Source organism: Rattus norvegicus, chromosome 3, assembly GCF_036323735.1.
Source record: "Rattus norvegicus strain BN/NHsdMcwi chromosome 3, GRCr8, whole genome shotgun sequence".
Classification (NCBI taxonomy): domain Eukaryota; kingdom Metazoa; phylum Chordata; class Mammalia; order Rodentia; family Muridae; genus Rattus; species Rattus norvegicus.
The window spans coordinates 37,074,275-37,145,789 of NC_086021.1; the positions used below are offsets into that span (position 1 = coordinate 37,074,275).

The 71,515-nt window shown below is 46.5% G+C and overlaps 2 protein-coding genes across 8 annotated transcripts in view; both read right to left on the bottom strand.

The window, feature by feature from the left end:
- Window positions 1-26,758: 26,758 nt before the first annotated feature.
- Zbtb34 (zinc finger and BTB domain containing 34) lies at window positions 26,759-49,484 on the bottom strand. Of its 5 annotated transcripts, none has more exons than NM_001399597.1 (3): window positions 49,388-49,484; window positions 46,165-46,284; window positions 26,759-33,072 (listed from the first exon to the last, which is right to left on the bottom strand). In NM_001399597.1, the coding sequence occupies exons 2-3, from the start codon at window positions 46,194-46,196 to the stop codon at window positions 31,548-31,550; spliced, it is 1,557 nt and encodes a 518-aa protein (NP_001386526.1). In that variant the 5' UTR covers window positions 46,197-46,284; window positions 49,388-49,484; the 3' UTR covers window positions 26,759-31,547. The 5 variants fall into 5 exon arrangements, with proteins under 5 accessions (NP_001386526.1, XP_038962140.1, XP_038962139.1 ...); XM_039106212.2 differs by lacking the exon at window positions 46,165-46,284 and adding an exon at window positions 45,972-46,110 and having other exon boundaries at window positions 49,388-49,457; XM_039106211.2 differs by lacking the exon at window positions 49,388-49,484 and adding an exon at window positions 49,024-49,376.
- Window positions 49,485-67,935: 18,451 nt separating this feature from the next.
- Window positions 67,936-71,515, bottom strand: part of Zbtb43 (zinc finger and BTB domain containing 43) — a 19,315-nt gene continuing 15,735 nt past the window's right edge. For 2 of the 3 annotated variants that reach the window (XM_006233973.4, XM_006233974.4), the window contains one exon: window positions 67,936-71,515. This exon is cut by the window's right edge and continues 1,256 nt beyond it. In XM_006233973.4, the coding sequence (XP_006234035.1) occupies window positions 71,345-71,515 (171 nt within the window). In that variant the 3' untranslated portion in view covers window positions 67,936-71,344. The other variant, NM_001012094.1, reaches the window with a different exon arrangement.

Sequence of the window (71,515 nt, forward strand, 5' to 3'; positions counted from 1 at the left end):
TTTTTGTTTCCGAGAAGGGATTTCTCTGTGTATTCCTGCAGTCCTAGAACCCACTCTGTAAGGCAGGTTGAACTCAAACTCAGAGATCCACCTGCCTCTGCCTCCCAAATGCTGGGATTAAAGGTGAACACCACCACTGCCTAGCCTTTAACGTTGAATTTTAATCCTTTAGCCAGTCACATTAAGAAAAACAGAAAAGGCCAGCAAGGTAGCTCAGAGGGTAAAGTGCATGCCGCCAAGCCTGATGATTGGAGTTTGATACCCACATAATGGAAAGAGAGAACTGACTCCTGAAAGCTGCTCTCTGCTGCTGATGTTCCTTCCCTGGGTTCCCAGTGACACACAGAGGTGTGATTCCTAGGGAATTCACTCCAGGGAACCAATGAGTTTATATCATGCTTTCTTCCAGAGCAATGAGTGAGGGGTTGTGGGCAGAAGCATGAAAGACATCAAAGTAGCTCTTCCAGAAGCTCTGTACTATTTTTTTTTCCCGGAGCTGGGGACCGAACCCAGGGCCTTGCGCTTGCTAGGCAAGTGCTCTACCACTGAGCTAAATCCCCAACTCCCATTCCAGAAGCTCTGTACCCAGCATAGATGATGACTGGATGATGACTTCACCAGGGCCATTCTGATGGAAACCCCTTCTGAAATGAGCGGAGGAAGTCCGGAGTGAGTGAAGTATGAGTGAATGGGTATTGTTGACATGGGCACAGCCATGTCAAGAACATGAGGCCTTGGGCCCCACAGGAACTGGCAAAGCCATTTCCCACATGGGTTTTCCCAGGCTCAAGGCTTTCCTCAGGGGTCTGAGTGTGGATGAGTAGACAGTGTTTGCAAAGTCTAACAACTGTAACTTCACCCTCCTCCCAAATGTTTATGGCCCGAGTGACCCCACCTGACCCGTCCTGACCCCACCTGACCCACCTGACCCACCTGACCCCACCTGACCCCACCTGACCCCACCTCTTCTATACATGTGCTTGTGTATCTCTCCCTTTCTTCATTCCCTCACTGCCCCTAGTCATGATTCGAGGGCTCAAGCCTGGAGGATGCAGAACCTCCAATAGTCCTCCCCACCCGTGTGCTCTGGCCCTTCCCTGGACTACTAAGGCAGAACTGTACACCACTGAAGGAATAGCTGGAGACTCAGGTGAGAGTCGCATGATCTTTTCCTCCCACTCCTCCGAGGAGGGAACATCAACAGTTAACAAGCCCAGGTATGATGACCATTTGCAAGCAAGCCTAGCTGAACTCCTGAAGATGGCAACGCTATGACTCAGAAGACAGTCCTGTACAACAACCTCTTACTTCCACCTGGCCATCACTACATGTACACACCTGCACATACACATAGATACACAATAAATAACTAAAAATAATTTTAAAACATTTAAAGACAGAAAAGTGGGATAGCACACACCTTTAACCTCAGCACTTAAGAGGCAGAGGTAGGCAGATCTCTTGAGTTTGAGCCAGCCTGGTCTACAGAGAGAATTCCAGGACAGCCAGAGCTACACAGAGAAACCCTGTCTCAAAGAACCAAAATGATGATGATGATAATGACGATGGTGATAATGTTGACAGAAAAGGAAATTATTTGTATCTAAAGGTAGTGATTTAATTATGATCTAACCCTTATGTGAAGGCTTGAGGAAACATCACTGTTAGCCTAGGCTAGCAACAAGACAAAGTATTTAAGCAGCACTACTAGGTAACTGGACAATCTATGAAACCAGCATCATCTGGCATCCTATAAAACAAGACTATTAAATATACAGATCCTTAATTGCTATAGGCATGGGAGTATGTTTCATTTATAACAAAATGCATTTATGAACTCAAAAGAATAAGACATAACCAGCTGCTCAACTTTCTTTATTTGTCCTACTTTCTGAGACAAAGAATTATAGACAAAAAAAATCCCTTAATGTACACACACACACACACACACACACACACACACACACACACACAGAGTGTTCTTGAATGGCTCCAAGGATTGACCTAACTGGGGCATCAAGGAAATAAAGAAAGGACAGGTACATGGACACAAAATAGCTGGGATCAGGTTGGCTGGGCTCTCTGATGGAGAAGCTACAGCACCCTGGAAGCTCAGCATGTTTATTATATACAGTTGAATAGGGAGACGGGGTTCATTAAACTGGAGTTAACTGAACAAGGAGTCCAATTTAGCTAACCTTGATAGCAGCAGTCTCTGTAGGAGACAGTCTTCAGGCCATAACATGAGAGAGTGGAGAGTGCTTTGTATACACTGTCTACAACCACACTTGCACCAAAGGAAGGTTGTGCCATCCCTCTGAGCCTCACAATGCGGAAAAAAAATATTTGCTGTTGTGGGGGGTTTGAATATGCTTAGCCTGGAGAATGACACTCTATTAGGAGGTATGTCATGGTAGGGGAGTCTTTGAGACCCTCCTCCTAGCTGCCTGGGAGCTACAATTGGATCAAAAAGTAGAACTCTCAGCTCCCCCAGCACCTTGTCTGCCTGGACACTGCCATGCTTCCTGCCTTAATAATAATAGACTGAGCCTCTGAACCTGTAAGCCAACACTAATTAAACATTGTCTTTTATAAGAGTTGCCTTGCTCATGATGTCTCTCCTAGCAATGGAAACCCTAACTAAAACAGAAGTTGGTACCAAGAGTAGAGTATTGCTGTGAAAGGCCTGACCATGTTTTTGTTTGGAGGAATGTGGATTTGGGGACTTTGGATTTGGAAAGCAGTGGAATGCTTTAAGTGGGGCATCCTAGTAGGAATATAGAAGACACTGGTGCTGGAGGTGATTTGAACTGTGGGGGCCTGGTTCAAGAGGTTTCAGAGGAGAAGAATATTCATATGTGGTCCAGAGACTGTTTTTGTGATATTTTTGGCGAAGAATGTGTCTGTTTTTTATCCTTATCTGAAGGGTCTGCCTGAGGCTAAGGCTAAGGTGAAGGGATTTAATTATATTGACAAAGTAAGTCTCAGAAATGCCCAGAATAGACTTTGTCCTCTGGCTGACTCTTATGAAGAGCATTTTGATGAAAAGGAACAAGCTTAGAAAGGAAAAATACAAAATGTATGATCCAGGTAATAAAAGGATTCAAGGAAGTGAAATGGAGCTGAATCCTGTGTTCAAGGAGATAAACAGATAAATGGAGTAGTGATCTTGGATCCCACCAAGCTAAACCTATTGCTTATGCCTTCGTAGTTGACCAAGAAACAGTTATGTCGTGATAGGTGTTATCATCTGGTTGTTTTCAGTTGAACTTCTATCTGGAATGAACTACAATCCAGAAATGGAAAACATAGGCTTTTGATCCAGATCTTGGGGAATAGTGACCATGAAAAACTTAGGTCCAGGCACGGAAGTACATGACTTTACTCCCAGGAGACAGAGGTAAGCAGGTATCTGAGTTCAAGGCCAGCCTAGTACAGAGCTCAAGTCCAGGCATAACAGTACATGCCTTTAATCCCAGGACATGGAACCATGCAGATCTCTGAATTCTAGGTCAATCTACAGAGCAAGTTCTAGGACAGCCAAGCTTAGGCAGTGAAGGAGTTGGAAATCAGAAAGCTGGTGGTAGTGTGGTAGAACAAGGGGGTCATTTTCCAGTTTCAGCAAGCAGCAATATTTTTTTTTTTAGATTTATTTTATGTGAGTACACTGTTGCTGTCTCAGACACCAGAAGAGGGCATCAGATCTCATGACAGGTAGTTGTGAGCCACCATGTGGTTGCTGGGAATTGAACTCAGGACCTCTGGAAGAGCAGTCAGTGCTCTTAACCGCTGAGCCATCTCTCCAGCCCCAAGCAGCAATATTTTAAAGCTTCGGCCATGTGGCTCTCTGGCTTTAGAGTCAAGAATAGAAGGGATTACTGGAATAATTGATGCTGGTTAGCTGGAGCTAAGAAATTAGTGGTGATTAGGAAGAGATTAGTATTACTGAGGTGAAATCTTCTGGGAAGTGCTTTCTGAGAGCACAAAGAAGCCATGTTCCAGAGATAGCAAAAGTTGTGCCTTGTGCTGCAACTGGATTTTGTAATGTCTAAGAGTCACCCAGGTGGTACTGGTTTTGAAGGCATGAAGGGGTCATGAAGAGCAGCTGAGGCTTGGCACTGTGAGAGGCCATGGAAGGCCATTGGTGCAAATACAACCTCAGTTGCAGTTGATGGCCCAGGACTGAAGGGGTCAAGCAAAGAAGCTGAGATTTGACCCCACGAAGAGAGCCTATGAGAGATAATGGCGAAAATTAGTTGCAGTGGAGACCCCAGTGTATTGGAGATGCCAGTGCCATGGGATGATCGCCAAGAACAGCAGCAGCAGTGGGGTGGATCAACCTGAGCTTAGAGTGCCACAGAGGACAGAGCTGGAGAAGTGACACCAGCTCTTTGGAGGAGCCCAGAAGATCATGTGTGGATCCCAGACATTGGAACAAGAAGGCGTAACATTGAAGTTGCCTTGGAGACCCCAGATGTTAAGAGATGTCAGAAACGTGGGATACCTGTTGAGGAAAACTGCTAACAGGGGAAACAGCCAAAGAGAAAGAAATTTGTGGCAGTCAACAAAGATCAAAGGAGTTGGAGATATAAAGAGTGCTTTCACAGCAGACATGGAGATGCAGAGTCTGGAGTTTGCCCGGCTGGTTTTTGGTCATGCTTTGATGCAGCACTTTCTTGCTATGACACTTTGGAATGGTAATGTGCATCCCGTGATGTTGGAGATGTGCTTTTTGATTTTGATTTTATAAGGGATTACAATTAAGTGCTTGCATGAATCTCAGAAGACTTTGAACTTTGGACCGTTAACCTGCTTGAGACTGCTATAGACTATGAGGACTTAGCAAATTGGACTAAATGTACTTTTTGTTGTTGTTGTTGTGCTATGGCTAGGTATGGCCCCCATAGACTCACGTGTTTGAACAAGCCTATAGAGGTCAGGAAGTGTAATGTGGTGGTTTGAATATGCTTGGCCCAGGGAATGGCACTATTAGGTGGTGTGGCCTTGTTGGAGGAGGTGTGTCACTGTAAGGGTGGCTTTGAGACCCTCCTCCTGGCAACACAGGAGACAGTCAGGAATCTGCAATACTCAATACTGACTTGTGTCTGAGCATTGCAGTGTCCAAAGGCTGTTCATTATCTGTGAATGAACGAAGAGACAGATTGCTCTATGGGCAGCCTGTTCGAGATGAAACCCCCTCTCCTCAAGTTCCGGGGATTCCCACCAGTCACCAATCATTCTTTAGAGACCCCTCAGTGGTAATGTCTCCCTTTAATGTCTGTCCCCATCCTGATACTGCTGACTGCACTCTGTGCCTTTGAGGCTGTGCCCATGGCCCTTGTCTTGAAGCCGCCAGTCATCCCCTCAATCATAATCTTAGCTCTCTTTTCTATAACCATAACTCTCACACCTTTGTTCACCTTATCCACATGTTAGACCCAGTTCGTGCATTTCATTTCGAATAAGAAAAAGAAAGTTTATTTTTTATAATATTATTTATTTAATGTATATGAGCACACTATAGCTGTCTTCAGAGAGACCAGAAGAGGGCATCAGGTCCCATGACAGATGGTTGTGAGCCACCATGTGGTTGCTGGCAATTGAACTCAGGAACTCTGGAAGAGCAGTCAGCACTCTTAATTACTGAGCCATCCCTCCAGCCCGAATTTTTTTTTAAATTTAGAGTGGTTATCTTATTACATTAAAATTAAAAATAAAATCAGATGGGTTTATCTGATTATCATCACAAAGGGCAACTTTACCACGAGGCATAATGGTTTGAACTAGATATTCCTTCCCAAGGAAAGCGAAATTGAACACTAAGCAATGGTACTTACCATGGTAACGATTTTTTTAAATTTATTTTTCTTAATTATATAATTCAATTAGAGAATGCCATTATCATGTTTGTTGATATTCTCTCTTGTTTATTAGCACATTACTTATGCATAATAAACGGTTTTGTTATAGCATTCTCATCCCCACCTCACCACAGTTGCTCTCTCATGTTCCGCTTCCACTGCCATTGATCCCCTTCCTCTTCCCAATCTCCCTTCCACTCTCTGGCCTTTATTTCGATGACGCACTTTGGGTTTCATTAGGATTGCTTATAAGAGTCTGCGTGAGGGGTTGTATACAGGAGCCCAAGCTCCGGCTACCAGTGGCTACACAATTAAAGAAAATGTCGGGCTGGAGAGATGGCTCAGCAGTGAAGAGCACGGGTGCTCTTCCAGAGGTCCTGAGTTCAATTCCCAGCAACCACATGGTGGCTCACAACCATCTGTAATGGGACCTGATGCCCTCTTCTGGTGTGTCTGAAGACAGCTCAGTGTACTCATATAAATAAAGCAAATAAATAAATCTTTAAAAAAAAAAGAAAAAAAAAAAAAAAGAAAGAAAATGTCTCCCTGCTCTATAGTGACCACTACCTGCAGATCGCAGCAAGGGGTGGGGCCCTCACAAGTCCCTCCCCCTACTTATCATTATCTGCCTATCGGTGGTGATGGGAGGGACTCACACCTGCTACTCACTCCATCAAATAGGATGTTGAGAGGTCCAATCTTGTCCAGATCGCGTGCAAATAAGCCTGGCTGCTGGGAGATAAAGTGTGTGAGGTGTAAACATGATGCGACATTGCAGCGCCGCGGTCCTCTTCCCTCCGGCTTTCAATCTCACAATGTTCTCAAGAGTTGGAATAGGAAATATAGAAGACGCGTGTATGGGTGAATATTCTCAGGATGTTGGGCATTTAGGAGTGTCTGTAAGATAACTGAATTTTTTACATCACTTTTTTTAAAGACTATAGTAAATCCATGTTTTTTGGGAAGCTGATCTCCAGAGAGTTCACCGGACCCAAGGACTGAGGCCAGGGGAGATGCCATGAGAAAGGAGAAAGAGGTGGGAGGGGGAAGAGAGAGAGAAAGAGCGTGCAGAGAAGAGGAGAAGGAGAGCCTTACATCACTTTTTTATTTGTTGGGATTTATTATTACAAAGTAGAGAGAGAGAGAGAGAGACAGAGGGACAGAGACAGAGAGACAGAAACGCGAGAGAGAATGCATACGTGGGTTCAGGTATTCTTGGAAACCGGAAGTTACAGGCATTTATGAGTCCACTGATGTGGATGCTGGTATCTGAACTCCAATCCTAATGAAACAGCAAATGCTCTTAACTCTGAGCCATCTCTCCAGCCGTCTTCTTTTTAAAGAAACAGGTTTCTACACTGAAGAGAGCTAGATGGCTTAACACTGGGTGGCTCCCAATCAGATGTTAATTAACTCCAGCTCCACGGAATCTTACACCCTCTTCTGGCCTCCACAGGCATCCCACACACATAGCATATAGTCTTTTTTTTCTTTTTCTTTTTCTTTTTTCTTTTTTTCGGAGCTGGGGACCGAACCCAGGGCCTTGCGCTTGCTAGGCAAGTACTCTACCACTGAGCTAAATCCCCAACCCCATAGCATATAGTCTTATACAGAGACATACACATTACAAATTAACAATAAATATATAAAAAACTTTAAGTAACAGGTTTCTTTTTTTTTCCCCCCTTTTTTTCGGAGTTGGGGACTGAACCCAGGGCCTTGCGCTTGCTAGGCAAGCGCTCTACCACTGAGCTAAATCCCCAACCCGAGTAGCAGATTTCTTTATGGCATTTTCATACATATTTCATTTGGGCTGAAACTTCCTCTATCTCCCCCTCCCCCCACCTACCTGTCCCCCCTCCCCCATTTATACCATTTTATTCCCAATACCCCACTTTTACTCTCATGTTATTTACATTTTTTCTTTAAAATTTATTTTCTTATTATGGGCGTTGGTTTGCCTGCATTTATGTCTGTGTGAGGATACTAGAGCCCCTGGAACTGGAGTTACAGACAGTTGTGGGCTGCCATGTAGGTGCTGGGAATTGAACCTAGGTCCTCTGGAAGGACTGTCAATGCTCTTAACTGCTGAGCCATTAACTGCTGAGCCATCTCTCCGGCTGCATATTATTTACATTTTTTTTTTTTTTTTTTTTTTTTTTTGGAGCTGGGGACCGAACCCAGGGCCTTGCGCTTCCTAGGCAAGCGCTCTACCACTGAGCCAAATCCCCAACCCCTATTTACATTTTATTACCTTCTTTTTTCCTCTCTCATAATCCCTTTTCTAGTTTCCTGGCATCTACACATACTCACTCCCACACGGATACACATGCATGAAAATGAGACCCTGAGATCTGCGAATGAGAGAAAACATACCATGTTTGTCTCTCAGAGCCTGGGTTCACTCACTTAATATAATATTTTCTAGTTTTATTCTTGGATGTCACTGTTTCAGGAGAAGGCTGGGCGTGGTGGCACATGCCTTTAATCCCAGCAGAAGCAGTCAGATTTCTGAGAGTTCTGGCCCAGCCTGGTTTACATAATGTAATCCAGGACTGCCAGAGCTACACAGTGAGCCCTTTCCCAAAGAGGAGAAAAAAGTAGAAGATAAATCACAAGTCATCATGATCGTCTCTAGGCAGAATGCATATCAAGTCCTCCCAGGCTGCAATAACCACTTGGATACACAGTCACAGCCTGGCAAGAACGCTATAACTCTGTAATCCATGCACTGGCTTAGTATGTATGATAGGGTATTGTATTTAGCCGTGTGTGTGTGTGTGTGTGTGTGTGTGTGTGTGTGTGTGTGTGTGTGTGTGTTTGGGCAAAGGATAACCAAGTCTTCAGTTGGCCATTCCATCAGGACAGCTACTTCTGGCAACACAATACTCAGTGAAAATATTAGTGGCCATATGCATGGGTCTAATGGCCAGTTTTCATTGGAGAGAGGGCAGGGGTACTCTATCCACACACCTCTTCCCAGATCCATACTGTGCTGTGGTCATCTTCCAGTCCTTTTCTTTATAAATCCCAACATCCAATCAAACCATTAACTTTTAAACCTGTAAACCTTTTGTGATGGTTTGTATATGCTTGGGCCAGCGAGTGGCACTATTAGGAGGTGTGGCCTTGTTGGAGTAGGTGTGTCACAGTGGGCATAAGTTTCTTATGAAAGTTCTCTAGGAAAAAAAAAAAAGAGGGATCAGGGCCCTGTCTTCGCTCTTTGTCTTCAGCACTTATACATCTTTCAGAGTACATGATTGTATGGTAAAACGATCATCACAAGTTTACATTGAAATCATAAATCAAAAAAGAAGTTTACAGGGCTGGAGAGATGGCTCAGCGGTTAAGAGCACCCGACTGCTCTTCCAGAGGTCACGAGTTCAATTCCCAGCAACCACATGGTGGCTCACAACCATCTGTAAAGAGTTCTGATGCCCTCTTCTGGTGTATCTGAAGACAGCTACAGTGTACTTATATATAATAAATAAATAAATCTTTAAAAAAAAAAAAAAAGTTTACGGGTTGGAGATTTAGCTCAGTGGTAGAGCGCTTGCCTAGGAAGCGCAAGGCCCTGGGTTCGGTCCCCAGCTCCAGAAAAAAAAGAACCAAAAAAAAAAAAAAAAAAAAGAAGTTTACAACAGAGAATGTTTATATGCATGTGATAGTTTGTATATGCTTGGCCCTGGGAGTGGCACTATTAGTAGGTGTGGCCTTTTTGGAGTAGGTGTGTCACTGTGGGCATGGGCTTTAATACCTTCATCTTAACTGCCTGGAAGCCAGTTTTCTGCCTTTGGAACAAGAGGTTGAACTCTCAGCTCCTCCAGTCCAACATATGCTTGGACGCTACCATGGTCCTGCCTTGATGATAATAGACTGAACCTCTGAACCTGTAAGCCAGACCTAATTAAATGTTGTCCCTTATAAGAGTTGCCTTGGTCATGTTTTCTGTTCGCAGCAGTAAAATCCTAAGACAATGCATATCCACTAGGAGTAATTATCCAGATAAACATTCATCATCTGTCACCAGCTCTACAGGTTCAGGGAGAGTTAAAGACCATAAATTTTGTGACTAAGTTATGAGTGAAGTTTTGCATAGATAAACTCAGTCAATATTTTATCTTCTGTCCTTTCGCCTATAGTAAATCTTTAGTTAGGTCCCTTTTTGTGACCTTTGGTTAATTGTTTTACAACCTCTTGGAATGTGCTCTTAAGTTGTAGATAACCTGCTTGCTATCTCAGAAGCAATTAACTCATGACATTTGAAGTCTGGCAGAGTTCTCATTGCGATTTCGATTATCAGAGAGGACTTAATAGCAGCCCTATTATAAAAGAGCTTAATAATTACTAATATAATTTTAGAAATTCTTATAGGATCTTCATTAAGGATTAAGAAGTCATCTATTTATACAGCATCACTACAAGACAGTGCATCTTCGTGGTTCTACAGAGATCTGCTAAAGGGTGGGCTAATACCTAATGATTGTTATATATATTTAATAGTGTCAGGAAAAGCATATTAATAGCCAGAATCTTTCCCAAAATGAAATCTCATGGGCCTTGCCTACAGGAGCAAATCCATTGTAGATTTTTTTTTTTTTATTAACTTGAGTATTTCTTATATACATTTCGAGTGTTATTCCCTTTCCCGGTTTCCGGGCAAACATCCCCCTCCCCATTGTAGATTTTTAATCCATGGCAGGCGGAACCTGCTAGTTTTTAGCTTTTCCTTGAGGGCTCCTGGCATGCAACTACACAGGAGGAGGTGGTTGTGAATATTTGGGTCAGTTATGCATACTACTTACTGAAGTGGAAATTTCTGGTTTTGTTGGAGACTCAGTTGTGTTACGTGATGTTTTTTCTGGAAACTGTCTTATGGGAGGATATTTTGCTGAAGTAAACATATGGGAGGATGTTTGGCTGGAGCAGACACGTGACAGGACGTTTTTCTGAGAACATACCTGGTGTTTTTTCTAGAAGCTGCCTGGTGGCTGAGCATGTGATGTTTTGCTGGAGTGGATGTTTTAGAGGACATGTGATGTTTGGAAAGAGTATACGTATAACCCAATAGGCAGTGGCCGACACTGGCATTGGTTCACCTTGCTAGGGTTTGCTGATGATACATTTGCATTGATTTGCCTTGCTCTCTTCGCACCAAAGTACTTCTGGTGGTAGTCTGGCTGTTCCTTGGGTTTTCAGCCACCTTTTGAAGAATGACGGAGTGGTTTCTTCTGGATCAAGCTGCTGCTGCTGATTTGTGTTTGGTGTTTTGCTGGTGGACTGGACTGCTGACAACGGAAATTGGAATTGTCCCAAAGAACTACTTCTAAACAGGCCCACATCCCCCTTGTCCTATTAGCCATCTCCCTTCCCATGGGCTATAAGGGAGGTGGAAGCATTTAAGAACCCTTATTAAGGTAGGTTTTGAGAAATATAACATACAGATTACACTTTCTAAATGGTCTTAGGAGCACTCTTCCTCTGCTCACTCCCATCTGATGCTGGCCTGCTGCTGTTCATGCCAAACAATAAGGTTGTGCTTAGTTCATGATGAGCAGTTCAGTTATATATGGCCAATCGACAGTCCAGCATTAAATGTCTAGTGTCAACAAGGCCTCAGTCGCAAACTAGAAGTGACTCATTGGGGAAAAAAAATGAAGTTTTCTGAGACACGGTTTTTCTGTATGGTGCTGGGTGTCTTGAAACTAGCTTTCTAGATCAGGCTGGCCTTGATCTCATAGAAATCTGCCTGCCTCAGACTCCCAAATGCTGGGATTAAAGGCATGCACCACCACTGTCTAACTGAAAACCAAAAAAGGTTTTAACACTTGTAAAATTTTAAATTATTTTTTACATCTATTAGTGTTTTAACCTGAATATGTTTTAGTGCACAGTGAGCATACATGACCCTAAGAGTACAGAGGAGGATGCTGGATCCTCTAGAACTGGAGTGAAAAGCTCTCAGGGAGAACTTTCCCTCGGGATGGAGACCCTCCAACTTCAATGACCAGACCGAGACACCACAGGATGCAATCAGCAAGAGGATTTGATTTATTGTCGGGATACACAGGTACCTGTGGGCGCTTCAGTCACTCGGGGGACTGGCGCGCCCCACGGAACCAAGGATGGGCTTTTTATAGGATTCTGGGGAGCAGAAGCAAGCATACAGAAGCAGATGTATGGTTACAGGGATATAATTGGTGGATTCTAATGTGGCAAGGGTTCAGCCCGGGGGCAAGTTTCCTAGCTACCTTCCTGAAACATAAACTCGGCCCCCCACCAGGGTGTGGGACCTCTCCCTCTCCCGGGGCTTTTCTCATTGTCAGGTGCTCAACCGCAGTCGTCCTGTTGCCAGGCCTTCAACCAAACATATCTTGCTTGGCAGCCACTGTGTACTCAGTGTTCTAACCTTTCCCTGAACCAGTCATCTTAAGTACAGCCTTGCAAAATGGCGTTACTGCTGCTAAGCTGGGGTCTTTCAGGAGTTAAAGAAAGCTGTCGGCCACCATGTAGGTGCTGGAAACCAAACCTGCATCTCTGGATGAGCAGTTGGTGATGTTAACTGTGTCACCATCTCTCCGTCCCCTGGAAGAAACTTAAAAAGAATTTTTTAAAATGTTTATGTGTGTTTTGCCTACATGGATGGCTGTACGCCGTGTGCATGCCTGAGGAAATGGGAAATGGAATTACAGATGGTTGTGAGCTGTCATATGGGTGCTGGAAACTGAGCCCAGGTCCTCTCTGTAAGAGCAGCCAGTGTTTTTAGCCACTAGCCATGTCTGTAGCTCCCCCCCCAGAAGAAACCTAGCAACAAACAAGAATTCCACTTTGCAGGGCTACCTGCAATTCTGTCTCCTGTTGAGCTTGGCGGGGTCTGCACAGAGCACCCTATCTGTAGATCCTAGTTTCTGTGTGAACAAACAGATCCAAGATCAAAGTGCCTTGCACAGCAGCCTAAATCCTTCTAAACCTCTCTTATGCCCTGGGTCTCCCTCCAAATCAGTAGCCCAGTGGGATATCTGGTAATTGCTTTAGGGCAACTCACTCAGATATAACAAATTTTGCCTCCAAAATCCCCAAGAAAGGGGTCAGCCACCTTAGTGACTGTCTTAGTTTGGGTTTTACTGCTGTGAACAGACACCATGACTAAGGCAAGTCTTACAAAGGGCAACATTTCATTGGGGCTGGAGGTTCAGTCCATTATCATCAAGGAGGGTGCATGGTAGCATCTAGGCAGACACAGTCAGGCAGAACTACATCTTCATCTGAAGGCCGCTAGCAGAATACTGACTTCCAGGTAGCTAGGACAAGGATCTTAAGCCCACGCCCATAGTGACACGCCTACTCCAACAAGGCCATACCTCCTAATAATACCACTCCCTGGGCCAAGCATGTACAAATCATCACAGTGCCTAATAGCACTGGTTGCTCCATCAGAGGACCTGGGTTTGAGCTCTATCACCCACATGGTGGTTTATGATCATCCATTACACTAGTCCCAGGGGGTCTGATACACTCCATAGGCTTTGCACACTTGTGGTACACAAATATACATTCAGGCAAAACTCTCATATACTTCTTTTTTTAATCCTTAAAGGTTTACAAGCATGGTGTTCTTTTTGCTGAAAATCAGTGTAAGGTGAGACGTTTATTTGCTATTGGTAGCAGTCTTCCAGGTTCCTGGATTCTGGGGCACTCCGTTCATGAAGTGGAACCCTGAATCTCTATGGGGTCCACACCTCACTCTCTAGTTCACATGCCTCCCTAAGTTATCTTTGGAAGATATAGACTGTGTCCTCTGAGCAGGATAGCCATCTTAGAGCAAGGTGACTATCCTTAGGTGATGCTTCCTCACAGAAGGGCTTGCTTAGGGACACCCAGAGGACATTCCAGCCACTCCTTCCTATACCCCCTCCCAGATGATATCAGTTGCCAAGTTGCATGTGGTCTGTGGTCTCATGCACATAGAACATTGGATGGTAGTTAAAGAAGAGACACTATCTATGCGGCTATGGGAGAGGAAGTTATCAGCTATGCTGGGAGATGTATCTGTCCTGGAGTTACCCAGAGTCCTATAAGGAAGCCCTGACTCAGCCACTGTGAAAAGTCCAGGAAACACACAAATTCACCAAGCTTGACTTATGTGGAATTGTACTCTGGTCTGTCTGTGGTTGCCTGCCTAGTGTTAAGAGGTTTTTGCATCTCCCCAGGAAAGGTCCATGCAGCAGCATTTGTACTTCCTATTGAACCCTATCACCATTGAAGACTGGCTCCTCCACGGTGCTCTGGCAACTAGCACATGTGCACACAGACTGTGCAGTACATGTTTGAGTGACAGCGTATCTGAGACTTGGAAGAATGCCCTATAATCCTTCTGGAGCACGGGGGAAATGGAAGTTTGTGGCCCCGCCTCCGGAGGGACCATCTGCCGCTTTCCTTCTCTCTCCTGGAAGCTTCATGAGGCAGTTTATCAGCTCCCAGGTTCCGAGAGGGTATGATCTTCCTAGGGCAGCTTCTCAGCACAAGCCTACAGAATCCGCTCCGCAAACAGCATAGCTGTGGTGTAGATGAGCTCCTTTGCAACTGGGGAAGTGGACTCCCCACAGTGGTAGGTGGCCTCCTCCATTTGGGTGTGGCTCTTTTTGCTATCTCAGATAATAGCCAGAGGGCACCTGTGTCTTTGGGTGCTTCCCTTCTTGCTAAAGTAATAAATTGAATCTAAACTGATACCGACACAATCTACTAATGTGATGGACTAGTAGGGGGTTTCAAGACAATCAGGATTCTCTGTGAATGATGGGCTGGGGATATAGTTCAGTAGACAGAGTGCCATCTAGAATACACAAGGTCCTGTGTTCAATTCCCCAGCACTGCATAAATTGTATAAATTGGGGGGGGGGTGCATGTGCATGTAATCCTACCCCCCAGGAGGCAGAGGCGGAACAATCAGCAGTCAGTAATTCAAGGTCATCACTCAGCTACATAACAAGTTCAATGGCAGCCTGTACTGGAAAAGATCTCGCTGGAGAGATGGCTCAGCGGTTAAGAGCACTGACTTCTCTTCCATAGGTCCTGAGTTCAACTCCCAGCAACCACATGGTGGCTCATGACCATCTGTAATGGAATCCGATTCCCTCTTCTGGTGTATGTGAAGACAGCTACAGTGTAACTCATACATAGAATAAAATAAATTTAAAAAAATCTATAAAAAAAAAAAGAAAAAAGAAAAGATCTCTGTGGAGAGAAGAGAGAGGTGAGAAAGTCCCCGGGCAAGACAAAAAAAAAAAAAAAAAAAGTGTGTGTATCACTGACCGTGCTAGGTTAAAATTTTGGTGGCTGTCTTATTTAGGGTCACTGTTCTTATAATAAAATACCACAACCAAAAGCAAGTTGGAGAGGAAAGGGTTTACTTGGCTTACACTTCCACACTGAAGGAAGCCAGGACAGGAACTCAAGCAGGGCAGGAACCTGGAGGCAGGAGCTGATGCAGAGGCCGTGGGGAGTTGCTACTTACTGGCTTGCTCAGTCTGCTTTGTTAAAGAATCAGAAAAAGAAATACTCAAGTTAATAAAAAAAAGAATCAGGACCGCCATCCCAGAGACAGCTCCACCCACAATGGACTGGGCCCTCCGCCCGCCACCAGTCACCAATTAACAAAATGCCCTACATGCCCGACAGTGGAGGCACACACCTTTAGTCCTAGCACTCCGGAAGCAAAGGCAGGAGGATCTCTGAGTTCGAGGCCAGTCTGATCTACAGAGTGAGTTCCAGGACACCCAGGGCTACACAGAGAAACCCCGCCTCGAATAAAAACGAAACAAAACAAATGAACGAACAAAGAACTCTAAAGGACTCTACCTACAGCCCAATCTTAAGAAGGCATTTTCTCCATTGGGGTTCTCTTCTCTCAAATGACTTTTTTTTTTTTCCGGAGCTGGGGACCGAACCCAGGGCCTTGCGCTTGCTAGGCAAGCGCTCTACCACTGAGCTAAATCCCCAACCCCCCTCAAATGACTTTTTGTCATTTGTGTTTGTGTTAGGTTGCCTGTGCAATTTTGTAAAGAAAAAAGGCTTTGTTTCTAAATTTCTGCCTGAGTTACTGTCCCAGGGTTTATTTTGATTTGTTCCAACGGAGATTTCATATCCAGAATAGTGTTAGCAACAGCAGAAGCCAACTGTACTGTGAAATAAGAACGCGTATTGGAGCTTCACCCTGGTTTCTCGTAAAGGGCTCGTAAACTCTTTATCGGTGCTCAGCGACGGGGTGGGCGGGGCCTCTTGTTGCTCATGCTGTGCCCCTTTCCGCAAACCTCAGTCTGGCTGGAGAGAGCTCAGGAGCCTCAGGATAGCCCTAGGATGGGCCTCTCATCTGAAGAACCAGCGAGAAAGCAGACGTTTTCAATTTCATCGCTTCTTCTCCACTTCCAGCAAACGAAGACCAGTTAGACATTAAGTTAATTACTACGGGGCCTTCCTAAATCAAAGGTTGATTTACAGCTATGTCTACTGAAGTAAGATAAAAAAAAAAAAAATCCCCTTAGCCATGGCCTTCAGATTGCTTTCAGACTGAACACAACCATAGGCTGCTTTTGAATTGGATCATATATGTGATGTATACATATGTAATAATATATTGACATATTACCACATATATATCATATATATTACACACACACACACACACACACACACACACACACACACACACACACTCCAATTAAAGAGCAGCCTCTGGGAGTATTCAGTCTGAGAGCAACATATAGTCATATGTATAGATGCTACAGTGAGCAAAGTTCCACTGGACCCTTTGAGCCATTTTAGCAAATCAGCAGTCCTACAGAGGGGGTTTGTGGGGAACCCTGACTGGCAGCTGGCTGACCAGTTGTAGGGAGGTCCAGAGTTATAGTTGGTATCTGGAGCAAGGAAGGGACCAAGAGAGAGCTCTGTGATTAAGAAAACATTTGGCTGCTGCCGAGGACCAGGGTTCAGTTCCCAGTACCCATTTGTTGGTTCACGGCCATCTGGGACTAACAGTTCCAATGCCCTCTCCTGACCTCCATTGTCCCCAGACATGCGTGGAGTGCATGTTACATGCATGCAGATAAAACATTTATAGGTGCAAAACAATATAAATAAACCTAAAAATAAAATCCCTAAGTCGGGGGAGTCAAGGTCCACATAACTCCAGGTATGTGTCATATCAGGGTTGATTCACTGGGTGCCTAGTTTGTGTCCAGAGAGTTAAAGAAACGGTTATTGGTATAAAAGTAACTTTCTCTAACTTGGTGTGAATACGGCAAGCCAAACTGACTATAAGGTGCATAAGTCCTCTGCTATCCAGCAAGTCTTTGCTTTCTGTACAAACCACTCCCAACTTACAGATAATAATAATAATAATAATAATAATAATAATAATAATAATATGGGCAAACAGCATACACTTTAAACAATATGAATAAATCTAAAAAAAAAACTAAAGTAAAGAAAGTAACCATAACAATAACTAAGTTGGGGCTGGAGAGTGGTTAAGAGCACTGACTGCTCTTCCAGAGGTCTGAGTTCAATTCCCAGCAACCACATGGTGGCTCACAACCATCTGTAATGAGATCTGGTGCCCTCTTCTGGCCTGCAGACACATATGCAGGCAGAATGCTATACATAAAATAAATAAATAAATCTTAAAAAAAAAAAAAAAACCCCAGTAAGTTTTTATGGCCACCACTCCTAGTGTGTGTGGTGGAGGGAAAAGCTGTGGCTTTGAGGATGGAGTTATGGGTCAGTGACAAAGTCTGTCCTTGGCACTGTCCTTGGCATGTGTAGACAGTCCTGCATTCCCAGAACTAAAGTTAAATATGTAAACAAGTAAAATGTTGTCTTCCTATTATGGAGACTTAAGCAGGTCTCTGGCAACCAGGTATATTTTCTAGTCTATTAATGAAGCCAGCAACATTTTAGTAGGCTGACCACCTTGTCCTAGAGATTCCTCATCAGCAAAATAAAATGTCAGCTAACACTTCCATTTCCATAGAGGGTCACAACTGCCTTTTTCTTTGTTTCTTTGTTTTCTGGATTTATTTGTGATCTTAGTGAATGCAGGTGTATCTGTGTAAGAGTCTGCTGTGTGTGTGTGAGTGTGTGTGTGAGTGTGAGTGTGTGTGTGAGTGTGAGTGTGTGTGCGAGTGTGTGCGAGTGTGTGTGAGTGTGTGTGAGTGTGTGTGTGTGAGTGTGTGTGTGAGTGTGTGTGTGAGTGTGGTGTGAGTGTGAGTGTGTGAGTGTGTGAGTGTGTATGTGGGTGTGAGTGTGAGTGTGTGTGTGAGTGTGGTGTGAGTGTGTGTGTGAGTGTGTGTGTGAGTGTGTGTGAGTGTGTGTGTGAGTGTGGTGTGAGTGAGTGTGTGTGAGTGTGGTGTGAGTGTGTGTGTATGTGAGTGTGAGTGTGAGTGTGTGTGAGTGTGGTGTGAGTGTGTGAGTGTGTGTGAGTGTGAGTGTGTGTGAGTGTGGTGTGAGTGTGAGTGTGTGTGAGTGTGAGTGTGTGTGTGAGTGTGGTGTGAGAGAGTGTGTGTGTGTGTGTGTGTGTGTGTGTGTGTGTGTGTGTGTGTACACGAGCGCTGGAGGGTGCCACTGGAGGTCCAGAAGAGGATGTTAGACGACTCGGAGCTGGAGGTTCAGGCAACTATGACCTGAACTCGGGTCCTCCAGAAGATCAATAATTACGTGTTCTTTATCGCCGAGATCCTCCCTAGCCTTCCTTTTGGTTGGGTTTGGTTTAGTTTTGTCTTTTTTTTCTTTTTCTTTTTTCTGTTTTTCGGAGCTGGGGACTGAACCCAGGGCCTTGCGCTCGCTAGGCAAGCGCTCTACCACTGAGCTAAATCCCCAACCCCTAGTTTTGTCTTTTGTTTTGTTTTGTTTTGTTTTGTTTTGTTTTGTTTTGTTTTGTTTTGTTTTGTTTGAGACTGAGTCTCATGGGATCCAGGTCAAGCTCCCTATGTAGCTGAAGATACTTTGAATTCCTGACGCTCTTGCCTCAGCTTCCCCAGTACTGGGATTTCAGGCAGGTTCTATGCTCATGACATTGCTACTTTGTCCTTGCTGCCCATGGTGGCTATTTTGAGATCTTATTCTCCTCTAGGAGTTCAAACTTTGGTCAACCACCGAGTAAGCAGGATTCCTGCTACCTGCCTGAGCTGATTCACTATGCCCGGACTTGTTGGTAAGCAGAGTCGTGGTAACAGATTCAGCCTGGCCCCAGAATTATATTCTATCTTGCTTGGTCTACCCTTGCCAAACAAATGCTGCCAGTATTTGCTGATGTTGGTGGCAAAATCTTACGCTCTGCCTGGAGTATTAACTATTTCCTTCCAAGCCACCCTTTGTATTCTGAAGCATGTTTAACTCTGAATTTATACATCTATATCTGTAATTCTTTTTAATTGTGTGTATGTGTTCATGTGTGTTCATGTATGTGTATAGTGTACATGCCCAGTTGTGCCTGTGTGAGTGGAGGCCCCAGGGCCTTTCCCTTCTAGATAAATTTCCAGATAAAATTGCTCTTCTTTTTATAGTTATTCCTCAGGTGCTGTCGCATTGTTGAGACAGGCTCTTTCGCCAGCCTGGATAATACTGTGCAGGCTGGGCTGGCCGGCCAGTGAGCCCCAGGAATCCTCCAGTCTCGGCCTCTGCAGCTGGGGTTGTAGGCATGCACTGCTATGCAGTCTTTGGATTTGTTTTCCTTAACATGGGTTCTGGGGGCCCAAACTCGAGTCCTTACTGGCCAAGCTGTCACCACAGCCCCACATATAATTCTAGAGGTGACTAAATAATGATTGGAGTATACCCTGAAGAGAACAGACACCCCCCCCCCAACAAGGGAGCCATCTTGGGTTTCAACAGGAAGATGTTTGTCCTTGCTATGTCTGAGAGCTGTTTCCTTTCCATGGAAGAGACCCCTAGCAGTTCATGACTCTCAAACTTATTGGAGTCTGCCCAGAAGCCTCACCCAGAGCCTCAAGGGGTCCCTAATGCTTTTCATGAGAAATACGTTAAGTCTCTGATTTCAAATAACATCTTAATTCTGTAACCTGCCCAATTACACTTGGGAGTGATTTTCATTGCAGCCACCACAACCTGATGCTGCAGCTGTCCCTTCCACCTCTGACTGACTTACTCTGAATACTTAGCATTGCGGCCAAGGATTGCTGTTTGGAAATATCTCCTGCAATCTCTCTGTGTTAGCCTTTTGTCTTGCCTCAGCCTCCTGAAATATGCCCATAGTATGTGTCTCCATGGAAACCCTCTTCTTTCCCCATAGCAATGTTACCCAGAGAAAACTGGTGGTCTTTCACTTTAACCTGAGTTTCTCTCAGCAACACTCTTCCCCGACTCAAGGGAGGACAATATTTGCTGTGTGCTGGCACATCTTTAATCCAAGCATTTGGGAGGCAGAGGCAGGGGGATCTCTGTGCGTTTGAGACCAGCCTGATCTATAGACTAAGACAGCCAAAGTTACACAGAGAAATGCTGTCTTGAAAAACAAAACAATAATAAAAAAGAGTGTTGAGTTTTATTTAGTTTCTGTTGTTTTTGTTATGTTTTGGTATTTTTAGGTCCATCATGAAAGCCCTCTGGTTCTCCAAACATGACTTGAACCTCAAGCATTTCCTCTCTTTGTTTGTTGTCTGTCTGTCTGTGTATATGGTACGTGAGGTCCACTCTTGCATCTGGAGCCAGAAGTCAACATCATTCTTTGGCTTAATTTTTGAGACAGTTTCTCACTGAACCCTAAGCCCCTGACTCTGCTGGACTGGCTGGCCAGGGATCCTCCTACTTCTACCTCCGAAGCTCTGGGCTCAGAGTTTGAACTCAGGTCCCCATGCTTGCATGGCACATCTTTCTTTCTTTCTTTCTTTCTTTCTTTCTTTCTTTCTTTCTTTCTTTCTTCCTTTCCTCACACATTTTCATACTTGAGGTGTATGTATTCACATACATAAAATAAATAAATCTAAAAAAAAGTTATTGACTATGCTGGCTGGTGGTAGAACATGCCTTTAATCCCAGCATTAAGGAGGCAGAGGCAGGTGGATATCTGTGAGTTCAAGGCCAGCCTGGAGCAGAGCATTTTTCTTATGACGGTGGAGGTCAGGGTATGTGGTACATTCCCAGGGCGTGGGGTCAAATTCCAGAAATGTCATGGTCAAATGTTTACAGTAGTAAACAGAAAAGAACAGATTTTGACCTTGTAACAAGATGACTACTGATGTTAAGGTGCAGTCAGGTTGACTCTGAAAGTGGGCCGCTTGGTCACTGTGGTGGTAAATCTTGATTGTCAACTTGAGTAGGCTGAGGCAACCTAGAGGAAGGGCAAAACCAGGTCTGGGTATGTCTGGGAGAATCTCCAGAGACCATTGGATGACAAATGTTCTGATCTGTCCTTTCCACCAGAGTGGGAACGGCTCCACTCTTCCACAATGCTTAGGTGAACCGAAATAAATCCTTATCCTTCCCTCAGTTCTGGTACAGTAGTGAGGAAGGAAGATGTCTGACTTAAAAGTCACCAAAGGGGCTGGAGAGATGGCTCAGCGGTTAAGAGCACTGACTGCTCTTCCCAAGGTCCTGAGTTCAATTCCCAGCAACCACATGGTGGCTCACAACCATCTGTAATGAGATCTGATGCCCTCTTCTGGTGTGTCTGAAGACAGCTACAGTATACTGATATAAATAAATAAGTAAATAAATAAATAAAATATTTAAAAAAAAAAAAGTCACCAAAGCCCCCATGGGGAAGCTCAAAACCCAATCCTAGAGTTAGACCAAGTTACTACATAACCAAAATTCCCTTGGAAACCCTTGCAGTTTGGGGTCTGTAAGAACCCCACTTCTCTTGTGTTCAGGGCCATCCTCTCAGATCTGGCAGTGGCTGGACAGACTGGATTATGCACATATAATAAAACTTGTTTAATTGGACTAAAAATCCATTTGGGTTGGTGCCCTTTAATACTGCTCTCGGGCCGCTACCCTGTGCTGCAGTGGCCTTGGGTTTTCTGCGTCTTGTAACAAGCCAGGAGCTATGCCTCCACCTTCAAGGCCTCTGTTCATGCTGTTCCCTCTGCCTGAAATCTCTCCCTCCTTTTCTCTCGTCTTAGCCGGTCCACTGGGATTCACCGTCAGGTTTCTCTCAAGAGTCACTTTCCCTGACTGCCCCCCATGTGGTCAGGTATCTCAGCCTAACTCTCAGTTGTTCCCTGAGTTCTGCCTGCTTTGTCTACTGCCGAGGCCCTGATGTCTAGCGTATATTCAATCACTCTGCCTTACACTGTGTCAGGGTGCGTGTCTCCAGTCCCAGAAATGTGTTTCTTTCTTTGTGGGTCAAATAGAAATAATAGTGGTTAGTACTCGCCTTATCAGTCAGCCCTGTGTTGCCACAACCAAACAAGCGAGGCTGTTAACTTTATAAAGAGAAAAGGTTTAAATCAGACTTGGTGGTACACGATTTGATCCCGGCACTTGGGAGGTAAAGGGAGAGGCTCAGTAGTTCAAGGTCAGCTTGGGTGGCTGGGTTGCAAGAGAGCCTGTTTCAGAGAGAGGGTTGGGGTGAACATGAGTGTTTATTCTCTTAAGTTTGGAAGGATCCAAGCGCAAAAAGAGGTGGCCATAGGCTTGTCCTCTGGTGATGGGACACATTAGGGCAGAAGCATCTCAAAGCACTGAAGAGGAAAAAGAGGATAGGGAGGGAGGGACTACGTCCCCAGTCACCTAAGAATCTCCCGTTGGATCCCACCACTTCAAGGCCCACAGCTCCTCGAGATCCCAACACCTAGGGCGCAAGCTTCGAGCTGAATATCTGAAGCACACGCCACCTAGCAGAGTCGCTCAAGGATTCAAGAAATAAAGTGGGAGTGTCTGAGGCCATAGCCGGCACCTGTTAACTGGTAACTGGCACCTGCTAGCTGGTACATAAGAGGCAGCTGGCACTGTTAGTACTACTAGGAACAGCGACTTCAAATTAGGTACTAAACCGGCTGCATTTCAGCATTCCACGAGGGACTCTTTGGAATTTCACTCAGTTTCATTCTGATGCTATCAGTCTGTCTTTACACCCAGGGGGCAGAGTCCAGATACCTTTCCCTGTGCATCACTGGCTCCAAGGCCTAGAGCTGAGGGCAGACACCAGATGCTGGCTAGCCTCCAAGGCAATATAGACCCCGGGGGAGTCAGTAGGCTGACCTTGCCTTTGCCAACTGTATGTAGAAACGTTCTGTGCAGGAGCCTTTTAAATGTGGACTTCTACAGCAGATGCTGCCTCTGTGTTGGGTGAACTGAGTTCTACTGCCTCCCCGTGGCCACAGCGTAGAATCCACATTTGTTAGCTTGAAACCAGATACAACAAGCCTAATACACGAGCTGTAGCTATTGTGATCCGTGTTCTCATTTAACTGTTATTCTTCGGATTCAGCTACAAGTGTTAGAGACGCTAGAGAAGCTGGGTGGTGGTCCCGTGCTCCTTTAAATCAGCACTCAGGAGGCAGAGGGAGACTGGGTTTGTGACTTTGAGGCCAGCTGGTCTACAGAGCAAGTTCCAGGCCAGCCAGGGCTACACAGAGAAACCTTTTATCAAAAAAGAAAAAAAATCCTAACACATGGTCCCAAACACATCCTTATTTCCTAACTACCTGTATTTGGAGTCTATTGCTATCATTAAATATTAAGTATTCAGTTTAAAAACTCAGATATCTATAGGTGGTGAATCAGCACATGTATTCTTATGTAATGCATACATTGCATATGTGTGTACTCTAACCTCACCTCATACTTTTAAAGCCTTGTTCATTTTGATTTTGTCTGGTTTTTAAAAGATTCATGAGTTGTTGTTGGTGTTGTTGTTGTTGTTGGTGGTGGTGATGTGTGTGTGTGTATGTATGTGTGTATATGTGTTTGTGTATGTATGTATATGTGTGTATGTATGTGTATGTGTGTATTTGTGTATGTGTGTTTGTATGTGTGTTTGTATGTGTGTGTGTTTGAGTATGTATGTGTGTATTTGTGTATGTGTGTTTGTATGTGTGTGTTTGTGTATGTAAGTGTGTATTTGTGTGTGTATGTGTGTATGTGTATGTGTGTATGTGTGTGTGCATGTGTTTATGTGTGTATATGTATGTGTTTGTATGTGTGTATGTGTATGTGTTTGTATGTGTGTATGTGTGTGTGTGTATGTGTGTGTACGTGTGTGTGTGTGCCTGCCATATGTATGCAGCCTCCACTTCTTTTGTTTGTTTTTAGGCACTACATGTGGCTTAGGCTCACTTCCAACTTGCTGCGTAGACTAAGAAGACCCTGGTCGTTTGGTCTCTGCCTCCCCGTGTACTAGGATCACAGACATAAGCCACTGTGCTGGATCAGAGGAATTTCTTTAATTCTTTTCTGTTGTTTTTGGTTTTCTGTATGTCTTGCTGTCCTGAAATTTGCTCTGCAGACTGAGTTGGTCTCAAACTCACACAGAGATCTGCCTGCCTCTGCCTCCCAAGTGTTGGGATTCAAAGCGCGCGCCACTACCACCCAGCTTGCTCTAAGCTACTTAATCCACCTGACTTTTGTTTCAAGATCCTGTCCCTTCGCTGAGCCTCCTCTTTCAGACTAAGTTTTATCTGGCTCCTCTTCCCTCTGGCAAAAATCTAGGGTCTCAAGGGTCCTTACAGCTAGTCCCAATCTTTTAAAAGATGGGGAGCAGGGGGCTGAGATGTCTTAAGAGTGTAGCACTGGTACAAGCCTGATGAACTTCGTTCTGTCACTGGAACCCCTATGAAGGCAGTACAGAGGACAGAGAACCAAAAGTTGTCTTCTGACTTTTACAAGTGCTGCGGTGTGCCCACTCCCACATCATACACACTTTCACACATTAAGAGTTTCTAAAACTGTGTGTTTATGAGCAAAATGCCACAGGAAGTGGAGCCTTTCAACAGAGCCTGGTGGCAAGAGGCCTATTCAGGGGGGCCAGGGAAGGGGAGCAGGGGCACTGCAGAAGAGGGAAGAAGGCAGTCAGTGGTTGTTATCGTAACCTGGTAGCACCCCCCCCCCCCATTTCACCACCCGCCTAGCCACAGCAGAGTAGGCAAGAAGGGCTGAGTGGGTTAGCTCAGTTAGTGCTGTGATGCTTGCCTCTAACATGTGAAGGAGTCAAAGTAGAGGAGAGAGTTTTGGAGATATTGTGATTAAAGGGCAACAAGAAAGCTGAGACGAGCAGTTGGCTCAGCTTGTCTCCCATATCCACAGATGGGCAAAAGCAAGACAGGAAGTCCTGTCCCTATCTGAACAGCACCAGAGGCCTGGCACCCTGGGGAATGGAAGCCAGAGCACCCTGGAGAAGAATCATCGATCAAAGCAAGGACACTCTCAAGAAACTTAGTGAGGCCTCAAGGAACTGCCATAATGGAATCTAGCCCCAGAGCCTGGATGTCTCCATGTCAAGGCAACAGCCATCTTTTGATACTCACAGTAATACTTAGAAAACTGAGGGAAGAAAGTGAAGGGGTTGAGCAGAGGGGGAAAAATCACTTAGGAAATCCTCTGAAGCCAGCTCCAGGGACCCAGATATGTGGTGGAACACATCTGGAAGTGACTAGTTAAAATGACAGTCATTGGCAGTAACTTGATTGCCAAGGCGGCAATCCTCCAGGTTCTACCAAGACTTGTCAAAAGTGGGTCCCATAGTTGTACTGGCTAAAAGTCTGAAGGGAGGCTAGGGATGTGGATGAGTTGGCAGAATGCTTCCCTAGGAAGCCCCAGCATGGAAAAGACAGGGTGCACGCTTCTAATCCCAGCAATCTAGAAGAGCAGGAGGGGCATCCTTGACTATATAACAAGTTTAAGTCCATCCTGGACTATGTATGTGTGACCTTGTCCCAAAAAGTAAAACCCTAAAGTGGAAAGGAAGTGCAAAAGGAAGTTGTGGGACTCAAATCCATGGTCAGGCAAAGGTAAGACTCAAAGCCAGGCCTCTATTCACATAAGCTAATGCAGGCAGGCTCCACTTAGAAGGGAAGCTGGTTCTCAAATAGGCCTTCCATAGCATATACCAACTCAATGTCACCTGACTGTAAAGGAGCCCTGCTCAAATGGGAGAGAACTCCAGCAACTTGAACACACAAGCAAGAAACCATTGACTTATAGACTCGTGGGAAGCCATGCTGGCCCATGCTTGCACGCCAGCCCTACCGCCCTGTGGTACAGGGTCTGTGCTAAGAACATAAGGTCCAGAGTTCAGGATTTGTGCATTCAGCTGAGGCTGAGTGGGTGGAGACAAGTTGACTATAAACAGTCCCTCTAGTGGCTGTGCAGTAGACAGGAAGCGGAAGCACCCAGTAAGTCTATTGTGAAGGGTCTAACCCTTGCAGGGCTGCTGCAAGGAAGAAAGGCTTCTGAGATGGGGGTGAGTGGGAGCACGGAGGAAGAGAAGGAAGAGTAGGAGGAAGACAAAGAGAAAAAAAGTGTAGGAGGACGAAAAAATAGTTCTGGTCATTGCCAACTGGCTAGGCACAGATAGAGCACCCACCCCACTGTAAGGACTGGGCAGGACACCCCGAGGTGGCTGTGCACTCAGCATGGTGCATGTTGAGGATACCCCTCTTGGCCACACAGGAAAGGTTCAGAGCACCACAGTACTTCAGTCTTCCTAGGAGACATCTAGCCTTTCAGAGAACCAGTGGCTAGAGAAACAGATGCCTGTCAGAGGCAGGGGTGCTCCTGGAGGACATGGGTGGGGTCTGTCAGAGGCAGGGGTGCTCCTGGAGGACATGGGTGGGGTCTGTCTGAGGCAGGGGTGCTCCTGGAGGACATGGGTGGGGTCTGTCTGAGGCAGGGGTGCTCCTGGAGGACATGGGTGGGGTGGGAAGACAGAGACCACAGCAAGGTTGCTCTAGCAGCATTTTTATTTACAAACAGCAATCTCCATTGAATTTATTACCATAAAAAAGCCATTTACAAGCAAGAAACAAGAATTCAGAACGAAATGAAGCAGCACTGAAATATTCATGTCACAAACCTAAAGCAAAATGAATATGAGTAAAATATCATTTGAATAAATAGTCTTCAATTCATGCTATAAAATAACCTTAATGGCAAGTTACTAGTTGATACAGCATCCGCTTAGCTAGCTTCATTTACTTCACGTGGTGATGAAGTGTGGCGTTGAGGTTACCAGTTTATATTGCAAGATAATGACACCATGTGAAGTCATTCACATTGCTCAGCCATTTGTAACAGAAGACTGTTAGCCCTACTGCTAAAGTGGTAAGAGGTGGTTTCACATTAGGAAAATGGTCGTTCTCAGGGGAGGCAGGTGAGTTTACCTCTTGCTCTAGTCAGGGCAGCAGCCTGGAGCTTGTTCTCCAAGTCCTGAGGCCGCATTCACAGCATGCTTGTCACTGAAGGGCAGTGAGAGATTTGTATGCTCAATCTGCCACTCAGGGCAGTGAGCAAAGCTTGCTCCAGGAGCTAAGCAGGAGCAGCAATAGCCCTGTCTGTGCCAGACCCAGGGGGGCACCTGGAGTTAGCAAGCCCTGGCAGGAACAGTGGGAACTCTGGCACTTACTGAAGACGATGTGTGTGACGACCATTACAAATCTGGAACAAAGTGAATGACTTCTCTGAACGTTCAGTTCAGCTGCACTGAGTATATGAAATCTATGATGTAAGAACTAGATAGTCTCGTATAAAGAGTTTACATAATTCCCCAGTACTTTCATATATAAAATTTAATAAATAACCCTGACCAGGCTAGAAGCACCATTCAAGGGGCATGAGCCCTTGGAAAATAGTTTAGATGTTGCATATTTGAGTCCCTTTCAGTGGAGGCTTCACAGGAAACCATTATAGAATCTAAGAACAATGGTAACTACAAAAACAGAGCAGTAACAAGTGGGAAGCTTAAAGGGAAACACAGCAGCCCGAGGCAGAGTCTGTTCACACGGACATGTCCCCTAGCCCTTGCTTTGTGTTCTTGCGGATTCTCCCTAGAATCCGGGCTGTTAAAACACACACAGACACAGACACAGACACAGACACAGACACAGACACACACACAGACACACACACAGACACACACACAGACACACACACAGACACACACACACACACACACGGAGGCAGGTTAGACTTGCCATCATTAGAGGAGGCATATACACTTATAGACCTCTGGGAGATTTAAAAATTACCACCTTAGTTCTACCTACAGTATATTCTGCATAACAGTGAACTGACAGTATCCTTTCTGCTGTTTAAACAAACACACACACACACACACACACACACACACACACACACACACACACGAGAGAGAGAGAGAGAGAGAGAGAGAGAGAGAGAGAGAGAGAGAAACCTGCCACGGCAGAGCCGATTGATCGGGGAGGCTTTCCCACTGACCAGGAAGATGAACTCATCTGTGTAACTGTATTTACAAATGGTTTCTAAATGTATTTACAGCTTTAGTAGAAACAAGAGGGCAGAGTACTGATGAGAACAAACAAAGATTGAAAACCACAAGTGTTAGCAAAAGTATAAAACGTCTTCACAGTTTGTGCAATGGTACTAATGTCGCAGGGAAGGGCGGGCGCTGTGGCTGTCTTCACATTGTCTAACATGGAAAGGTAGCTGAGAGGAGACTCGATCACGCACAGGCCTGTGGGAAGGCAGGATATACTTCACTGTAAAACATGTCTTCACATATTGTTTATCTTAGTGGACTTGTGCACCAGCTATAGTGAGAGACCTAACCTACTACTGTACAGGGACAGGTTTGCTGTCCACAAGGAGTTACACAGTACGCTTCAGGGAGAGAGGCCTGCTAGGTGGCCTCGATGCCTCTCCTGGCACATTCTCATGTGGCTAAGCACAATGAACGGCTGCTGCCCCATGGTGACTGCAGACAGGCTATGCAGCACTGTGCTGGCCTGGGCGCTGCCTCCCTCGAAGCCCTGTGAACTTTACAGTACTGTGTTATGGCTTGAGAATTCATTCTTAACACTGCTATCAGTGGAGAGGGTAAAGTGTCAGCAACACGAATGGGAGCAAGCGCAATTTGTCAGATGCGGAATCATGATCAATTAAACTCAAGTCGGTTTTCTGCCCTATACCAGTCCCATTACAATGTTTGAACCTGAACTGTACAATCAAAGCAATGTATATTTTTGTCAAAGACAATTTTGGATAAGTCACTCTTTGGTAAACTCAAACCAGCTAAACAAGTTGACAAATACAAGAACTCCGTGTCTATGAGTTCTGACAGACAGTGACAAGGCCCAGGACATGGACGAGCTGCCCAAGTGTACTATGCTCACCACAGAAAGCTCTGGAAGCATCTCAGAAGGCCCCAGGCCTAAGTAAAAAGGAGGCTCCTTCCCTGAGCCCGACATCTCACATCCTTAGATTTAGGGCCTTTCTTGTCACAAACTTAATTGATAACACAACATGAAAAAAAAAAGTTTTGCATTTAATTAAAAAAAAATCAAAACCAAACTCATTCATGTAAGGAAAATGAGAAAATCACAGACATTTACCTGAAACCTCAGAACACACTTAAGTAGGTAAACACTTGGGGCCCAGCCTCCCCTGAGGCATTCAGCTTTCTCAGCTGAACTAATGCTTCAGGGAGAGGACAAACCCCGACTTAGGCAGTTTGACGAGGAAAAGGCATACCGTATACCCGATTAGCAAGAGCGGCTCCTGGGAGCAGCGGGATTAGTCATCTACAGGAGTTAACACTGAGGTGAGGCGTTCACATATGAGCAGATCCTGTGTGCTAAGGAGGGGCTACTGAGCCGCCGCTGGGGCTGCTGCTACACACAAGGGCTGGAATCAAACTTTTTCTCAAAAACAAACAAACAAACAAACAAACAAAACCAACAAAAAATTTCCCCCCAAGCCCATCATTCTTGGTATCTTAAGAGCCAAAAAAGCATGGCAAACCAACAAACATCTTAAAGTATTCCTTAGCTCCTAGCCTTTGAGGTTGGGCCTCAGATTCTGGGTTTCTGTTTGTTTGAGTCCAGGTCTCAGAGCTCAGGTCTCAGGCAGAGAGTGGAGAGCTGCTGACTCCCGGCAGCCAGCTGTATGACTGGCCCCTCAGCGGCTCCCTGAACTGCTCTCTGCCTGATCCACAGCACCAGAGCCATCTGCGAAGCTTGTTGCTGTGTATGAATCTAACGGCAAACAGACATTCTCCAAGCACTGACCGGACACAGCTCAGACAGTAAGCAGTTTGCCAGCACATGCTTTTGAGGTTTCTTTTCAAGCTGTGAACTTGAGAGGAAAGTAACTAAGTCATTACTACTGGTAGGTTTCACATTTTCTAGACTGATACTGACCTATACTTAACATAAAAATAGCACCACATGACCAAAAATGGTGAGACATACACAGATCTGGTAACACACAGAGGATCTTAGAGAGTTCTGACTTTTTTCTTTAAGCAGGAAACACTGAGAGTGAGGGAGCCACTGGGGCTCTCACTAGCACACACAATACTAAGATAGATATATTGCTTGCAATTCCCGTAGAGTATATAGCTTTACAAAAAGTACAAATTCCAAGGTCTGCAGTTTCCCTGGGAACTGCATAGAAAAGTTGCTGTGCACCTGAACTGGCTGATTTTGAGGAGAGAGAGAGAGAGAACCAAAAGGAAATAACAAAAATAACAAAACCACAACACTTCTTGGAGAATTTTGTAGACAAGCTCTACAAATTCCTGTCCTTTAGTCAGAGTACTAACTCAAGGTGGAGCGATTTAGTTACCTGGTATGTATGCGTCTACAGTACGGAATGAAGGTAGAGTTGTAAGCCAGTAAAAACCTTGAAAACCACTGTTCCTTTGGGGCTGGCTAATGTAACACTACACTGTGTAGAAAGGTCAGCACCACAGGTTGTCCAGTGTACCTGGACAACAAACAAAAATTCCAAAATGGTTTCCCACTACAGTTGAAGGAACCTTATTTATGGCATTTGGTTTATGTGTTTGTTATGAAGCAGAGCTACGAACACTGTGATTTGCTTTGCTTGCATTTGGACACAATGATTACTATATATGAAAGTCTACTGACATTCTTCTGTAAGGGAAACGAAGGGTTAAAACTAACATAGTAGGAGGGGCTGAAACAAAGCCAGAGCTCTGTTCACATTGTATTAAATTATATATTCCTCTTACATTCACCTCAACCAGAATAAACTCAAATTTGAGAATGTATATATACTATATATATAATAACCACTTTATTATATATATATATAAATTGTCTAACTACCCCCTAAAAGTAATTTTAAATTAGAAAAGGTTACCCATTTGTACCAGCTGACGGCATCCTAGCCTCTCTCCGTGAAAATGCACCCAGGCTAGCACCTACAGTGAGTGCGGCCCCTGGCAGAGCATGTGGGGTCAATCAGTTGGCATAGCTGAATCACTGGCAGAGTTGGGAGAAGCATTTAGCCAAAGAGGAATATTGTCAGCCTGTGTTTTCCCTGGATACACTGCCCTTCATGCTTTGAGCTCCTTGGGGGAGAGGAATGGAGGGGAGAGTAAACACAAGAAGTACCCCACCCAGAACTTTCAGAGAAACTAGCGAAAAACCGAGAGATTTGGTGGGGAAAGCAAAGATTACAACAAAGCAAATCACGACGACGATGCACTGACTGGTGTGCTTTGCTCGGGTCCTAGTCAGGCGCATCAGACACTGTGTGGATTTCCAGGCGGGAATCTAGCGCCATCTCTGAGGCTGACGCATCACTTTCAAGTTTCTGTTCCCCATATACATCTGTTCTTTCGGGGGACTCCATGCGACCCCTGCCCTCGGTGACCCCTGGGTGGTTTTTCCGCAGGTGCTGGTTGAGGGTGCCCTGGAATGGAAAGCACTTCCCACAGACCTCACATCGGAACGGTTTGTCATCGGTGTGGCCCCGGATGTGATACTCCAGCTGGTCCTTGCGCGTGTACTTCTTCCCACAGAACTTGCACACAAAGGGGGTGATGCCCATGTGCAGCCGCATGTGCCTGTCGAGGCTTCCCTTCTGGTTAAAGGACTTCCCACAGTAAATACAGATCAACCTCTCGTTGTATGGGTACCAGTACCCTCTGGCACTCCTCTCCCGGGGACTGCTCTCATAACCGGGATTGTTCATCATGGCTTCACTATCAGACCCCTGCACCACACCCTGCAGGTCACTGTGCAGGTGAACAGACAGAGCCCGCTTCTGGCGGGCCCCACGGCCTCGGAAGCAGCTCAGCATGGACCTGGATGGACTGGAATTGGTCTGACCTCCAAAAGCTTCTGGCACACTGGAAGGCTGTGAAGCTGCCTGGGAGTAGGGATAGGCGTGCTGGAGCACAGAGCCGTAGGTGCCCACATTCACGGCCACAACTTGTTCCCCATCAACCATCTCCGTGTGGTAGCCATCATCACCCAGGGAAGAGCTGTCGGAGCAGCTGGGCCGGTCAGACTTTTCCATCTTTACTTTGACCTCGGTGATCTGGCTCTCTCTCACCAACAAGTCCCCTTGCTCATGGTCCCCTTCTATCTGAACCTCATACTCAGACACGCTCCCACTGCTCCCCCGATCTGAGTGCCCCTCTTCCTGCAAGCGGCTCCGAAGGGCTTTGTTGGGGGTCGTCTCCATCCGGAGATCACTGCTGACTGGAGGCTGTCGTACCTGAGGGCAGTACGGAGGGGAGATTTCAACAGGACTGGTGAAGAAGCTGCCATCTTTCACCCCATTCCGGCTCTCAGGAGTCTCTTCAGCACCAATGGTAACAGAATCAACGTCTCCCACACTGATCTTTGAGTGGATGCTCTCTAGGATCTGTGTGCACTTGTCAATGACACACTGCATCTGAAGAAAGCTGGCTGCGGTCAGAAAACTGACAACATCCTTCAGCTGCAAGGACATTCTTCCAGTGTAACAGAAGGAGAGCAACTGCTCAAACACGCTGGGGTTCTTAATCACGGATATCGACAAGCCACTCATAGTGCTCAGTGCTGAATGGTCCCGGAAATACGGGGAGCTGGCTGCGAGGACGGCTTTGTGGGCTCGGAAGGGCTGGCCCTGAATGTGGACGATAATGTCACATAGCTTCCCCTGCAGGCGGAGCTCGTTTAGTTGGCTCAGAACGGTGCTGCTGTGCTCAGGCACATCAAACTGAATGAAACTGCTGCTGTCCATTTCTCCCGACACGAGACGTAATCTGCAGAGACAAAGAGCACCCGTAATTCGCCAGGGCTCCTCAACAAGAGCAAGCAGCATAAATGGAGCTCGCTGCGACTCTGTCGCTAGCACTAAGGTCTGCCTGGCCATTCTTCCTCTTGCTCGGTTTTATCTTCCATCTTTCCATTAATTCAGCTACAGCCAAATAAGCCACTAGCCCAGTGGCACTCTTACTCAATACTCAACGTTATCAAAAGTAAAGCACGGCATGCACAGGAGGGCTGCCTCAGCTGAGGAAAAGTGGCGTCCTTCATGAAACATTCCCATTCACCTGCTGCTGAGGGTCTCCAAGGAGCCCTACAAAAATGCTCCAATTCATGTACAGAACATCTGCCTTGTCTCTCTCCCTCTCTCCCTCTCTCTCTCTCTCTTGCGCTCTCTCTCTCTCTCTCTCTCTCTCTCTCTCTCTCTCTCTATGGTTTATGTCTGTGTACATGTTTACATACACATGTGTGAGCATGTTCATAGAAGCCAAATGTCAACACTGTTTGTTATCTTGGTTTATCTTACTTTCTGAGAGTAGCCTCAAATTGAGATGGGTGCTCACCAACTGCTAAGTCTTGCTGGTCAGCAAGACCAAAATATCCATCTGTCTCCAGCCACGTCACTAGGATAACTAACAGGCACATGTCCCCAAGCCCAGGTTTTAAATCTCTATTATTTATGTGTTTGACAGTTTCACCTGCCTGTATGTTTACGTCCCATGTGCATGCAGTATCCTCAGAGGCTAGGAGTGAATGCTGGACCCATGGGACTGCAGTTACAGATGGCTGTGACCAATGACGTCAGTGCTAGGGATCAAACCTGAGTCCTTGAGGAGCAGTCAGTGCTTTTAACCACGGAATCACCACTCTAGTCCCCTATTTGCTTGTTATTAGATTTTATTTATTTATGTCTGGGGTGCCACAGTGCATATGTAGAGGCCAGAGAACAATGTTTGGAGTTGATTCCTTCCCTCACAAAGTTCTGGGAGATTAAATACAAGCACTTTACAGAATGAGCTGTCTCCCCAGCTCCCACTTACAGATTTCCAATTGGTAGTTTTCAAGTGTGTAGTCACAAGGACTGGAACAAATTTCTTTCCAGTGCAATCTTGATTTGGGCTTTTCCTACATATCTTTGCAAGACAAGCAATACTCCGTCCCTTATAGGAGAGAGTTATTTCAGGCAAAAGCAAGGAGTGATGGGCACAGCACAAGTGCAGGGCCCTCCAGTGGTGCTCATAGAACTGGCATGCTTGGGACATGCTCCCACCACTCCTGGCCTGGAATCTGAAGCTCTGAACCACTTAAAACCCCTGACACCAAAGGAGCCAGTGAAATGGTTCAGTGAGTAAAGACATTTGCCACCAAAACAACCTGAAAACCAAAACAACCCAAAGCTGTCCTCTAACCTCAAGTGCACTGTGACACACACACACACACACACACACACACACACACCCCACAGCTGCTGAGGTAAACACAAGACTAGATCCAGTAACAATTCTATTTTTGATTTTGTTTTTTTTTTTGAGACAAGGCCTCAGTCTGGCCTCACACTCAGGCTTACCCTGAGCTGAGCACGCTGAGCGCTCAGCTTGGCTCAGGAGTGTGCGCCATCACACCTGCCAACCATCAGAAAGTAAAACACTCCTTACTAAGAACTGAATCAAGGGCAAGAAAGGCACCAGGGACAGTTGGCCTCTGTGTGTCTCTAACTGACTTGAATACTAACTTCCAAACCAGATGGACAGACAAGAGGCGAACACAGTAAAATGTTACAGAGGTACACAGAATGACAATGGCTACTGTAAAAACCTGTCGAACCAGGCAGTGGTAACACGTGCCTTTAATCCCAACACTTGGGAAGCAGAAGCAGGCAGATCTCCGAGTTCAAGGCCAGTCTGGTCTATGAGTGAGTTCGAGGACAGACAGGTCTACACAGAGAAACCCTGTCTCCAAAAACCTAAAAAGCAATTTTTCTGCAGCTTTCGAGTTTTTTACAATAAAACGCTGAGGGTTAGAAAGCATCATCTACAATAAGAAGTACAAAGGAAATTGGTGCCTTAACTCTGTAAGCAATAAATAGTGAAAGTAACGGACTCAACTCAGGAGGCCAGACAAGCAGGGACAAGAGGAACAGATAACTCACTAGCAAAGAGCCACCGGGGAAAGTAGGAGTTGGCAAGTGTACACTAGGACTCCTGCAGGACAGGCTCAGTCAGCCGGTCTGACTGGATCACATCAGCGTTTTCGATCTTGTCAGAATGTGAGTTAAAACCTTTTAGTCAAAAGAAAATGCTTCTATTTATTTACCCTGGCTTACAACTGAAATCACTTTGAAATCTGCACGAAATGGACATCTGTTTAGATAACATAAATTGGCAGAACTAAATGAAAAAGACACAGAAGTGCCAAGGCACAAACGCTCTCCAGGCCATTCACACTGTCCTAGCCCCATGTGGAGACACGGAGGGCAACTCTGCATCGGGTACAAACCTGACACCAGAGGAAGACAGGGAACTGACAGACATCTGCTTCCACTAAGGGATTATAAAGCCTGTGTGCAGACACCAGGGATTAGGACTGAGCGACTAAGGTTAGGGCTAAGATGATCTGGGCACCAGAAAGTCAAAGGAGGTCTCCATGGCCATTGACAACTCACCAAACACTCACCTCAGAAGTAAATACTCTTTCAGAGTAAGACAACAACAACTTGATAAGCAAGAAATAAAGCACTACTTATAAAAACATAGAAAAGAGTAACTACTGCGAAGAGTAGCATCGTCCTTAGTCAGGGCTCCTCACAATGTATTAAATGTATTCAACACAACAGATGCTAGCCACAGCATCCTTACTTCCGGTTAACTTTGCCACAACCCTCTCTTTCCTTTCACCAAGTGGATCCCAGGTATTGAACTCAGTCTTCAGGCGTGGTAACCGCACCCTCTCCACTGAGCGAGCTTTGTAACGGGTGAGTGAAGAAGCACATCTGTTATGAGCCTTAGCTGCAGAGATGAGCACTGTCTCTAAATGAAATACAGGCCAATGGAACTGTTTGTTAAATTCCTTTTTAAAAGACAATTCTAAAATGTATCTATTATACAACACCGATGTGCCGTAAGAATGCAAGCCACATGTTTCCAGTGTTTTTCAGTAGTTACCAAGCCTTCCCCCAATTCTCCCCCACCACTAAAGCACCGTGCTGGGCACAGAACCCAGAGCCCCCTGCACTGCCAAGGTGCTACTGCAGCACCCTGGCAGTTGTGCTTGTGAAGTAAAAAATATATATACTTAATTTAATCCAATAGAGCAAACAGCATTTTAAATTCCTCACCACTTCACACCAAAAAAAAAAAAAAAAACAAACAAAACAAAACAACAACAAAAAAAACCTGCCTAAAAAAGAAAAAAGAGAAGAGAAAACTCTACCCAGATTTGGTGCACAACTGGGCACCACACCAGGGAGTCCTAGTCGTCCCCATCAATCCTGGTAAGAGCAGGTCATCCTCACTCTCACTGAGGAGTCACTCGAAAGTCACAGAAGGCCAACTGAGCAAATGCTACTTGAAACAGGGTCAAAGGGATGCAGAAAGGTTATCCAGACCTGTGAGGAGGTGTGAGTCCTGCAGGGAAACTGACCCCACAGAAGGAATCACATGTCTCAAGAGAGAGAGCCCGAGTCAGGACGGAAGGACTTCCCGGAAGCTCCTCTTCAGCAGGGCCAGGGCACAAGGGAAGAGCAGGGGCCAAAGAAGCTGCTGGTGACGTGGACTTCACACCAAGACTTCATTCACTGCCACTTCAAGTATAGGGAAAGGACAATCTCTAAGTAGAGATGGTTTTGGGGAACTTGATAAACTTCTGGCTAATCCTTCCTGTACAGCATCATGTTGATGTAGAAATGTAGAGGTATAACTACAGAAGCAAAACTTTTATACCTTAAAAATGCTTACAAAAAAGGACAAAAAACAAATTATGAAAGGAATTTACAAAATACATAGCTGAGAAGTATGAAATTCACAAATAATAAATACCAAATATCACAATTGAAAACTCCATAAATATGAGCAGATGTTTTTTTAAGAACAAGGAATAAAAATAGCCTTTTAGACAGAGAAAAATAATCATTTCATCAGTAAACAAACAAAATTTAAAAAGAGATGCAATTCTTTATCCATTTGGCAAGACTTACAAAAATACACCCATCACCTAAGAAAAGGTCAGGTGTCACCCATCTCATAGCATTTCCCAGCGGAAGGTGCTTAAATAGCAAATCAAAGGCTGAGAGGAAGGCAAGGAGTCCTCACCAGCAGCAGAGCACTTTGTGATGGGACATAATTACGGTGAAAGGGGCTTCTTCGAGGTCTCCTTAGTGGGATGGCTGGCCTCAACAGGGCAACAGGAAGCAGCATACCATGGCTAATACCTAGAAGTTTCTATTTTCCCTGCAAAAAGTGAAAGGGGGTGCGCTCTGCCTTGTAGCAAGGCTTCCCTAAGCGCTGAGAGGTTCAGAGCAACATTCAAAAGCTTTGGGAAGTAAGCAAGGTGAATTCACAGTTCACTCTAGGCACATCACCAGGCTAAAGAGAATAAAAGGTGTGATTAACTTCACTTTCCATATGCCCCATGGCCAGATTTACTCTAACAGGCCCAGGACAGAAGGAGAGGCTTTGTCAGGACATCAGTGTCACTCAGGATCCTCAGCTCCTCGGGACCAGCAGCCTCCTACTTCTTCCCTGCATGGAATTCCAACAGGCCGGCTTGAAGTAAAGTTTTTAAATAAGCTTGTCTTTAAAGTAAAAACATGCATATTATAGCACTTCTGAGCATAGGATAGAACAATATAAAAACAAGAAAACTCTCCCCATTCCAGCGCTCACTTCAGAAGGAGCCCTCAGAGTTCTGAGCATGAGCTTGCATGTGCTGGGTCCTAAGCAATGTAAGTAGGTCTGGAGCGGTGGTCGGCTGCTAAGGGCTGCTCTGCAGAGAGGCCTGCGTTTGGTTGGGTTCTCAGCACCCACACAGCAGCTCCAGGTCCAGGGGGTCTGATGCCCTGAAAGTCTCCTTGGGTACCCGAAGGCATGTGATGCCCATACAGACGAGATGTACTTTTCTTTTTTCCATATAAACCGTATCTAATAGACCTTAAAATCTTCATTTCCTCATCAACCTCATTGTGTCCAACTTCATAGACCTACAGACACCTGTGTAACAATGTATTTAACCAGTGTCACTGATGCAAAACCAGGAAGCAAACTAATCAGCTGTTACACAGAGCATGGTGACATGTTACAGATGTCTGGGCTGGCTCTCTTTTCTAATTCCTTGCAGAAGAACTGAGAGAGACTTTGCATTTCAACATGTAATGCCAAAGCATCTTCTAAGAGGTGCCAAGTGACCACTGATTTGCCCAAACAGGGAAGAGCTGCTCCCCACAACTACCAGCATCACGCATTAAACTACTTCACCTTTGCGGAACAGGAGGGGGGAAAACAGTACCTCCTTCTGTGATACACACGCTCTTTTACCAAGGAGGCCACCCACCATGTTTCTAACATCTGTCCATGGCTAACTGAAGGCAGCCATCACTGAACTGCCTCTTCTTATCCTCGGCATGCAGTTGCCTTTTTACTGGATTGTCAGAACTCTTTGTAAATTAAGGGAATTAGCCTGTCATTTGTGCTGCACTAGGATTTAATTGCAATCAGTAAACGGCATACTAACCGGGGACTTAAATTATTTCTCTACACTTACAGGAAATACTCACTCGACATCAACTCCTCCATACAGCAAACCACAGGGAATGCAAAGACTCACAAAGTCTCTGGCTTGCAGTTTGACATGGGCTTAATGCAGCTTCCTCCCAGCTCAGGGAGAGATGGAAATCAAATTCATTTTTGATAATGCAGAGATGTGATTTATATTCATTTTTCATTTAGATTAAGTTTGCAGCTGCTTCAGAAAACAATAATGAATTTGATTATTCCACTCACTAAAAACATTAGGATCAGTGTTCTTTAATTTAGCAGATTAATCATGTCTTCCCAGCACATTATAATAGACGAGAAAAAAAGAGAGAGAAAACTAGTCATATTTTAACTCTAAAAACGAGCATGTATAAACTGGACCCACCCCCATGGCGCCATTAGTAGCTATTTTGTTTTTGTCTGAGAGAGCCATGCTGTGGATAAGAACATGGACACTGGCTACCGCTTGCTATCTTCATGGTTCTCTTCTGCTGTCCAACCAGTGGGAGGGTTATCTTCTCATTCCTCCAAGTCACCTGCAGTCCTAGCCCTCAGCCTTCCTGGGCATGAGGGTATCCTATGGAGGTCCAGTGCTGGGTTCTTGCTAGGAAGAATGCAACCCAGGCTTCACTTCAAGGAGCCCACGTCTCCTCAATGAGACAGGTATTGTCACTCCACGAGGCTGGTTTCCCAGCATGTTTCCATGTTTGTAATCTCACCTCCTAGGAGGATAACCTCCCCATTTTACTAGGCAGAGGAGCGGAAGTAAAACAGCAGTGGCAGAAGAGGAAGGAAGATGACAGGGACAAGTGACAAGCACCTTCCTATTGACTAAGATAGTGAAGGTATTTTAGTAAGAGACCTTGAAAGTACAAATGCTAAGTGTCCTCTTTGCAGCTCAAAACCACCTCTTCATGGCCTGTTCAGCCAGCATAGCAGGAGGAAGACAGGAGGCCAGCCTATGTTAACAACAGATCATTTCTGAAAGCATCAAAACCAGACCTGTGCAGGTCAGAGCTAGGATCAAGAAAACATTGGGGGGGGCGGAGGCAGCTCCTAATAAAGCGCATGACCTCTTCTCAGATCAGTTTTGATGCCTTGGATTCTTCAGATACCTTTTTCTCTGGCTCCGTTATACCTGCATTAAGCAAAACGTCCTTTCTTCATACAAAAGCCTTAATTAGTTAGAAACCACAAAGCCAGGGCTCAAATGACAGCCCTTTGGTGATTCAAAGTGGACATCTTAAGAGACAAGATGCCCCCAAGACAACACAGGTTCAGCCCACGCTCAATAGAACACAAAGCAGCACTGAGAGACGCTGCAGGCCAGAGAGCAAGAGTTAACAGAGAGGTACATAGACAGGGCCGTGAGGCTGCTAGCAGACTCCAGGCAGCAAACGACAAGGTTAAGTTCAGAGTAACGGCTTACAGTGGGAGAACTTGGGCACACCGAGAAGCCACTCACAAGACCCAAGCACTGTGGCATGGCTACGGGAAGAGGGGCTAGTCCTTCAACTACCATTCCTCTCACAGAGCAAAGGAGAAGGAAACAAAAGGCCTAACAGAAGACTGGATGGCAATGAGGTTAAAGCTCTGCATGGTCTCACCAGAAAAAGCTCAGGATACACCACTGCACTGTGGGTGCCACACGGTGCACTGCTCTAAAATGCAAGATGACCTGATACTAAGCTCAGTTCCAAGGCCTCCCTGCACAGAGATGTTTTTTACCTGCAGGAGCTCTGGAAGAAAAGGGCACTGTACAGAAACGGAGACAGGGGCAGAGTCAAGCAGCAACAGGCATGCTGAGCTAAAAAGAGACACCAGTGACTAGCCCTGTTCCTTCACATGGGTGTGAACAAAGGAGGTAAAGAAGCAAGGACACTCTTACAGGGAGTGTCTCTATAGGTGACATGAAAGCCTGGCCAACCAGAACACAGCTCCTGAAGCCTTCAAAGCAGTTGCCTGCTTGCTAGTGTCCTAAAAACCAGTAAGCAATGTTTGGCTGCTTCAGCTTTCTACTGAATACCATCAATATTCTTACATTAGTATTTTGTATCATCAAAAAAATAACTAGGGGGGTTGGGGATTTAGCTCAGTGGTAGAGCGCTTGCCTAGGAAGCGCAAGGCCCTGGGTTCGGTCCCCAGCTCCGAAAAAAAAGAACCCAAAAAAAAAAAAAAAAAAAAAAAAAGAAAAACAAACTAGGGCTGGAGAGATGGCTCAGTGGTTAAGAGCACTGGCTGGGGGCTGGGGATTTAGCTCAGTGGTAGAGCGCTTACCTAGGAAGCGCAAGGCCTTGGGTTCGGTCCCCCCAGCTCCGAAAAAAAAAAAAAAAAAACAAAAAAACAAAAAACAAAAAAAAAAAAAAAAAAAAAGAGCACTGGCTGCTTTTCCAGAGGTCCTGAGTTCAAATTCCAGCAACCACATAATGGCTCACAACCATCTGTACTGGGATCTAATGCCCTCTTCTGGTCTGTCTAAAGACAGCAACAGTGTACTCAACATAAAATAAATAAATAAATCTTAAAAAACAAAAAACGCACCTCTCTCTCTAAAAAGCCACAGGAAAATGGAAATCCCTTTTTTTTTCTTTTCTTTTCTTTTTTTTTTTTTGGTTTTGATAGTGGGCTAGCTCCAAATTACTTAATTTGTTAATCAAACTGGACTAACACAAACATATTTCCCCCAAAAATGGGCAAAGGCTATTTACAACTAAAAAGACAAAAACCTCACCAAAACATGTTTTAACTTTATTTGTGATTTAAAATGTTTGGATTACAAAAGAAAAAAAAAGGTACTTTTTTTTTTAGCAGGAGTCGGTACTGGGGATTAAACCCAGGACCTTTCATGTGGTTCAGAAACACTACCACTGAGGCACACCATGCTCCAAGGTACCACTTTTAAGCCATTACACATATAAGCAAGCTTTTAAGTGCTGGCAAATGGAATCCTGGGGTATAATTTGGTGATATTTATCAGCACATAAAAAGCCTTTGGTCTAAAGTAACTGCTAGGGGCTAGAGAGAACTCAGCAGGCAAAGGCACTTGCCACATAAGCTGGACCCTCCACGTGTGTACAGTGACATGTACATTACCTACACACTAAATAAATGAATGTAATAATTATTTTTAAAAACATGGAATATAGAAACCGTGCTTGCAGAAGTGTGTATACATGTGTGCTGCAGAAGTATGAAACTAGTATGTAATAAGGCATACACTGTGCTTTTCTTTTTTGGTTTCAGCCACCAAAGACTGATTAATAAAAAGCAGAGAGCTGGGTGGTGATGGTGCACACCTTTAAGCCCAGCACAAGGGGGGCAGAGGCAGAGGCATCTCCATGAGTTCGAGACCAGTCTGTCTACACAGAGAAACACTGTCTCAAAAAAACCAATAAAAAGGGAAAAAGGAAAAGGAAAGGTAGGGTACAGGGGCACGCACCATAGTCCAAGCTCCTTGGGAGCCTGAGGCAGACAGCCACTGATGTATATGCACATAGGACTTCCTTTCTTGGTGACAGTCTTTTTTTTTTTTTTCTTTTTTCTTTTCTATTTTTCGGAGCTGGGGACCGAACCCAGGGCCTTGCGCTTGGTAGGCAAGCGCTCTACCACTGAGCTAAATCCCCAACCCCGTTGGAGACAGTCTTATTCTACAGTCCTGCTGGCCTCAACTCAAGGCAACCAACCCTCCTACCTCTGCCTCCCAATACTGGAATTACAGGTCTGCGCTATCATGTCCCGCTTTACAGTTGACTCAACCACACAGGGGTTAAAAGTGCTAACAAGTACCTTTTGATTCTGCCATTTGTGCAGCTACGATTAAAGATGGCATTTTTGTTTGTTGGGAAGACTGGCCTGGAACTCACCAGGTACAGTCATCCTCTCTGACTCCAGCAATAACACTGTACCTCTGTTTGTTTACATTTCATAGACTACAAAAGTCAGCACTTCTGGTTTGCTTTTACACATGCACATTTCGTCCTGTCCACATGTTTATGCCTTTGAGACACACCTTTTTCTTATTGTTTCTATCAATCTAGGCTACATGGTTTCTAGGATTTTTTTCCCAAATTGTGGGAAAAAAATAAATATATTAAAAAATACATATTAGGGCTGGAGAGATGGCTCAGTGGTTAAGAGCACCCGACTGCTCTTCCAGAGGTCCTGAGTTCAATTCCCAGCAACCACACGGTAGCTCACAACCATCTGTAAAGAGATTCGATGCCCTCTTCTGGTGTATCTGAAGACAGCTACAGTGTACTTATATATAATAAATTAAAAAAAAAAAAAATACATACTAGATGGTGGTAGTGAGGTGCACACCTTTAATCCCAGTACTTGTAAGGCAGAGGCAAGCGGATCTCAGTGAGTTCGAGACCAACCTTGTCTTCAGAACAAGCTACAGGATACCCAGGGCTACACGAAGAAACCCTGTCTCAAAAAACCCACACCAAGCAGGGTTGGAGAGATGGCTCAGTGGTTAAGAGCACTGATTGCTCTTCCAGAGGTCCTGAGTTCAAATCCTAGCAACCAAGAAGTGACTCACAAGCACCAGTAATGGGATCCAATTAGCTCTACTGGTGTGTCTGAAAAAGCTTCTTCTGCAAGGAATTAGAAAAGAGAGCCAGCCCAGACATCTGTAACATGTCACCATGCTCTGTGTAACAGCTGATTAGTTTGCTTCCTGGTTTTGCATCAGTGACACTGGTTAAATACATTGTTACACAGGTGTCTGTAGGTCTATGAAGTTGGACACAATGAGGTTGATGAGGAAATGAAGATTTTAAGGTCTATTAGATACGGTTTATATGGAAAAAAGAAAAGTACATCTCGTCTGTATGGGCATCACATGCCTTCGGGTACCCAAGGAGACTTTCAGGGCATCAGACCCCCTGGACCTGGAGCTGCTGTGTGGGTGCTGAGAACCCAACCAAACGCAGGCCTCTCTGCAGAGCAGCCCTTAGCAGCCGACCACCGCTCCAGACCTACTTACATTGCTTAGGACCCAGCACATGCAAGCTCATGCTCAGAACTCTCTGAGGGCTCCTTCTGAAGTGAGCGCTGGAATGGGGAGAGTTTTCTTGTTTTTATATTGTTCTATCCTATGCTCAGAAGTGCTATAATATGCATGTTTTTACTTTAAAGACAAGCTTATTTAAAAACTTTACTTCAAGCCGGCCTGTTGGAATTCCATGCAGGGAAGAAGTAGGAGGCTGCTGGTCCCGAGGAGCTGAGGATCTGGGGATCTGGGTGACACTGATGTCCTGACAAAGCCTCTCCTTCTGTCCTGGGCCTGTTAGAGTAAATCTGGCCATGGGGCACATGGAAAGTGAAGTTAATCACACCTTTTATTCTCTTTAGCCTGGTGATGTGCTTAGAACTGAAGTTAGCTGTGAAGGACTTGGGGTGTAGGCTGGCATGCTCTGGCGAACAAGCGTCCAAAAAGCAAAGCTGCACTTAGGCTACCCAGTGGGAAGAAAGGAATGGGAGTGGGAAGAGACTGGGACTGATCCACACTGCGCTAACTGAGGAGGAAGCGGCATTACAGAGCCAGATGGAAGAAAGAAAAGCTGGGAACCAAAGACTATGCTCACTGCTCCTCAGGAAAGAGGCCTAGTAGCAGCAGGTCAGTGCACATGACCCTCGCTCAAACACCATTTCCAACGGCTAGGATGAAAAGCAAAACACTGCACCACGCCTAACATTACATGTGAGGAGAAAGAGCACAACAGTCGGTGGCATCCTCATCCAGAGGGCCTACCAGCCAGGGACTCCTAAATGTCACTTGGGAAAATCAACACATGCAGGCCTCAAGTCTCCTCCATATTGACCAAGGGTAAAGCCTCAGAATGATCTCCCTATGACACCCAGAGCATTAGCAGAGCACAAGGCAAGCAATGGGAATGGTCTCACACCCAGATGAGCTCTTGGGCTCACAGCTCACTGTATGGGTCAGCTGATCTATCCTAAACCAAGCAGGTAAGTCAAGACCTCTGGACTGCCACCGGCAGAAGTACCCTCAGCACTCAAACAGCCCCGGGGCAGGACAGGCAGGATCCTAAATCTGCAATGTGGCTGACTGCCTTCTCACCTGGAAACACTGCTGCTCCCTGAGATGCTACACATCCTTTAAAAATGCCCAGTTACACTTCCAAGAAAAAAAAAGGAAGGTGACAAGTCTAGAAGGGGCTTCAGGTACGAGGAAGGACCATTATTCCCAGGCAAAATGTCTGTGATTCCAAACCCATCTTAGAGCAGGCCGAGGAGCAGCAGGGCTGCAGGAAGCATTGTGATGCTGATGAAAGTCAAGGCAAGAAAAGGGGGGGGGAGGGGAGGAAGTGGCATTCTGTGATGGATATTCATGAAGGGCGCTTCCTAATTTAAAGGAAAACAAGTTTAGAGTTCTTACTGCATTAATTCATGTGCGAGAACATTTTTATCCGAACTGCTACATTTCTGAGCGAGGCGCTAACACTCTCCAGGTCTGCCCAGATACACTAATTTGGGGAGGGTGTGATTTGTCTTAGTCAATGCAAAACATTGGAAGCTGCTTCTTAGTTTTCCACCCAGGAGAGGAATGGCTGCTGCAACCTCACCAGCAACAGTGAGACCTGCCCTTACCTCCTGCCCTAAACACTGTACAGAGGAAGCTCCTCCTGGCAACAGACACAGACAGTACAACTATTCCCACTGCACAGATGAGGAGACCTAGTCCAAGAGACAAGGAACTTTCCTGGGGTCACTCAGCTAATGACTGACCCAGTCTCAAGAGCAAACGTTCTCAGTAAGAAGAGAACTTTAATTCAGGCTTCCCGTTGAGAGGTATGGCTTTTCCTGGTGCTGATCCTCATGACCCATGTCAAGTAGAAAGACAAATTCAATTCAAGAAAACCTACAAAAGTCAGCTAGTCTGACATGGTGGTAAGGGGCCATAATTGAACCAACACTTCAAATCATTTTCAAAATTTGACTGTGAAAATTTCCTCATTGTTTTTACTGAATAAGTAGGCCCCCAAAAGTGTTTCAAAATCTTTGCTTTTCTTCTTAAGATAGGGTTTTTCTATATTACCCAGTTTGGGCTCAAGCTCATGGATCCGAGTGATCCTGTCTCGGCCTCCCCAATAAGGCACCAGAGTTTTGCACCACTGTACCTGGCTAGACGGTTCACACTGATCATGAGCTGAATTCAAGGATGTTTCAAGCAGGAGAAGTAAGCTTTCTTAAAACAAAACTCTCAATATACATTAAGACGCAGCAGCTTATCTGCTCCTGGCTGGCTTTTCAGGAGACCTGGAAAAATACAAACATTCCACTTCTTATAACAAACGGATTAGAAAGGCTCACCTTGAATTGCATTCTTCCAGGGTGCTTTCCATGCCAGCAACATCAACAGAAAATAACCATTAGAGGCTTAACTGTGCTCAGTTGGCGACCTTCACTAAGCTAAATTCAGCAGTTTGTCAGCTACAAAACATTAAATGGACACAGTGAAGAAGTTTGAAAGCATGAAACAGAATTTCAACTAAAATAACATGAAAATGAATGGAAATATAACAAAATGATGGGGCTCTGGGTTTATAATGTTTGACATTCTTGCTTCAACTGAAGGCAGGCTGGACGCATGTACAGAGGGCCTTGGCAGTCCATCTTCACTCCTAATACACCACACCTAATCATAATAATAAAATGTCTTCAACACTTCCAAGGTTTTGCTATCTTATCTCCCTTGTATGCCATCTCCATTAAAAATCCTAGTGGCGTGCTCGCTTCGGCGGCACATATACTAAAAAAATCCTAGTGGCTGTGGAGAGGGCTCAGTCTATACTGAAGAGCTTACTTCCAGTAGGGCCTGAATTCGGATTCTCAGCACCCATGTAAAATGCCACGCACAGAGGTTCACGCTTGGAATCCCAGCACTGGGGAGGTGGGGACAGGAGCATCTCTAGGGCTTGCTGGACAACCAACCAGTCTGGCTGAACAGTGAACTCCAGATACAATGAGACCCCGTCTCAGAAGATAAAGAGGAGATGGGGGAGGTGGAAAGCACATGGACAGGCAGATGCACATGACGCTGTAAAACTGTACAACCCCGACTTCATTACACATTATAGGTAAGAAAACTCAGGCTCAAGGCGGGGATGTAATTCAGTGGTAGAGCATTTGTCTAGCATGTGTATGGCCCTGGGCTAATTAACTCTGCAGCACCAAAAAAGAAAAAAGAAGGAAAGAAAAGACAAGCTCAGCAAACATAAGAAATGGCTCAAGTTCATAACTAGTGAGCAGCTGTACAGAGGTTCAGACCCAGGCCCGTCTGGTCCCCTGACCTTCCCCACATAGCCTTAGACTTAAGAATTACATGTTTTTTTTTTTTTCTCTACTGATTAGGAATAAACATATTTTAAAGAATTTTTTCTGGGGCTGGGGATTTAGCTCAGTGGTAGAGCGCTTACCTAGGAAGCGCAAGGCCCTGGGTTCGGTCCCCAGCTCCGAAAAAAAGAACCAAAAAAAAAAAAAAAATTATTCTGTGCTTTCTGCATCTGAGAATAAAATTGAAAACATCCACCTGGAATTGCAGCATTAAATGCCAGGAGTCACAAAGGACAAGAAGAGTTCATAACTACCAACAGCTTCTCCTTTAAGAAGAAAGTTGTTTACCAACAAAAATCAGGAACTACATGAGGACCTATTCTCAAAACTCCAGGTCCAGAATCAGGTAGCAGGAGTCTGAAAGAAGCATTCACATACATGCTGTGCCTTCAGACGAAACTCCTGCTCTGGCTGGGCCAGGACAAGCTCAATAACCAAGGAAGCTTGCTTTGGAATCCCAGTGCCACAAAGGCATGGGGGTAGGGCGGTGAGGGAACACCCTCTGGAGGAAGTGTATCTTCAGCAGGGGCTTGAAGGAAGTGAAATGGAGAATGTGCTGGGAGGCCTGGAACTGCCCCACAGGCAGTCATAACCTGGCCAAACTAGGAGAACAGAGACCGGAAAAAGGTCAGGTTCAGGTGAGAGGGAAAAAGCTAAGAGACCCTTGAAAGGGGGTGGGGGAAGTAGCAAAGTCTGGACAGCATGATGCAGGCAGAAAGGACAGTTCAGCTCTCTACTGCTGACTGCCATGGCTCCCTGGCTCAGTATCCTAGCCTCTATTAGGTTCCACCTCTAGCAAGCCTGGTCTTTTCTTCCTGGAATATGCTTGCCTTTAGAATAGTTTCAACTTTGGCCTAGTATTCAAGATCTTGCAGGAACCAAGCCTAATCAACCTTTCCTCCTTCTCTCCCACCTTACCCCTCCTCTGCCAGGAGGCTGCTCTAATCACTAACTCCATAGGATCCTTTTCTCCCCATCTGAATCCTACTCCCTCTTAACACACAGTTCAAGTCCCATCCCTTACTGACCTCTACCTCTCCTGCTGAATTCTATCGGTCACAGCTTTGTGTCACAGACATCACCTATTCACAGGCAATGTCTGAACACCCACTGTAAATAAAGCCTTGGGAGAGTCACAGTCCATCCACTACTCACAACATTTTGACTTTTACTAAGCAAGCACTCAACTATTTTTTTTACTTCCTATACTAAGTTTGGCGTTAGCATAAAGGAAGGATGGGGGAGGGTGAAACCTCTGGAGTCAGAGACCAACTAAGAAGCTGTTGCAATAATCCAGATGTGAAGCAAAAACAGCCTAGCCTAGGGAACAAAGAGAGAATGGGCAAATACAGACAGCAAAATGTTTGCAAGCAAAATGCTCCACGGGAAAACTATGGACGGCAGCAAGGAACGGTGAAGGATCAGTAAAGCTATTTCCAAGAAAACATTTGTGGTAATCATTTTAAACCTCCGTGAGACAAAGTGCACGAAGTGGTTAAAAAAAGTCTACATCTGGAGTGGCGGGGGAGACTTCGGTAGAACTGCCTAGCATGTTGAGCCAGGCATAGACCTTGCAATGTCAGACATTCACAGCATGAGGGGTCTGTAGGGAGTTCATCTAAACTCTCAATTCTTACGTGGACAAACTGAGGCCCAGCATGGAAAAGACTTACTGAAAACCCCAAGATGGAGCGTCCCTGAATTGAGTAGCCCCAAAACAGTTACCTGGCCTACGGGAGCAGTGTTTCACACGCCCCCTCCCCAGTCCGTCCCCAGCCCTGCGTCAGTGGCCACGCAGACCACCCGGGCCAAGCTTAACACGCGCCGCCTGTTTACCTGGCGCAAGGCGGTGGCCAGAGGTAGCAGCTCCTGGGCAGCCTCCCGCTGATCCCCCCTCCCAGACGGGGCCTGGCTCTCCGGGGACAACGGTCACTGAGACCCCTCGGTACGGGAGAGAGAGCGAGCCTCCCGGGGCGGAGGCTGGAGGGGTGCATGCAGGGCAGCTGCCCGGGTTCGCCGCCCCTCGGGGCCAAGCGCCTGGCCTCCGGCAGGTGCCAGGGCCTCAAGACCCCGCCCGGCCGGCCCCGGCACTGACCAGGCAGCCTCTCGCCCGCCCCGCCGCGCCCACGGGGGAGTTCGGACAGCCGCCCGACGGGCCACCCTGACCCTGCCGCCTCCGCCCGCGGCCCGCCAGCCTCACCTGGGCCGCGCGCCGCGTTCACATCGCCCGCCCGCGGCGCCCCCTCCGCCGCCGCCGCCGCCGGCGCCAGGCCCTTCCCCGCCGCTCCCGCTGCCGCCCCTGCCCGCGCCCCCCGCCCCCGGAAGCGCTTCCAGGCCCCGCCCCCTCTGCGCCCGCGCTTCCGGGCAGGCGCGGACACGGGCGGGTGTTAGTATGGCTGGCTTTCTCGCGGCGGGCTAGAGTCTGGTCCGAACCCGGGTCCTGGCCGGTGCTGCAGGCAGACCAGTAGACGGGCGGGTGGCTGAACGGCAACCCGGCTCTGGAGCCTGAATACCCGACTTTGCCGCCCGTGGCCTTCCGCCCGCCTTCTCCTCGGCGCCCCCTGCTGACCGGAGCAGAACTCGACAGTGTGCACCGGGACCCTAAGTCCACTATGGAAGGCCCACACCTACAACCCCCTTCCTCATGCTTTTTAGTTCTTTATTTCTATGTTTGTTATTTTGTTGTTTTTTTTTTGAGACAAGGTCTTAAAAACATATTTCTACTATATAGATGAGGCTGGCCTTGAAATCAAAAAGATATGACTACCCCAGATTACATTACAGGGATGAGCATGAGTCCCCGCCCCCCAACCCAGCTACCTGGGCAGGTTTTCTCTTCTGCAAAAAGAAGGTTACCTTGCTTTAAAACAAGCAAGAGCCCGTGGGCTGGAGAAATGGCTCAGCAGTTAAGAGCGCTGAAGTTCAATTCCCAGCACCATGTGTCTGTAACTCGAGTTTCAGAGACCCAACGCCCTTTTCTAGCCTCCTCCGACACTAAGCATGCACGTTGTGCACAGACATACATGGAAGCAAAACCCCCAACACATAGAATAAAAATGAATAACTTTCCAAAATAAAAAAAAGTTCCAAGAGTAAGAGCAGCGGACCCAGAGCATAGGAATGCTTCTTGTCAGGCTAGACTACCTCAGGCAAGACGTCTGGGCTGGTTCATAACGTAAGGTCCATAGCAATGAGACTCCGTTTCCCTGGGAACATAGCTTTGGGGCTCATCATTTTAACCGAATCTTACTAAATGTGTGGGTAACAATCTGGATTCTTGACTGACACAGTGTTTGCTCCTGTTAAGGACAATGGAGTTGGGGCTGGGGATTTAGCTCAGTGGTAGAGCGCTTACTACCTAGGAAGCGCAAGGCCCTGGGTTCGGTCCCCAGCTCTGAAAAAAAAAAAAAAAAAGAACCAAAAAAAAAAAAAAAAAAAAAAAAAAAGGACAATAGAGTCTAAAATGTTCTTAAGCATTTGGCCTTCTTGCCAAGTGTCTTTTTTTTTTTCGGGGCTGGGGATTGAACCCAGGACCTTGCGCTTCCTAGGCAAGCGCTCTACCACTGAGCCAAATCCCCAACCCCCCAAGTGTCTTAAAGGTATTGCCCATTTACTATTTGATCCCAGCCCACTTTGCATCGGTATCTCTACGGGCAAATATTGGAGTCCTTAGAGGGCACACCTGACTCAATTTGGTCTCCTCAGGATAGACACCTGATGTGTTCCATCCACCTGCCTCCCACGGAAGTAGTACTGGACCAGCAGGGGGAGCCTGACTCTTTTTAACAGATCCAAGATGTCCACTTGCAGAACCTCACATTGTGAGAGTTCCTTCACGATGCTGTTTCTTGGAGAGGAGTTGAACGAACACACATTTACACACACACACACACACACACACACACACACACACACACACACACACACACACACACACACACACTTAGCAAGAGAGCTCTCTCTTCTTTGGAGACCTACCCCTGGCACTCACGCCCACTGCCTGTGTGATGGAGACAGGTGCTAATTCTGACCTAGAGCTTCACCTTCTGTTAAATGGTACTAAGGCTGGGGATGGGGTGTGATTTGTAGAGTATCCACTCCCAACTCCCAGAAAAGAATGTAGGTAGGGAACACTATGGTTTAAGAGAGAGAGAGAAAGAGGCAGATCCAGGGCCAAAGCAGCACTCAGCTACACTGGAGCTCCTGATTTTGAAGCAAGGCACTTGATGCTGGCCTGTCCGTCTGTGAAAAGGACAGCAATAATACTGGGAAATCAAAGTACTCCATCTCAGCTTCAAATCTGGGTTTTAGGATGCACACCATACTTAAAAGTTCTCGGGCTAGGGAGATGGCTCAGGGGTTAAGAGCACTGACCCCTCTTCCAGAGGTCCTGAGTTCAATTCCCAGCAACCACATGGTGGCTCACAACCATCTGTAATGGGATCTGATGCCCTCTTCTGGAGTGTGTGAACACAGTGACAGTGTACTCATATAAATAAAATAAATAATAATAAAAAAAAAAAATTCTCACTCTCCCAACAGTGGCTCACGATGTAGCCCTGGCTGGCCTCGAACTCATAGACCCACCTGCCCCTGCCTCCGGAATGTTGGGATTTAATGGGTGCAGCACCACACCTGGTACAAAATATTCTTGATCAGAAAAAAACAAACTGTAAAAATAAAACCCGGTGGTGGTGGTGGTGGTGGTGGTGGTGGTGGTGGTGGTGGTGGTGGTGGTGGTGCACTTTTTTTTTTTTTTTTTGAGCTGAGGACCGAACCCAGGGCCTTGCGCTTGCTAGGCAAGGCCCTCTACCACTGAGCTAAATCCCCAACCCCGGTGGTGCACATCTTTAACTCCAGCACTAGAGAGTCAGAGGCAGGAAGATCTCTCTGAGTTTGAGGTCAGTCTGGTCTACAGAGCGAGTTCCAGGACAACCAAGGCTACACAGAGAAACCCTGTCTTGAAAAAAAACAAGAACAAAAGAAAGGAAGAAGGAAGGAAAGAAAGAGAAAGAAAGGATTTGGTAAGGGCTGCTTCCGCCCACCCCCCACCCCCCAACTATTTCAACATTGCCATTCTCACAAGAGAGATGGCTTGTTCTCTCCTCAGCTCCTGGCTCACCCTGTCTTAGACCTGAGCCCTTCTGACATCCACTGACCCCTGAACCTTGCCTCTGACGTTTCCCCTCCTTGAATTTTCTTCTTAGCTTGCTCTCTGGTTTTCCCATTGATTCACCGAGCCTGTTCCTGATAATTGACTTTCCAACACCGTCCTTTGTAATTGACTCTCTTGGTCTTCCGTAGTTCTTTGAAGTAATCACAGTGTGATTAATTAATGCCCTGTACAATTGTGTGCTAATTACCTGCACTACCCACCGACCAACCATCTTATGAACTACATAAGGATGAGAGAAGTCGTTTCTTCCTTATTCCTTCACGCTTGGCACTTAATAAATACGTGTTGAAATAACAGGAACAACTACCTGGTTTTGCTTCTAAGATTATGTTCCCAAGGGCAGGGACTATTTCCATGTGGGGGTGGGGAGGTGTATGTGCAGAGGTGTGTGTACATGCTCATGTGTGTGGGACAAGGCACTGAGGGAGTCCAATAGGAAAGATCCAACAGGAAAGACAAGCTGCCCGCCATGTTGCCTTGCGTACAGAGTCAGCTGGCGGGGATGCACCTGCCTCTGCCTCCCCCTCTGCTGGGATTAAAGGGATGCGGCACTGCCCGACTAACCAAGACTTCTTAAACGGACTATATAATTCACATGCTCTGTCACTTGCAGCCAGGAAAGAGGAGACATCTGCAAATCTAGCCTTGTTTGAAACAGTGACGGCGGCCCCAGCGTTATAAGCAGGCAGAAACCCGATGGGCACACCTTGGATTAGAACGCAGTCGGCAAGCTGTGCAGGAGAGCATTCCCTGCAGCCACGTGTGTTTCATGTAAAGCCAACCTCCTGTCCATCAAACATCAGACCAGGGGCACTGCTGGCCTCCACTCAGAAGTCAGAGGGCTTTTCGGGATGGCTTTGATGACCAAGGCCTTTTGTAAAGACACCCTGGAAGATAGAACCTTCTCTTTGCTCCAGGCAGATCTCTGCCGGAGCAAATAGTTAACCTTAGATGTGATAGGAGCTCGCCCTTCAGAGTTGAAAGCTGTTGAAAAATAAAAGTCATGACATGTGATTGCTTGGGGGGCCTCACATAAAGTTTCAGAGAGAAGCATCGGGAGATTGGAGGGGGGGGGCTCTGTAATTCCCCCCTTTCATAGGCACTGTAGGAGGGGCAGGGACACCCTTCCTTGCCTTTGTTTGAGTTTTCTTTTAATCAGCTTTAACAAGAGAAGAGGGTTGACCAATGTCTACATTTGTTCGTTGTTCTTCAGGTTTAAGCAGAGTGTTCGGGTTCTGACTTTGATCCTGCCTCCTGGGGTCCTCGCACATGCGCACATGCTCGGCTAGCTAGTTCAGCCTGCAGGACAAGAAACTGAGGGGAGTCCCTCAAAAAGGTAAGGCTGTCATGCCGCAAAGCAGAATCAGCTGGCTGTGCAGCCCCACAGAGCCTGGAGACCCCGCTGTGAAGTTCCTGTCACATGCTCAATCATTCCACAAATGTTTATTGAACATTCACTGAGCACCGTCGGGGTGGGGGTGGGGGGGAGATGCTGGAATCCGGAAGTGGACCGGGCAGGAAAAAAAAAAATCCAAGCTCTGATGATACTTATACACTGCTACACTTTCATGGGAAAGAGACATGAATGTGGACACATGTCACAGGAGAGAGTGAGAAGAGCCCTGGGAAAGATAAACCGGAAATGGAGAAGCATGTCCCAAGTGACTGAACACTAACCAGAGTCCTATCCTTCCTTTTGATCTTGTCCTTCTGTGCAAACAGGAAACCTACAGATACCCAGGAAGAGTGAGCTCGCCAGGCCCTGCGTTCCTACACTTGACCTTCACCAAAAGACCGAGAAGCAATTAACTGTCTACCTGATAATCTTCCTCCCATACCCCTAAGCTGAGCCTTGGGAGCCAGCCAACTCTGATCTGTTTTCTTCTCCTGGCCTTCTTGCAGAGCCTGTTCTGTGCGTCCTGTGTATCTGTCTCCTGGTCTCCCTTAATGCTGGCCCACCACTTTCTCTAATTCAGTGCTTCCATTATTATTAGACACTTGGACTTCCTTCATGTTCTCTCTGGGGCTGGGCATGTGTGATGGGAACTACTTGATCCCATGAAAGTTAATCTGACACTTCAAACTTCAGTTCTCTTGTCTGTAAAATGGGTCTGGCATTATGCCTGCCCCAGATGGCTGCTAGGATCCTATGGTATCTGGTTTGTGGGTGCTGAGTCAGAAGGCACAGTGGGCTTGTGAGGGCCTGAGATGAGGACAGCACCCCCCTCAAGGGGTACACCCTGATTGTCTCTTCCCTGCCCTGTGTCGACCCCCTCCCCCATCCCCACCTCTGACAGGCTGTCCCTCTCTGCTCCCCTTTCATCACAAAGCTTAACTCCTTTGGAATCTTTGCCTCTGGCCACTTAATGAGAAAATGCTTTGACTGATCTGAGCTCTCCCCCTTCTCCTTTTCTCATCAGCCTCATCCTCTCAAAAGCAGCCTGTTCAAAGAGAAGAGGGGTCTTGCTTGCTAGTCAAGACTGGAGAAGGCTGAGCAAGAGCTTGTGAGGCCCCTTAGTTTTAATGCCTGGCTTTGACAGACACTGTCTTATACCCTCAGAGAACAAGTCACCATTTTGGAACTCCCAGAAACCTTAGTGCTTGGTGTCAGAGAAGCTGGGAGAGAAGTTCATCCAGTGGACTCCTCTGAACAGAGACCCTCTGAGACCAGCCCTGCTTCTGCTGGAACCAGAACCCATGATTTTTTTTTCCAGCATGGAAGCCTGGGGAATGTTGGAATGACACACGACACAGAAAGCCTTTCCCTATACCTGCTTCTGTACTTCCTGGACATTCAGACATCGGGTCACCTGTCTCTCCCACAGACTTTCAGAACTAAAGTCTCATTAGGGATGCTCAACTTCTGACAAAGCAGTAAATTACAGACCTGAAACTCACTGCTTTGATTTTTTTTCACATGTCTTCAGGAGGAATATAGCGACATGGGTCACCAAGCCAGGGACCTGTGATTCTTGCTTCCACTTCGGGCAGTGCTAGATCAAGCTCAGTTATGTCCAACTTACCTGGGACCATCCCACTGCATCCTCAGGCAGTCTGCTAGTCCATCTTTTAGACATAAGCAGCTGTCTTGTTCTTCTAAAGTTCTTAGAAGATCCCAGAGTGCACTGTTGTCAGGGGCTGGGTCTTGTGTCCCACCATGTCCCCTGAATTGCATTCAGTGCCAAGCTGGGCCCAAGGCAAGTTATTAAGCAATGTTTTCAGATAAGGGCCATGAGAATGTCAGAAGAAGGTAGTAGGCTCACAGCTGGAGGACATGGATTCAGAGGGCTCTCCTGGGAGGGTAACATTCCAGCAAGTTTCCAATAAATAGGCTAGCATATCCCATGCCTGTTCTACATGGTTCTCATTCCCATTGTCCTCTCAAGAGATTCTGGCCCCCCAGAACCAGTGTGCACAGGCCAGAAGAGGACGTAGGTCATCCAACTGGTGGTCAGCAAGCTCCAGAGAGCCTCCTGTCTCTGCCCTCCTTTCCAGTGATAACTGACTGGGGTGACAGATGACAGTGGCTGTGTGCCCAGTCCTTTTTTAACCTGGGTTTTGGGAATTTGAACTCAAGTTCTCACATACACCTCAAACCCCCTTAACCACACAGCATTCACCCTAGTCCACAAACCCAAAGCAACTCCAGGAACCCACCCAGAGGAAGCCATTCTTTTTAATGAAATACATGGTAAACTTCATGTTGTACTGAGTGTCTACGTCTGGCTTCATCCATGGAGTACACAAAAAGACAGAAAGTCCTTTTTTTTTTTTTAATTCTAAGGGCCTAGTAGGCACAAATTTACACACAGCCCTCCCTGCCTTTGCTCAATGGTCAAGCTATATCATTTGGAGTACAGATCTCTCCTAATACCTGGAGTTATAAGTAAGCAAGGCTGTCCATAGGGAGCTGAGGATCAGGTCTGATGATCTCAGATCTGAAACTGTCTGCTGCTGATTAAAGTGCTCTAATGGAACTAGACATACCATGACAGGGAACATCTGATTTAAAGAGCAAATGCATCAAGACTGAAGGACGAGGAACTATATAATCTTACGCAGCCTGGCCAAAACTCAGGGACACTTACTTGATGTGAGAGTGGCCAGAACACCAGATCGGGTCTGTGATCTAGTGTCTACGAAGATCAGTAAAACTGGAAGGAACAGGGTTCCCTGGACTGAACCCACAGAGATCAAACACCTCACTCCTTTTTCCAGAGAACCCTTAGGAAGATCCACAGGTTCTTTTGTGGCTGGCAGGAAGCCCTGAGGTCGTGGAGTGACTGACTTGAACGTAGACAGCATGGGTAGGTGTTGCTTATGTTTAACTGGGCAGCACTAAGTGCTTGCTGGACTCTCCTGTATTCACAGGGCTATAAACACTCCCAGGAGAGAGTATTCCTCTCCAGTGAACTAGGGGAGAGACGGTCCCTCGGGGGCTATTCCTCGGATTACTGTCTGAACAAGTCCTGTGTTATCAGTCTCACGGGAGGTCAAGAGGTCAAGCCGCGCAACCCGGCGCAGCTGCCGCCAGTGTCTTTAAAAGCTTGTAAGCATCTTGCCTGGAGCAGCCCAGGGTCACTCACACTCGGGGGTGGGGACTCCAGCCTCAGATTTGGAGGCTGCCCTTGCAACCCCACGGAAATCCCCCAAATGTCACTCTGTTCACAGGGAGCCCTGCCTCCCAGGCTTTCTGTGGAGTAACAAATAAATTGACTTTCATCCCGACCTAGACTGGGGGTGGGGCTGAGGCTGGGGAACTCTTTGTGGGCGGGACTTCCGAAAGGAGTGGTCTGTGGCTCCTTGAAGCTACTCGGTTAGAAGAACGGTGAAAAAGTCCTCAAAGAACATGGTCAAGCCTATCCTTTAAAATACAGCCGAGCGGGGCTGGGGATTTAGCTCAGTGGTAGAGCGCTTACCTAGGAAGCGCAAGGCCCTGGGTTCGGTCCCCAGCTCCGAAAAAAAGAACCAAAAAAAAAAAAAAAATACAGCCGAGCCAGTCATTTCTCTAAATTCAAAAATAAAACTGAGCCTGCGGGTGGAGGGACCCAATGAAGCAAAAACAATCCAGTCATAGGCTCAACTTTAAATCTTTTTTTTTTCTTTTTTTAGGAGCTGGGGACCGAACCCAGGGCCTTGCGCTTGCTAGGCAAGCTCTCTACCACTGAGCTAAATCCCCAACCCTCGCCTTTAAATCTTTAAATCAGATGGGCTCCAATCCCAGTCACCAGGGCTGTTATAGCCACTCTCCCAAGTCGGGAGGCAGCCGGGCCCCACAATGTATTAGAATATTTCAGGGAAGAAATTGCAACATGGCAAAGCCAAACTTTGTCTCTCCCCGTCACCACTGAAGCCTTGGAGGTGGCTGGCTCTGCAAACTCCGAATCTGCCAGCTCACTGGACTCCCAATAGGGAACTGGAGCGGTAATGGTACAGTTTGCACATTTTTAGCTCTCTCTAGAAGAATTTGATGTCTCTGTAACCAGGGGAGTATTTTAGTCTCCTGTCTCTCACCTGGTGGGTGCCATACCCACGCTCGCTCGCTCGCTGGATTGCCTCAAGACCAGAGGAGGCAGATGCTGTAACTTCAAGCGAACAAGAGCTCACTGACTGCCTGTCCTGAGCTGCAAAGAACAAAAGCAAAAGGCTCTTTGAACCTTTCAGCGCCCCATCCTCACATATGCAAATGAAGCCTGTAAGACAACCCAGCCTAGACCTCCGGGAGAAGAAGGAGAACTTCGGAGGTCCAGCTGCTGCTGGGCCCAAAGGAGATGAAAGGTGTTTCTCAGAGGAAGCGGTCTTTTTTCTTTCTTTCTTTTTTTTTTTTTTTCTTTTTTTCGGAGCTGGGGACCGAACCCAGGGCCTTCCGCTTGCTAGACAAGCGCTCTACCACTGAGCTAAATCCCCAACCCCTGAGGAAGCGGTCTTTTTTTTTTTTTTTTTTTTTTTTTTTGGTTCTTTTTTTCGGAGCTGGGGACCGAACCCAGGGCCTTGCGCTTCCTGGAAGCGGTCTTAATAGTCTCCTTGGTCACTGGCAGGGAGGAAAGACAAAGTGGCATCCCCAACAAAGGGGACTGTTTTAGCAACGCTCATGGGTACAGGAAGTTGAGGCAAAGTCCGAGGGAAGAGAGGACAAGAAGAGAGGAGGGTGGCTGGAGAGGCAGAGGCAGTGGAGAAACCAATCAGGGAGTCTAAGGCCACAGTCTGGAGAGTTTGGGTGTGGTGTATGGAACCTGGGGACCCCATGAAGATTTCTGAGCTGAGCGGGCTGGTGCGGGGAGGGAGCAGGAAGGTCTGGATGGGAGTATAAAGTAGTGAGGAGGTCAGGCTGGTGCAACAAGCTGGGTGAGAGACAATGAGGACAGGGTGGGGGCAGCTACCTTCCAAGATGAGGAGTCAGACTTAATGGTGTGTGTGGGAGGGATGTCGCTCATGATGTTTTCTGTTGGCCGCCCTTCCCCTCAAGACCATCGTGAAAACTGGGTATAGTACAGTGGTTCACACCTATAATCCTGACACTTGAGCACCCGAGGCAGAAGGATCACCGTGAGATCCTGGGCAGCCTGGACTAAGAGTGAAGTCTGGTCTCAAAGACAAACCAAACACACACACACACACACACACACACACACACACACACACACACACACACACACACACCAGAAACAGACAAACAAAAACAGACAAGTCTCCTAAAGGAAAGGCAAGGTTAGAAAGAGCTTCTGTAACTCGGAGGACAGGTTCCCCAGCAGCTACAGGAGTCCATTTTATCTTAACTTGATCTACCTGGGCTCCTAGAGGCTCGCCTTACAGACACCTGTTCCGAACCCAGGAGCCACTGCATTAACAAATCTGTGATTAGTCCCTTGACCCATGGCGCAAACACCATGTCCGAGGAGGTAATAGCATTCCACCAGGTTCATCTTTCTGACAGGGCAAATCATGGCTTACTGAATCCACTCTTTGATCTTCAGCCTGCAATCCGCTTCAGGTCATGGCCTTGCACAACATCAGGGTGTGTGGATCGTAAGCTCAGGTTACCTCAGGATCGGCCATGTTCTTCAGTCTCTGAGCCTCAGTTTCCCCTTGCCTTCAAGCTGAGCTGTAGTGCAGGTCTAACTGAGGTATTACAGGTAAAGAAGAGGGCCAAGAGCGTGGCCCAGCATTCTCAGCAGGAGATGCTCATCGCCATGGTAACCCTATTTCCTTTCCTCATTAGGTTCCCACAGCTACTTTCAACCCTCCCCATTTCCAGGTTTTTCCTTCACACCATCCCCTCTGGGGAGGACGTCTCTTTTTCTGCTTCAGTTCAGACTCTGCAGGCTAGAGCCTCATCCCGCATCTTTTTTTTTTTTTTTTTTTTTGGTTCTTTTTTTCGGAGCTGGGGACCGAACCCAGGGCCTTGCGGTTCCTAGGTAAGCGCTCTACCACTGAGCTAAATCCCCAGTCCCTCAGCTCTCTTTTTTTGTTTGTTTGTAATTCTGCCTCCTAGAGAGAGCATCCTTTGGGAGACTGATTTATTTTGAAATAAGTCATTACTGACTTATTCTGTAGTTTGTATGTTCTTCTGGTGAATTCCACGAGGGTGGAATATGGAGAAGCTAATATGGTAGGGCATACCTGGAGTCCTAGCGCTTTGGAGATCAGGCAGGAGGATCAGAAGTTCAAGGCCAGTTGAAGCTTCACAAGGGTTCAAAGACATCCTGGACCACAAGAGTCTCTGCAGGGGGCCAGGGTTTGGTTCCTGGAACCCACATTGGGTCACTCATAACAGTAGCAGGGGTTGCTGGCCTGATGGCCTCTGAGGGCACCTGCAGACACTTGGTGTACATTCCTACACTCAGACTGACATAAAATAAATAAATAAACTGGGGCGAGGACATTCTGAGAGGCGGAAACAGATATCGCCACGCGGAACCTTCATCCTCTCTACCCCGAGTTGATGGTGAATGACGGGTTAACTAAAAATAAAATAAAACAGTTTTGTAAAGCATGAGGGTAGCTATCCAGCTATCACAGGAAGTGGCTGTAACTCGGGTCTTTTCAGGGCAGTGAAGCTCGGTGGTTGAGATCTCCCCAGCTAAGAGTTTGCCAGCTGCCACCCACCCACAGTTGGCTTTGTTTGAGAACTATTCTCTTGAATTGATGGTTGATATATTTATAGGTCTGGATTCGAGAAGTTTAGCTAAATTAGCTAACTGAGGAACATACACAGAGCAAAGGGCCAATCAGAAAACATCCATTTCTTGGTCAACTAACTGGAACGATTTTTTATAACCCCCAAAGGTTATAGGCCTGTCTATAGGCCTGTCCCTGGGCCAAAGCAGGAGGTCTATAATCATTTGGTAAGCTAGGCATTCCTGTAGCCCTGCCTATTTGGGAAGCTGAGGCAGGAGGATCACTTTAACACAGAAGTTTAAGGTTGTCCCAGGCAGCATAATGAGGACTTGTCTCAAAAAGGGATGTGGCTCAACTGGTAGAGTGATTCTCCCAGATTCGGTTCCCAGCAGCAAATAAACCAGATACCATAGTGCATCCCTGTAACTGCAAACCGCTAAGGAGGCAGAAGCAAGTTCTGGGTTATCCTTGGCTATATAATGAGACGGGGGTGAGCCTGAGCTACATGAGACCCTACCTTAGAGAGAGGAAAAAAAACCAAAAAAACAAAAACAGTAGTAAAAGGAGTGGATTTTCAAACCTCAGACTGGACCCTGGTCTCTGTGGTATATACTGATATATAATGATATATATTGATATGTATTGATATGTATTGATATATATTGATATATATATGGCAGAGACTTTGACATTTCCTCTGTGATAATACCAGACAACTGTATGGGTTTTTTTGTTTGTTTGTTTATTTTTTACCATTGCTGAATTTATAGCAATGTTTTGACATTTAAAATTGTGTGTGTGTGTGTGTGTGTGTGTGTGTGTGTGTGTGTAGGTGCACATGTATATGTGGTGGAGGCCAGAGGCCAATCTCAGGTGTCATTCCTTAGGTAATATTGGCCTAGTTTTTTTTCTTTTCTTTTTTTTTTTTTTCGGAGCTGGGGACCGAACCCAGGGCCTTGCGCTTGCTAGGCAAGCGCTCTACCACTGAGCTAAATCCCCAACCCCTGGCCTAGTTTTTTTGTTTGTTTGTTTGTTTGTTTAAAAACAGGGCCCAAGGCTTGCCAATTAGGCTAGGCTGGCTGGCCAGACAGTAAGCCCTCGTGTTGCGCCTGTCTCTACCTCTCCAGTGCTGCTTTTTCTTTTCTTTCTTTATCTTTTTTTTTCCCCATGGGCTCTGGGGATCGGACTTGAATGGCAAACACCTTACTGTCTGTGGTATCTATACCCCCAGCACTGAGAGTAAAGTTTTCTTGTCTCAGCCTATCGTCACGTGGTGGGGAGGAGGCTCTGTAAAACATCCTAATATCTAGAGTGATCCCTCTGCATGGGAAGATGGGGAACAATTGCCTGACACTTCTCCAGCCACTCCCTGAGGGACTGTACAATGCAGTCTTGGCCACACTCCAGCGTGAGTCACGGTCCTCCCAGTTGCCTTTTCTAATTTCAGGCAGTCAGAAAAAGCGCCTGCCATGCCCCCTCCAGAGCCAATCCACAAGCAACACAGTTTTTATTACATGTGCCATCCCTCGCCGGTCGTCTGGCCCAGATTCTGTACTTTCCAGTATAAACACTTTCATTGCTTAAAGCCCAGATTGGTAGAAAACACAATTTGAAAGGGATCCAAAGCGAACTTTTTTGAGTCTTGATCTATCGCCTCACATTTTAGGGTTAGATGAAGAACCAAACAACAGGTGAATGCCTGCTTCGGAAGGTGCCAAAGTTTCTCTGGACGTATGTTTCTCTACTCAAATTTCCAGCAGAATGAACAGTTAATCCCACCCCCCCCCCTTCTTTTTTTTTTTTTTTTTTAAACCTTTGGCTTTAAGATTTCTCCGTCTATGGCTGCCTGGAATTCTCTTTGTAGACCAGCAGGCTGACCCTGAACTCTCAGAAATCTAGTGCTGGGATTAAAGGCCTGCGCCAAGACCGCCCTGTTAGAGTCTCTTTCTGAAAGGTCTCCTGACCTTTCCTGCCTGATTGTACTTAAACCAGAATCCTCAGGAACCATCAACCTTGCTTTCAAGAGAGTCTCTCATTCCCTTAGATAGGAAGCCCTAGGGATGGATGTGTCTGTCTCTACCTCTCCAGGGCTGGAATTTGTTTTACCGATGCCTGCCCCTCCTCCACCTTCGGGTCAGGTTCTGGAGATCAAACTCAGGTCCTAATGTTTCTAAGGCAAGCAAGCACTTGACTGGCTGGCACCTCCCCAGTCCAGTAGCTAAGTTACCTGTTCTGGTATGAAACCTTTCACTCGGGTTGAGAAGGGGACTCACTCACTCACTCATGCTTACCTTAGAGTTCTCAATCAGCAGGAATTCTGAAGACTTCCTAAGTTTATCAGGTGCCACATTTTTTAAGAAAGGTGTTTGGCTGCAGGGCTGGGAACGAAAGTGTTCCACCACAAAGTTGCATCCTCAACCCTCCCTTCTGCGAGTTTTTTGTTTGTTTGTTTGTTTGTTTTAGGTTTTTTTGGAAACAGCCAGGGCAAGGGGAAGCAGGGGTTGGGTGGGGCTGGTGAGATGGCTCAGTGGGTAAATTATCTCGTTGTCAATTCTACCTTGGTTCTCAAAACTCACACGGTGAACTCCTATGTCCTCCACACGCGCATACCATGATACCCATACTCCTCCAACAATATGTTGGAAATATTTTCTTTTAAAAGATTTATTTATTTATTATATATGAGTACACTGTAGTTGTCTTCAGACACACCAGAATAGGGCATCGGATCCCATTACAGATGGTTGTGAGCCACCATGTGGTTGCTGGGAATTGAACTCAGGACCTCTGGGAGAGCAGTCAGTGCTCCTAACCACTGAGCCATCTCTCCAGCTGGGAATTTTTTTTTTTTAATTAAACAAAATAAAAAGATTATGAGAGCAAGCACGGTGGCCCACACCTCTAACCCCAGCATTTGGGAGGCACAGCAGGCAGATCTCTGAGTTCAAGGCCAGCCTGGTCTACATAGTGAGTTCCAGGATGGCCAGGGCTACACAGAGAAGCCCTGTTTTGACAAACAAAGCAAAAAGAGTTTATGGTAGCAACTAGTGGATGAATACCACATGGCTCATCTAGAAAAGAGAAATAAAAAGAAACCTAGCAGCGTGTATTAGCTGTGAGTCAGGACTGTGCCAGGGATGACCTTCTGACTACAATGTGGCTTCTCAGGTGTGGTGGCACGCAAGGATACTGAGGCAGGATTAAAGGAGGTTCAAGGCCAGCCAATAGTGTTTTTCTAGCATGTGTAAGGCCCAGGGTTCCATCTCTAACTCCAAAATAAATGAATAAATAAAAAACAAGAATGATTCATGTTCCTTAGGACGCCTGCTGTTCTGCTAGGGCCATGGGGGCAGGAGGATGAGGAGTGGGTGACCTCTGAAGAGTTCAGTTCAGTGACAAGTGCCACCACAGACTGACGCTCAAAGCACAATGGGATCACTGAAAGTGGTGTGGACTTGGAGGCCCTGGCAGAGTGGGGAGTCAGAAAGTTGTCTTTACAGAGCCTCAGTTAATAGAAAAGAACCTTCTAGAAGGACAAAGCCTAGGGCAGGTTGATAAAGTGAGGTGGAGCAGGGCAAACCATCCCTGCAAGGACCAAGAGAAGTGGAAGGGGAAGAAACAAAGGTTGGGCAAGCGGGCTGGCTTGGAGGCAGCAGGAGGAGCTAGGGTGTGAGTTAGGGAGGTGCAATGTCAGCTTGCACGGCGGCAGCAGTAGCGGCAGCGGCAGGCTCTGCACTGCTTGGAAGAAGACATTTTGGAGCAGTCGAGGGTGGGAGACAGGTGTAGAATGGCGGCTCTTTGCAACACAAGATACCTCACGGGGCCCAACAATGCAGAGCTTAGCAGGGTTGGCTAGTGTACCGACCTGGTGATAACCGCACTGATAGGTAAGTCTGTGACCTTTGATCTCTTGATACCAGCAGGCAGTGGGTTTTCTCTGGAAGCTCTGAGCCCTGGGCTGGAAGTCTATGGATGAAAGGTGACTCAGGTAGAAGACCAGTGTCAACATCAGATAGCCTTCAGGAGCTGTCCACCTTGTCGTCTTTTAGAAGTGTGTGTCTTGTGTGTGTGTGTGTGTGTCGTGTGTGTTGTGTGTGTGTGGTGTAAACATGTGTTGTATGTGCGTGTGTTGTATATGTGTGTTGTGTGTGTGTTGTATGTGTTGTGTGTGTTGTGTAAACATGTGCTGTGTGTGTGTTGTGTAAATATGTGTGTGTTGTGTATGTGTGTCGTGTGTGTACACTACACTACAGGTGTACAGGTCAGGGGCAGCTTACAGGAATTGGTTGGGTCTCTACTCCCACCATGCGGATTGATCTCGAATTTTCAGACTTGGTGACAAAGGCCTTTTAGCAGCTGGGCCACCTCTGAGGCTCCACCATGTTCCTTGAGACAGGTTCTGTCACTAGAACTTGGGACTCACTGAGGAGTCTTCCTGACTGGCTGGTCAGCAGCCCAGAGTTTCTGCCCCTGCACCCTCATTGTTAGGACTATAGCTAAGCCACCATGCTGAGCTTCTCACCGAGGCTCTAGAGCAGCAAGCACTTCTGACTGGGCTCCTTGCTTTTTCTCCTCTCAAGTCAGAGTCCCGCCTTGCAAGGCTGGGGACTCAGTCCATGCAGGGTCTTTTGATCAGAGTGAGGGAGGAGTTATTGGTCCAGGCAAGGGAGTAAGCTGGTGGCAAACTGAGCCCTGGAAATTAAACTGAAAGGGAATGAGCTGCTGATGTCTCAAGCCTCACTTCTCCTTGGATGGTGGAGTTCAGCAACTTAAGGAGGACGCATTGCCTCCCACTATGCCTCAGCACCAGGAGGGTAAGTCAGCTTAGGCCACCGACTAGTGTCAGAGCCAGGCCTCATACTCTAAGTGTGGATCATCTTTATAAATCTCACCCTTTATGTGTTTAATTTAAGCAAGTGATCCACCACTGAATTGTGTCCCTCCTGTACAAGAGAAGGGCTTAAAACAGCTTCTTTCTCGAGGGAGACAACCCCTCCCCAACAGAATCTACGTTATCATTCTTTCCTGCTACCAGTGGTGGCCAGGAAGGAATTCTACCCAATAACCCAAATTCTTCACACAATAATAATGCTTCACATGGTAGGGCCCTAAACCCAACTCATCGACTTCAATGCTCTCAGGCCAAAGTTGCTATGGTTGAGTAGCCACTAAAAGAAAGAGAGAGAGAGAGAGAGAGAGAGAGAGAGAGAGAGAGAGAGAGAGAGAGCAAGCAAGCAAGCATGGTGGTTCCTATCTGTAAAGTCAGCATTTGGGAGCAAGTGGTTTTGAGAATTCAAGGCCTGCCTCAATCCTGAGGGACTGCCAGGCTGTTTACAGTCCCAACATCCATCTATCATGACTGGAGTCCCCAGTGGTTGAGGGTCTTTTTTGAGAACCCTAATAAGTGAAATTTTATCACAGCATTGCTGACCCCAAAGTAACAGGATGGGCACTTCTGGAGGGAGCTTTGAGCTTCCATTCATCAAGGTTAGCTGCAATATTTGGCAGGCTAGAACCCTCGGGGGAGTAACTACTATCTTATTAGGTTATAAATACATTTAATAGCTTTGGTACTGACTTCTTATTCTGGAGTATTGAGGAAGAAAAAAAAAATAGAACTGGTAATCACTTGAGCCTGAGTGTAAAGTCACTATTTTTAAACGGCCAGTTTACCTGCAGTATTGATCCTGAATGCTCTCCCACTCAGGACGACTCCACCTCTACTGCTGTCTACATTAAGGAAGGCTCCGCTGGCCCATCATCTGCTCCCAAGAATTAAAAGGGGCCCTAGATTTGAAACTCAAATAGTCTCATTTTGACTCAAACTAGACCAACTTAGTTCAAAGAAAGCCCCAGAGGCTCCTCGGGGCTCCCCCGCCCCCACTCTCTGTGGCATCTCACCTTCAAATGGACCTTTGTTTAGCTTTGTAGAACCGGCCACGGAACCTCTCACGCTAAGCGCTTTACCATTGAGAGCACACCCACCACTTTAACGTGAGAGAGGTCTTTTCCTTCATGCATCTGAGAAAGAGCATACTTAAAGGAATTCACCTCATGACGACTTCTGGTAAAGTGGGTTTGAGCTTACCTCATTTCCAGCTGCTGAGTGACCTCTGGGTCCATGGGGCTGTACGGATGGACCTTCCAGTCACCAGCCACCAGGACTGCCTCGAGGAATGCTTTGGTGGCTTGGTGGGAAGCAGTAGTCCCTCACTGACTACGAAGGAAGCTAAATAAACCCACACAGGTGCTGCGAGCTCCATCTGGGTGGGTAACACCCGTTGCATCTACCCTCTTCTGCTCCCACTCCCGCCATCCCATCTCCATCTCCTCCCTGTGCTCACATGCCACTGCCTCTAGCCCTGAAGCTGCCACCCTGGGGTGATGTGTGCCCTGTAGCTGCTTTGCCAGTGACCTCTGCTGCACTGTTGTCCACCAGTGTCTCAAGGAAGGGGTGGTAAGGGGACCAGAGGAGTCACCATGGTGCAGATATAGTGCTGTCTACCCATGGCCTGGAGGGACAGGCCTCTACCTCAAAAGGAGGCTAGACAGGGTCTTCTGGAGGACTTCCCCACCTAGAGACCGCTAAGTGAGTCTGGGCAATCTGGAGCTGGCTTTAAAATCAGCAACGGGGTGGTGGGGGTGGGGAGTGGCTTACAACAAACAGTGAGAACAGAAGGTTTGTGTGGGAAGATGGTCTAAAACAAGCAGTGTCTGTGGTAATGAGCTGTTGTTAGGAAGTATGTGGGGCCTCCAAGGCAGGCTGCTGCCTTTCCAGGGCTGGGCTTTTTGGGGAGAAGGGATGCAGGAGGGCAAAGCAAGGACCCGACTGAGGCACTTGGGGACATTATAGAGCAGAGAAGTCCACTAGTTTGTGTGGCAGCCATGCTGGCCTGCTCTTGAATCTTGGCACCACTCCACTGTACTGTACGACATCCAGGGAAATGAGGACTTGTGAGGTATCAGCAGGAGTCCCAGTGAGAAACATGGCAGGGTGGTGAAGCACCTGAGGGCTGGCAAAAAGGAGAGGGACCAGTCCAATCTGGAACTGGAAGGGGCAAGAAGAGGGTGTGGTACCAAACGTCAGCTGTCTGGAGCTGTGTGGCCTTAGAAGGGGTAGCAGTTCACTGCCAACCTGCACCTAGAGGGAGCCAGGTGTAAATTCCCTCAGCATCTCTATCCCACCCCACCCACTTTGGCTCCTGACCCCTAGCCAAAGGCCAAGGGGCCGGTCAGGAAGAGGAGGGGGCCAGGGAAGACTCAGAATATTCTGCAGACTAAATTCCAAATACCCCACGGTCATGGCAGATGGGTTTGATGAGATAACCATCGGCAGCCATTCCTGAGATCAGCACTCATGGCTCCTGTGAACGGCCCGTGTAGTCCTTACAAAGTCGAGGATGCAACTTCAGTATCAGACCACAAAAGCCAGACCCAAAGCATGAGAACACGACTTTGTACAAAATGGACAGGTAACATTTATTAAAACTTGTCATACAAAAGGACATGGTCTCTTCTATAAGAAGAAAATATTAAACAGTAACATTCAATTAAAACCACGCTGTACACTGAAGACAGCAATTCTAGAGAGAACTATTTAACTTCTAAAACACAGGTGGTTCACCAAGTATCCATGATACGCACCTAACAACAATCTGCTTACCATCCCATGGTTCTGGGGCCTAAGAGTCACCTGACCTGCATAAATAAAATAACTTTCTGGAAGAAACATTGGGAACCTCATAAAAAGAAAGGAGGCAGCAGCAACTGAGACGACACAGGCTTCAAGCAACATTTAAAAAGAAAAACAAAATCACATTTGCAAACGGCGTTCCAGCATCTTCCCACAGGGCACTATCAGTAGAGGTTTGCAAAACAGTACCTTTAAATATGTAAATAGCAGAGAGAGAGAGAGAAACAAAACAAAACAAAACAAAACAAAAAACAAAAACCAAGAACAAAACCCAAAGCAACTCAGGATTCACTGGATAAAGTTAGTTACCAGTCAAGGCAGCCTAGATTCCAGGAGGCCTAGATCCTGGCCCGCTGGCCTCAGCATTCCCCGTGTATCTGAGAGTTTAGGAAACAACCACATTTGTGGACGAGGTGGAGTGCCACCCTGACCCTAGGGACTTTCCCAAATATTCCTCAACTTTGCCACCCACTGCAGCTCGCAGCTTTCCCAACTGCTAAAAACCCGCCCAGGTCAGAGTAGTTCAGGAAACACTTCCTGCAATGTAGGGGAGCCTTTAATGCGGGCTCTAAGAATGTGGGCGGAGAAGGGGAGAACAGAAATTCGAGGTCATGGGCCAGGGCTCAGAGGAGCACGAGGGCAAACCACAACACAAAAGGAGCTCCTGTGATGTACATCCAAGAAGTTAAGCCATGGTGCCTGCCGATTAGGAAATGCAAGCAGCGGGGCCTTGAAGCCCTTTCGTATGAGGACTGGAGAAAACCAGCCAAGTGTAGAGACATGCGCTTTGCTGGTGGGCCACTGACAATCCCTGAAACGCTGGACAGTGCTGCCCACAACTACTCGAGCTTGTTCGGAAGGGTGAGGATTTCTAAGGCAGTGGTGAGGGGAGAGACTAGTACTGCAGGAGGCAGGCGGCCAGAAAGACTCTCTATTGGGAAAGGGAGGCCAGAAGCCTCACTTCACATTCTAGACCATGACACCCCACCTTCTCACAGGGTTTGCCACATTCCAACTCAAAAGCTTTGTCAGCACCATGACAAAGGATCCTGACTCAGTACAACCCCAGGACCAGGGTGTCCCCATGGTGGTTCTTTTACCCTCTAATTCTTCTCTGCAAGGGTCTCAGCTCTTGTACGAATAGACTCCGATGGGAGGCAGGTAGGTGTGAACAAGAGGGCTGCTTCTGACAACAAAACGGCTTAACTGCCCCAGTGTAGAAATACTAAGAAGCCAAAACCACTTCGCCCTCACACAGCGGGTCATCCCTAAACCCGCTGGCCTCTGTGTGAAGAGTAGGAGGCGTGAGTGTGCCTGTGAGTGTGACTGTCCATCTGCACTCACTTCTCAGGGACAAGGACAGTCGCTGACTGGCAGACACTGGAAGATCTTAATGTAGCAAACCACTAGGAGGTAACATCTAGTTTCTAGGTTAAAAAAAAAAACCTACATCTATACTTATAATAAAGTTTTAATACAAAGTGCTTTATATGCCAAGATTGATACAGTGTTTGTAAATAGATCCCTGTTTTGTAATCTTGATTACAAACGTTTACTGGCCAGTCCACATTTTCTTTCCTCTTTCCAGACAAAGGTCAAAGGTACATCCTTTGTTCAGAGCCTAAATATCAGACACTTTTGCCAGTAATGTCTGTCATATTAGAGAAAGTCGAACTTTAGGAACGAAACAGATGATATAGGAGTAAAACCCTGTCCTACTGCCTAGCTAGCTCTGACACAACCTAGAGTCATAGAGGAAGCGAGTCTCCACTGAGGGAGTGGCCTGTGGGCATGACTGGCCAACTGTCTGGACTGTCAACATTCCCGTTCCTGCTGTGGTTTCCTCCATGATGGTAGTGTGAGCTAATACAAACCCTTTCCTCCCTAAGTTGCTTTGCTCCGAGTGTATTATTCCAGTGATGGAAAGAGCACTAGACCCCTACCCAGCAAGAGCCTCAGAACTGTCACACGCTTAAAAGCTTTCTGAACACAAGCTTTCTTTCCAACCTAAGACGTCTGACCATGCAGAAAAGACCTCAAGGGCAGCCTCGTCCTTGCGGGAGTGAGGAGATGGTGGTGGTGAAGTGTGAGTGTGGGTGTGTGTGCGCCTGCACATGTGTGTATAAACTATTGGGACTTGTAAACGCGGCTTTCTCTGTGACTGGGGAACAGAGTCTCTAGATGATGTTGCTTAATGTAGGCTCCCATCCCCTTGGAAGCCATGTTCCAGCTCTCACAAAGCTGACAATACTGCCTAGCCCACCCTCTACAACAGCACTCCCCACGCCAGTGTTTTTAAGATTCTTTTCTCAAGCCTTCTGTTATAAGTGTCTTGCTCACAGGGAACTCTTAGCCACACATTCTGGCTTAGTCTCATGAGCTGTGGTCCCTGGCTGGCCTTGTTGGGAAGCACCGTGATCTAAGGCAGGGAGCCACAGGCCACTACTAGCCAGCACTGTCGTGTGTCACTGCAAACCGGTCATCTCCTGCCATTAACTGAGGGAAGCTTAGGACAACACACCAACTAGAAAGCTCTGTCTCTGGCACCTGAAGACTTAACCAAACACAAACATAAAACTGTGCCTTCTCCAGAGCCTGCAGCACGGTGACACTGTCTCCTGATTCGGACTCAGAAGCCCCGTCTAATGTCACCATGGCTTTAACTAGAACCTTTAGAACATACGAAAATAGAACAAACAGAGCTCTGCTCGTAGCTCAGCCCAGGAGTCCTCGCTGTAGCCTTGAGGGGAGCAGCATCCAGTGACGCAGCTACCAAAGCAAAGCCCAGAAGCCCTGAAGCTACCAGGAGAACAAATGTAACAAGACCCGGGACAATGGTGACAGCCGGCCGCTGCCACCTGGGCAGGACTGGTGTGAGAGTCTGCCATCCAGTCCCCTGCCTTAACCACTGCTGGCTGGAAGGGCTGTCTTGCCAGCTGGGCACTGGGTGAACTTATCCCCATCATCCATTCTAGGCCAGGATGGGAACATACAGATTTGAGAAATTAAATCTTTTAATTGGCCTACTTAGAGCTGGTCTTTCAGAAATATCTTCCTTTTTTTTTAAGCCTCTCTCATAATAGCAAGTGGCACGCATCATCTGTGCCCAGATTTGCATTAATTACCATAGTTTATTTTTGTGCATGCCACTCAAGGGCCAGACCCTATTTTTAGTTAGCCTCAGTCGTATTCTGCCCAGCCTTTGCAGCTTCATAGGACTTGGTACAAGAAGTCACATGCCTGTGGAAACTGTCCCTCCACATAAATCTCTTTGCACAGATATTACACTCGTAGGGCTTTATGCCGGTATGAATTTTCATGTGGCCCACGAGATGGTGCTT

Coding starts and splice junctions, on each gene's coding strand:
- Zbtb34 (NM_001399597.1), bottom strand. CDS start 46,196: ATGGAAAGCACCCTGGAAGAATGCAATTCAAG. Junction 33,073..46,164: donor CTGGAAGAATGCAATTCAAG/GTGAGCCTTTCT, acceptor TTGTCTCTGCAG/ATTACGTCTCGTGTCGGGAG.